This window comes from Pinus tabuliformis, chromosome 4_1 (genome assembly GCF_031772625.1).
Source record: "Pinus tabuliformis cultivar Carrire ecotype Pingquan chromosome 4_1, CPIR1, whole genome shotgun sequence".
NCBI lineage: Eukaryota > Viridiplantae > Streptophyta > Pinopsida > Pinales > Pinaceae > Pinus > Pinus tabuliformis.
The window spans coordinates 310,082,433-310,154,521 of NC_142303.1; the positions used below are offsets into that span (position 1 = coordinate 310,082,433).

General features: G+C 38.0%; 1 protein-coding gene across 1 annotated transcript; it reads left to right on the plus strand.

Moving 5' to 3' along the window:
- The first annotated feature begins 15,575 nt into the window (after positions 1-15,575).
- Positions 15,576-47,491, plus strand: LOC149175524 (protein LURP-one-related 5-like). Its single transcript, XM_089421156.1, has 4 exons — positions 15,576-15,851; positions 15,943-16,188; positions 16,300-16,427; positions 47,350-47,491. The coding sequence occupies exons 1-4, from the start codon at positions 15,576-15,578 to the stop codon at positions 47,489-47,491; spliced, it is 792 nt and encodes a 263-aa protein (XP_089277282.1).
- The last annotated feature ends 24,598 nt before the right edge of the window (positions 47,492-72,089 follow it).

Genomic DNA, 72,089 nt, shown 5'->3' on the forward strand with positions numbered 1-72,089 from the left:
TGCCTCTAAAAATTGTGTAGTTCTGTCAGTCAGTCCCCCTATCAGCCAACTTGCTACTCCTCCTAAAAATTGTGCAGTTTTATTAGACCATCAACCAGCTACCTGACACCCCAATTAGCTCGGAAACTACGCAGACATGTCCTGCATTTCTACCTCCTAGTTCTGCATAGTTTTGGCTAGGAAGCTTCAACAACCCACTCCCAGCCTCCCCTAAGAATATGCATAGTTTTTATTGCTAGTCCTCACTGTTGCCTACACGTCCTTCCTTTGAAAAATTGTTCATTTCTTCATGCCAGCTGAGCTAGATCACATAAAATGTCACTACCTTTCTAGAATTCTCATCCCAACCTATAAGTGAGCTCTACATAGTTTTTCTTGACAATTCCCTAAAGCCTTGCATCCCAGCCTAAAATGTGCTTTGTGCAATTTGACAGCCTTCTCCTCTCTCTGGGTCACCTGCACCTAAAAATGAAAGATGATGCATTATGGTAGACTAGGAGATTTCTATATTTGATGTCATCCCCTCATGAGTGATTAAAGATACAGGTACATGGATGACACATGATGTGATGGCGAACGGGATGAAAAAGGAGCACATGAAAGTAGACTTGTTCACGAAATGATGAACACACAAAACATGCCAAGTATCAATGAAGGGGATGCATGCACTTGCAACTTTATGCGAACACCAAGACCACAAAAGACTTCACAAACATTACCATGTGGAGGTGAAGCTATCATACACCAAGAGAACACTCATCACTCAAAAGCACTGTAGCTCGACATGGACACCACCATCACAATGAAAATACTAGCATAGTCATGTTGATTCATGTAATGGGTCATCTCAGCCACATCACCAATGTGGGCCATACTATTGTAATCAATGTAATGTAACGTGGAAGTCCAAGAGACCCACATATGAAGTTGAAGAGTCATGTCAGTTGAAGATTCATGTATGTCAAATAGTCATGAGGGAAGTCAAAGGGTCACAAGGGTCAAGATCTCCCTTCGCTATATACCCCTCATTTGTATGTGCAAAGGAATTTTCACGTTGACTCGTCCCACATAGCCTTGAGAGTCTATAGTATTTTCTTTGAGGAGCGAGCAATGGCTCAAACACCCCACTATCGGGGTTACTGATGTATGGTGTACATATGTGTCTTGGAACTTACACTTAATTTAGAAGCCTGTTAACAGGCCACCATGTTATCACACATGTATTGTATTCCTTTGTAAGACTATTCTTCAGATGCTTGTGATGCATGTTTCTTTAACATCTATTAATACAATTGAACTATTTTGGTTGTTTTAGTGCATATGTCGTTGGAAATGTGGCGTATCAGTTGTTAATGCTATCTCACCCATGTGGACTATTTCATCAAACACTCAATAGATTCATTCTCATCAACTTGCTATAATAACCATTGCACTCATGTGGAGTATTCCACTAGGTGTTATGTGTGCTATCTGTTCACTGTGTGTGTATGTGATTGTCGCATCCATGTGGATTACTCCACCAGAAGCTGTCCATGTCCTATTGTATTATGTGTCTCTAACAGAGTGGGGACTATTTCATTTCGATTTGAGACTCACTCCCACCCTCTCCCTCTACATTGAAAGAACTTAGACACAAGTGACAATAAGCACTCACCTAGCACACGAACCTCGTTGTTTGAATAATAAGTACACCACTCTCATGTGCTGACAAGGAAGAGCTAAGGCATATCATTAAGATAATGGAAACTGGGCCATCATACTAGATAGGAATCCTACACAAAATCATGTGAGGTCTAGTTGGGACTTCATACTGGGGAGATACCCTGAATTTTGGAGGGTCTGGCACTGTCAACAGGATTATAACTGTCAAATTCACATGCTCGGTCCCTGATGATTCGTAAGCTCTCCCCCTTTATGCAAGCTTGCAAATGCATATCACAATCCATCAAGGCAGCGTCGCTGCAATTTTCAATGCATGTCTACAGTTAGTGTACACTTTCATTGATAGTCTCCCTCACCATGGCTAGAATTGCACTTCTATTTTGATGAGCTTTCCCAACTGTGACTTTTAAGTGCCTTTGTTTTTAAAAGTGTCACTTTCATGTTTGTTTTTATTTCTTTTTCTTTCTTTCACTTTAATAAGTGGTGTTTTCATCATATCTTCACTTTGGTGTTTTCACTTTCTATTTCTTTCGCATTTTCAAGTGTCATTTTTGCGTTTTCTTACTATCGTAAGTGTCTCTCTTAGTTTTTTTCACTCATGTATGTCTCACACATTTGCACATTGCTAGGGTTAGTTCTGGTGCACTTTTCTGCATTATATGGTATTATGTATCATAAGAATATGCGCTAGATACATGCCTACAATATAGCGCACCATTTTGTCACAATCATCACTTCCATTGTAACTTGTGTTATGAGTGTTCCAATATCTCGTGTTAACTGTCTCACTTAGAAATAAGTGTCACTTTGCAATCATTTCAAGTTGTCACTATTGTTCACGAGTCCTCCACATTTTCCCAAGCTATATTAATGACATTCATGTGTGTGATCCAATTTTGAGCCTTTTCCGGATACATTTCCCTCTCTTACTCTATTGATCCCACAATTAGCCATTTTAGAGCTCTTCCCGGTCTTTCTTACCCAGTGCAATTTGTGAAGGCATTAGAACGCTTACTAGGTGATGAGCACAACCCATTCATAAGCCTCATTAATGATATCACTTCCTCCTACACTTGTGCATAATTTGATCCTTTCTTAAGACCATCTCATATGGTTGGACATTAGTGGTCTTCCAAGTACAGTTACCTAACACTTTTTGCCCATATTGACTCATTGCACAAATTTTCTACTACCTCTACCTTTCATAGCACATAGAGAACCCCTAGTTTATAGTAAGGACCTATACCATCCACTTGCAAAAGAAAAAGACACCATGAAAATGGCCTCCAACTTCAGTATAGTGAAGCACCTTCTAGGCTAGTGACCTAGCCTTTGTTGCCTCTCTAAGTGAAAAGCACATTCTAGATGAACAATCATCTACTATTGTGCCAAATTGTGCTACCATAAGAGGAAAAGCACATTTCAGATGAACAATGATCCCATGTTGAGAAAAAATATGTTTTCCTGTAAACTTCCACTTTCCTTCAGCGCATACCGTAGTCACAAGAAACATGCATTCAACATTTTTCCTTGTTCTTCCCCTGTACACTAAACAATTTCTCAAGCCTCTCTTTCTCAATGCATGACATAGTAACAATGCTCAATAACACATCCTCTTAGCCCTTGACTAGTCAAAATGCACTTTTATAGCCTTCCTTGCTTTCCTTCCTAGCGCATGTCTAAACTTAATCAACAATATTGTCACCTTGTTCCTTGTGCTTCCCCACTATGATGGACTAAGGAGAGCCCCTTCTTTACAGTGCATGGCAAAGTAACAATGAATAGTGGTGCCTTACTATGACACTGTTGAGTTGAACCATACTTTCCTCATCAAGCCTTTCCTTTTCAGTCCTCTAACGGGCCTATCATAATCAACATCTTCCATGAGTTAAGTAGAGATAGGATAAAATATTTTAAGACTAATATTTCCTTGCCATGAGTGAACTTCATTGGAAGGTGTACGATCTAAACCTAGCAAGGAAAGGCTCAAGGAATATCTCAAGGAGAAGAAGTAAAGAAGTGCTTTCAAACAAGAAACACAAAGAAGAACAATCATGAAGAGATGAAGCAAATATTGGACCATGAAAAAATGAAGACATTGCATGATGACTCAAAATATTCCAACTCTGAACTAGGTCCCTTTGGAGGGTGAAGATGAAGAGAAAAGAAGATATTTCATGAAGATGGAGTACTGATCAGATCTATCACAAAGAAGTCAAAGAGATAACAAATAGAGTAGCTTGGCATCGTCACATCATGATGAAGCCCATGTAATCATTATCAAGTTGTTACTTCTACAACCGTCAACACAATGTCATATGTGTCCATGTGTCTTGCCACATCATCATGTGGAATGTAATGATGTATTTTTAAGAAAATGACAAAGTGTAAATGTGTGGAAGTCCAAGATTCACATGTGGAAAAAAGAGTCATATAAAAGTTCAAATTTCATTTAGGAATCCAAAAGTCCTATAGATCATCCAGGGGATCAATTTAGTGCTCAAAATTAAAAGTGCTCAAAAGCGCTTGAAACTTACACCATTTGATAGATCTCGGCGGTCTGAATCCAACGCAACTCATTTCACTAAAAACCGATACTGTATGCTCTTGGTATCATGTTTTGATTGAATTGCCAAACAACTAAAATTTTAAATGTTGGGTTGTAGGTACACCTGGTTAGTAGTTCATATGCTGACTAAGAAGATCATTAGATAGTTGACTATGCACAATTTGGGCCAATTTTTGGTTTACATGTGTCCCTTTTTGATTGGCTCATAAATTATTTTTTATTATGTCATGGGTTGACTGTGTAATTGGAGGACCAATGGGGGAGGGCCATGTGTGCCAACCGGAGGTAGCCACGTGGCCTCCCAAGGGTGGTCTAATTTTTTCTTATGGAGTTTGAGTAGCAACAAGAGTCAAAATTGTGACCTAGCACCATGGAACACAAGGCCTAACCAACACGCCATCACATAAGACATAACATATATGGTAAATGGGCTACATTTAAAGCTTATGGTGGGCATGTTTGGGGGAAGGGCTAGGCTAAGTGTTAGCCATTGGCCACACCCCATAGCCATAGGACCATGGCAGGGGGGACTTCGGGCTAGGGCCTAGCCTGGTCCATAGGTCTTGACACTCGCATAAAACCCACTACTGGAGCCAAAACCCACCACTGGAGGCAGAATGATTGGGGGGAAGCCAAATGGGGTCATACCTAGGTGACAAGGCATTGGCATAATACCATGCACACGCCAACAGAAAATGGGCCAACCCCGGGTTCATATAAGAGCCATGAAACTAGGTGCATGGAGGTGTAAGTGTGACAACTCATAGGGGGCTAGCACTAGACCACATGTGCGCCCATGAGACCATGCCACAACTAGAATTAGGTGCACCTTCAGCCCATGACCCCGAGAAGAAAGGCCTATAACTCTCTCTAATGCGCAACCACATAACCGCAAATTTCAAAACTAGCTATTAATGGGCAGTTTAACTATCCTACATTTTTTTCTCGTCGAGGTTGTAGGCCATAATTGTGTGTTGGTTTAGGGTTTGGGGCTGCAAAAGCCAAATTTGGGTCGAACTGTAGGATGATGAGCTACGAAATTTGGCAAAAACTTGTAACAAGCATAAATTTCTCAATTTTTTGCCAAATGAGGTGCAGAAAGAACCCAGATGGGAGTTTTTGATAGTTGTGGATCCATTGGAGGCATTTGTTTTCTGAGCACTGCAAATTCATGTAAACACATATTTTTTAGCATAATTAAAGAGGCCCTACATTGTAAGCTAGATCAAGAGATGTAGCCTAGTTGAGGGGTGAACTCCTTTATCATGTTTTGTTGTTATGTGTTTCTGAAATATTTTATCGTCTTTCTTTGGCTATTAATTGTGTTTAAAAATCACTTGTTAATGTGTTTATTAACTTTATATATTACCTAGAACACATATAAAATTCACTTGCAATTTGTATATCGCCTTGAGTTTTCAATTACTTATGATTTTTATATCAAAGCATCACGTTATTGTGAGGGTTTTATTTTTTTGCAAGTGTTTTTTTATGATTACAAGGTTGAAACTTAAAATAGGAGAAGGAGAACTTGTAGAGCCAAGATCTCAAATTTTTTCAAGGAGAACAAACACACCTCAAGCTTCAATAGTTGTGGCACATGAAGAAGGCCCTGAAGGGATGTTTGGAGATGAAAGAATTTTTATAAAAGAATTCTTTGAGATATCTGAAATGGTTAGGGTTCTTTATGAAAAGAGGAATGTACGGTTGTGTGGAGAGATCTCAAAACCTCCAAAGGGACATGGAGGAAAAGTAGACAAACCTCGAAAATGGAATGGAGGAAATGGTGACAAACCACCACCTTCACCTTTAGCATCCTAATCCTCTTCTTCTTCCTCATATTCAACTTCTTTTACCCTTTCAAAAACACCCTGAAATTCTCCAAAACGACATGGTAAAACTCCTTTTCTTAAGCTTGACATTAGTTTTGAATTTTCTATGTATTATAGAGAGATAGATGCTAAGAAATTGGATAATTGGGTTCATAATATTGAATTCAATTGTAGCATACAAAGAATGAAGGATGATGAAACCAAGATTCATCTAGCTTCTCTTAGATTGGAAGGCGCAACACTTGTTTGGTGTGAAGCTAAAACTCAGGAGGACATGAAGAAACATGATAAGGTTTTTCCTCTTGGAATTATTTTGTTGTTGGAATAAGAAGGCAATTTTATCCTTTAGCATACATGCATAAAGCTATTATGGATTGGCAAACCTTTAGGCAAGCTAAACGTCAAAATGTACAAAGTTATACTCAAGAATTTAGAAAAGGAGCTTGATTTTAGGTATAGATTTATCCTCACAAGATAATCTAACTCAAATATATTGGAGGATTACATAGTTACTTGAGATATACATTCTCATGTTTAACCCTATAAAACTAGATGAAGTTTGTGTACAAGAAACTCACTTAGAGGTAAGAGGGAAAAATGTTTCTGAAGAAGCTAGTGAGAAGTCATTTAAGTATGGAGAAAAAGTATAAGGAGATTTTTTGTAAAGATAACAAGAATGCTTTGATCAGGAACGAAGGAGAAAAAATCACATGTAAACATTGTTCTAAAGAAGACCATGATGAAGACCACTGTTGGAAACTTCATCCTAAGATGAGACCCAAAAATTATAATAAGAAGGAGAATGAAAAGGTTACTTCAACTACACAACAAGATCTGGAAACTGATTCTGTAGATGAAACAAAAATAATAGCCATGGGGTCTTCCACATAAATTGTATATTAATAAAGGGTCTCAGAACCCACTTCTTTTCAAGGGTCATTTCAAGCTATGATGGCTTTGATTATGATTTGTAACATATCATGGAGTTATCTTACCTTTATTAATGTATTACTCTTAACACAATTTAGCATTTCATTTAGATTCATGTTCAACTCAGATCTATAGCTAAGACATTATTATTATGTGGTCTATTGCACCTCTTATGCATCAGATACACTGTGTTTTCCAACAACATTTTATCACACAAAATTTTCTTCTAGATCCAGCCACACACACACATATATCAGTGAAATTTACCTACCAAGATGCACCAAATATAGAAGCATTAATAGCACAAATACAATCCTTGAGTTGAAAAATATTAACAACAATGCAACATCATTCATTAAGGGTAAGAAAACATACATATATACTTATGCTTAGGTTTGCAAGGCAATTGAGACTGGGACAAGGATTGTCCACCCAACCTTAGACAACTACAAGCACTTTTACTTGTAGTTTTCACCCCTCAGCTAGATTCCAGTGTCTAGGGGGGGATGCCTCCTTCTAGGACTACACACTAGATGTTGAAACAGGGACTCCATAGGACCTCCTTCCTCAATCCCACCAGCTAATTGCTTCTTTCTCTTCTAGCACAAGGTTTCCAAAGGTGCCAAACCTCATCCCCAAGTGTACCAATAGTGATTCACCCCATTCTAGGGTGTCTAGAATCCACTGTACCAACCAAGAATGATACAAAAGTATTTCATCAAGTATTCCTCTACTTTTTCTTTAAGGTTGACTCTCAGAATTTGATACATGGCTTCAAAGTACGTTATCTTGACCCACAACCTCTAAGGGACCCAAAATATTATATGGCTCCAAAGATTCCATCCCAACCCACAGCCTGTAGGGACCCAAGTTGTTACAGGGCTCCAAAGACCTTTCTTTCAATCCACAGCCTCCAAGGACCTGAGATGTTACAGGGCTCCAAGGATCCTATCTCAACCCATAGCCTCTAGTGACCCCAAACTATCACATGGCTCCAGAGAATAGAAACTCAACCCACAACCTCCAGGCACAAAGAAATGATCACCTTCTCTTCTTTTCTTTTCAACGCTACTTACTAAATGCTTCTACAAGAGGATCGATTCTAGTCCCCTTCTCGATGTGCCTCCAAGAAAAAGGTCCCTATTCCCTTTCTATGAAGAGCTAAAATGGGTCTCTTGTTAGAATTAATGGAAAAATCCAAACTTAGTTTACTATTATGGTGATGATATGATTGAGAGTCTAACTTTAGATATCAGATCCTAATATTTAGGGAGTGGTTCAAACCACTTGATTATGAGAAAGCCTATATGTACTAGGCTATTCTCTTGATTGAATGTAATAGATTGTGTGAGTGTTTGTACACTCTCCAAGTATCTTACCTAGAGATTCATTTAGCTAATAAATTCGATTTTTATCATGGTATCAGAGTTGCAGGAAAGAGAGGCATGTACACTGAGTTGTGGGATGATACAACGTCGCTAGGAAGCTGAAGAGTAATTGCGATGAGTTGTTGAGAAATTGAAGAGGGATTGCAACGATACACTTGAACTCTTCATGCGGATTTTCGTTTTCACATCGTCGCAGGATTGTGATGTACCTCTATGACGATCCTCGCAGGAATCCCGTGTACATCTGCGACTAGTCATGAATTCAAGGAGAATAGTAGCGAAGATTCTTTCTGTGGGCAACATGGTGTCTTGGAAGCTGCATGTTGCATGGGCTAGGTGATGCTGCACATGATTGAAGGTAGCTTGACTGCTGAAGCTTCCAGCTGAACCTACGTTGAGTAGAAGGAGGTCCAATCACTGTTGGAGGCAGATTAAGGCTATGTGTGCCTGGAAGTTACGTGAAAAATGTTGACTGAATTTTTTTGACCAAGGAGACTATCATAGCTGCATGGTGGATGACTTCGGATTGATCACTGAAGAAGAGTGCAGTAATAGCTGTGTAAAAGAGGTGCTTGTGCAATCGTTTGGAGAGGCCACAAAAAAGAGGTCAGATCGCCAACATAGCTGCGAGGAGAAGGTGTGGAGGTTGAGATTGTTCAAGGAAGCCAAGTAGGCCAAGGAAGAGGCTGGATCGCTACTGATCAGTGTAAGGTTGTTTGCAGACAGCGTGTGTGAAAGACGTGGGCGTGGTTGGTAAGGAGGCGCAACAGTGGAGGCCAAATTGGCTTTTTGGTTGGATCTACAGACAGAAGAAGAGGCAGAGAGGAGCTCGCACCTACCTGAAGAAGGCTTGATCACCGTTGGAGGCTGATTGAGGCTGCAAAGAGGTCAATAGAGGCTATGTGGATGTGGCCAGCTAGACCTGCGTTGAGTAGGGAGGCCGACTAAGACTATTGTGATTCGAGCGCAGTGGAAGCTTTGTGGCAGTGCCTTCCCGTGGGAGGCCAAGTATTGGTGGTTGCGCAAAAATCTGAGGTAAATATCTAAGGAGGCAAGGCTCAGTTGGATCTATTGCGACTGATCTGAAGGTCGCATGTGTGGGCATTGTAGCAATAGCGTGGAGATCATTGGCGGATCTAGTGAAGAGGAGGCGTGGAGTGGCTTTGCCATCTGCCAGGACTGTGCAGAAGGCTACAAGAACGTCGCCGTAAGGAGCTTGCACCTACCTGAGGGATGCTGCGAGGTAGAGAGGAACTCGCACTAGCCTTTCCATGTGGATGAGCAATGAATGTGGGGCATAGGTCTAATCCCATAGTCTATGAAAAAAAGAAGGTTGATACGTTGTTTGTAGAAGTGTGTTGTCTGCTGTTTGGGATCGATGCAGAAGCAGATTGTGGTTGCATGAAGGAGATCGTGGCTGTGCAGAGCAAGATCTTGACTGAGTTTAAATTATTTCATTTCCTCCTAGCCCCTATCCACTATAATCGAGCTCTCTATTTCCATTGATAGTCATATTCGATCAGTTGATTGCTTGTTTTGATAGTATCTCACTCACATCATTACGAGGAGTGTACACTTGGTTGTCATATTTCCAATGTAATTGCCACACAGATTCCACATTTGAATTCAAATGGTGAGATCTCTAGGCCATACATAAATTTTTAAATTGTTATCATCAAGTATTTGTGGGACCTAAGTAGATTGCAGAGGTTGTGAGTCGTTGGACTAGTATCCGTGTTATAAACCTCAGTTAGAATGAGGAGGAGCAACTATTAGGTCTGGTGGGCAAATTGTATAAAAAAATTATTAGCCAAGATGACGCAGTTCAGGCGGTAGCTGAAGCTGTGTTGAGATTGGAAGCTGGATTAGTTTGGAGTTGCATGAGAGTAGCTAGGCATGCCTTTGGATCTATGTAGTGGTAGCAACTTTGTTTGGAGTGTGGATGCATGAATTAGTGGACGCAGTGGCACAACGAGTTTGGCTGACGTTCCAGGACTGTTTAAGTGCTTCAATTCTTTAGAGAGGTTGAATTCAGCAGAAAGGCTGAATTCTGCTGAGAAACCCTTCAATATCGGCGAATTTATATGCCAAGACTTCAACTTGAATGCCCCGAGAAAAGTGCAGTGGGCAGCGAACTATTCTTGGTTGAAGTGTTCTTGCAAGGGAGAAAATAATAGAAGAAAATGGGTCTTCAAAGTAAATTGAAGGAGTCTGGAAGGAAATTTAGGAGAAAGCATGAGTGGAGAAGTGCAAAATATTGTTTTGCAAAATTTTGTGATTTGTTTCAGGTTGACAATGATGGACCAGTTGCTGATCAAGATGTAGATTTGGAATTTGGTGAGATTATTAAATGGTTAATGCCAGATTTACCATCTTTTTCAGGTATGAATTATGAAAGCCAGGCAAATGAAATAAAAATAGTACTATGGAAAGTAAATTTATTGGATTATGTTGAATATGTGTTTAATGATAGTGGAGATGAATTAATATTAAGTCTTATAACATCTGCAGTAAATGACAACATCATACTCAACATAATATATGAATATGGAGAGATTCTTAGTAAAAAATTCTTATGGGTTGTTTTAGAGATGAAATACTATTTGAATGAGGGCAATGATGCTAAAGATATTGCTCTTGATGATGATCCCATATTTGATTGTAAAATTGAAGATGCAATGATGGGTGATGAATGTGTGTCTATAATTGAAATTTGTGATGATGAAAACACATCCATTATTGTAGAACCCGAAATTTTTCCTGATGCAGAAATCAAGTTTGATGAGACTTATATACCTCATGATGAGTGGATCAATTTGATGATTGAAAAACATCTTATTGACGAATTACTATTTGGTGAGAAGGAATGCCTATCCTCACATACATATCAAATGTAGAAGATGCATGCAGAACTTAGTGAAGAGGCTGAAGGCATAACTATGACAGTAGAAAGGGATGAAGTAGGGAGAGATGGTGAAATGAAAGCTCTCCTAAAGCAAAAGGATTATGAAAGTAAATGTGGTCCACTTTATAAATGTAACATTTTTTTTTGTGCAGGTGTTGGGAGGTGAGAAACAACAACGAATTTTGAAGAAGAATTGAAGTTTCTGGAAGCATGGCTGGAAACATCATGTATTTATGAAGTCAACACAGAAGTTGCAATAATGAATGGTGAATAATTCATCGCTGGTGTTTAGATAGTTGACACCAGAAATAGTCAGAACGAAAATTCTCCTATTAAGCCTGCCATAATTCTGAGGAGGACAAGAATGAGAATTCAGGTTTTCCTTCACAGGGGAAGAAATGAGGTGATGATACATCACTATCTCATGGCGAGGAAAGTGAAGATGAAACCTCAACTCAAATTGAACAAGTATGGACTCTGCAGCAAGAAAACTAAGATGAAAACTCTGTTACCAAGATGTTTCATGTTTTTAATTGTAAGCCTAGCTGATACTGAGACTAGCAAGTGTTGTATGTCGTTTGAGTTTTGTAGTGAACCATTTCTCCATTAAGGGGGAGTGTTAGAATTAATGGAGAAATCCAAACTTAGTTTACTGTTATGGTGATGATAGGATTGAGAGTCTAACTTTAGATCTCAAATCCTAATATTCAGGAAGTGGTTCAAACCACTTGACTGTGAAAAATCCTATATGTAATAGGCTATTCTCTTTATTGAATGTAATAGATTGTGTGAGTGTTTGTACATTCTACATGTATCTTACCTGGAGAGTCATTTAGTTAATAAATTCGATTTTATCATCTCTCCCAATGCAAAATTCTCCTATGTTTGAATGGGTGTCCCCAACTCAAATGTTGTGTGCCTCCTCTGTGTCCCCATGCCTTATGTTGTTTGAATGGCCTCTTCCTTTTTCTTTTCCTTTCTTAGTCCTAGCCTGCATTTATGTCAACATTATTTACTATTGCCTCCTTGTTATTTGTATCCTTTCATAATTTTTGTCCTCTTTTCTTGTTGTGTTTCTTCAGGAAAGCATGGGCCTAGGTATGTTTCCTCAACCCATTTAATTTCAAGAAATAGTTCATTAACTTCCTGCACCATCCAACCTTCAATGGTTATCCTAAAAATTCAAGTTTCTTCTTTGTACAAGAAACCATAACATCCCAAGCCACCATCTTCCTCCCCCAACTCTAGAATATGTGTCCCTTTGACTCAGTCCCCTTTTCTTTTGATTTCAACATTACCTAAAATGTGCATCATATTTATAATGTGGCTCCTATGAGAACCTTCAGTGGGTTTTCACGATTATGTTGCTTCTTCCATAGCCTTGCTGCTGTCTCCTCACTCACTACATTAAATTAGACACTTTTTTCTAGCCACTTCCAAAGTGTAGCAATGACATTTCTATCCAACAACATCCAAGATTAATCTTTCATTGTTGAGGGTTTCATTGCCACTACTTCAATTGGAAAATATTGATCTGTAGAACCACAATATCCTCCATTTGTGTTTTCTAGAGGGTGAAATTGACCCAATTTAACTTCTCTAGATGACTTATTATATTACCATCAATATTTCCTAGCTTACACCACCTGCAAATATAATACCAAATTATAAGAAATAATAGCAAAAAAATAAATTTAAAGATAAAATTTAACTCATACACTAGACACAAGCTTAAGTGGAAAACCTAGTTGGGTGAAAAACCTTGGGAGAAATCTTTTTTTATTACAAAAACAATAAAATTACTTTTCACCATTTTATTTTACACCCTATTGCATAACCAAAAAGCTATTGCAATAAGAAGAATGCCTTACTAATGCACACATTTACCTTCTTAACCATGTATAAAAAGGTTAATTTAAGAAAAAAAAGAATTATAAACAAATGTTATATAATAATGAGGAACTTATTAAAATTGGAATAATCTCAAATCCCTTAAAATTGATGGGCCAAGATCCACTTAGCACGCATCTAATTTTTTTAATTTAGTAAAAATAATGGACCATTTTTCTAAATAAAATTTGGTTATATATAAATGAGTCTTATAAATAAGAATGCAGAATCTATCATGAAAAGATTTATTAGAATTGGAATAAAGTAAAGTCTCTAAGAAATTGGTGGTCAGGAACAACCCTGACACAAATTTGATTTTTAAAAATTATTAAAAATCAATACAACGTAACAAACTCTTTAACACATCACATACACCCATAAACATTAAAACCTAGCATATGATAAACACATTCCCTCTAAAATAAATCTAGACCCTAGATTAAAAAAAAAAGTCAACAATACATCCTAATTTTGTCAAAGAACTCTATCTAATCTTGTCAAATAACTCTATCTACATTGTTCTGCGCTGCTATTTTGGAATCATGGCAAACTGGTACCGTTCCTCCACATTCGTCATCCCTACTCCTTTTTCCACGTACGGTTCTGCTTGCAATATCGCGTAAGAATTTATCGTTTGCCATAATATTTGTTATAAGCTATTGCAGATGGCTCTTAACCATTTATGTATTTAAATAAACCAATCATATTTAGAGTAGTCTTCTAAATGTCTGCATACATTTGCATGTGCCTCTCTGCTATTTGTTCATTAATTTCTATTTGGATAAACGAGGCTAAAAGTTGCCTCATTAATGTCTATTTATACAAACCAACCATGTTCAATGTCCTTGTCTGAATGTCTATATTGTGTTGCGTCTGATGTCCAGCGATGCAGATTAATGGTTCCACACTATATTCAACCGGCCTCTTGTACGGAGAAAAGTATCAGGAATTAAGCTTCTAGAATAGTAGTATAAGAGGACATCTTAATTTTATGGGAAAAGATTCGACGAAGATAAAGCGGAATTTTTTTATTTTTTCTTACTATGATATAATAATTTAATAATTAATAAATAAAAATAAAAGTTTAGTTATCCCAAAACTTTGGTTTTTTTTGATATAAAACATTACACCCAATCAGATTAAAACATATTCTCTATAACCTTATTATATCTTCAATTAATATTTATGCAATATACCAAATATATTTTATGCAATTCTATCGATGCTTAATCACATGTTGGAGTTACGTTATCTGTTCAATTACTGGTCATGACATATACCAGCTTTAACTATTGAAATTATGTTAATTTTATTACACATATATATGTGGCAGCGCGCTATCTGTTTCCTCAGTGGATATGTAATTGTTTCATTAATGAATAGACCATTCATGTTAAATGTAGTTGTCATGAAGTTTACTGTAATGTGTTGCACTTTTAGGCGTTTCGAACTGTAAAGGGTCCACACTAGTTTGTGCGTCATGAACCGTGTTCCAATTTTTCAGGATGTAATATCTGATTTATTAAAATTTCCATCTATCATCATTAGGTTATGATTGATTGCTTTGTTTCTCGGAAAATATGTTGAAAACAGTTTAGTTCCAAACTTACACATGAGTTTCACTTGTACTATGGGAATGATAAGTTTCTTCCTTAAAAGATAAATTAAATTTAATCAAATTTGAAAAAAGGTACTTAGAGAATAAAATTTAGAAGATAAATTATTTTTCTTTTAAGTGAATGAATCTGTGTGAGAGGTATAAATCAGTTAATTTATGTGAATTTAATTTTTCTTTTATCTTAAACATCATGAAAAAAGTTTAAGAGAGTTACTTTTCTAAAAATAAGTTATGCTAAGGGGGGTTGAGCTTAGCATAGCATACTAAATATCTTGATTAGTGTTTATTAATATTCACAGGGAATATTTTATTTTTCTAATCAACATTGAAAAGTTTAAAATTTTCAAAACATTTAAGAATCTATAATTGAAAAAAAAACCGCTAAGCTTAGCTCGATTAAGGCTCAACTTAATGATAATGATAGTTCTTCCTTTCAGTATTAAAAAAAATATAAATACACTATAAAAACCCAAAATATAAATACATTATAAAAACCACAAAAACACATCGAAAAGAACGACCTTATATGCTTGCACTATCTCCTTTTAAGTGGGTAATTATGTCACAGACAGAAGAGAAGATCGAAAATCGATCTGACCATGCTTGTCTCAGGCCATGTAAAGGAATGGATATCTCAGTATGTGCGTTAATGAGGAATAAATACTTATTCAGTGGCTTCTACAAAATACTTAGATAACCACACAAGCTCTGTATCGACAAGCTCTCTTTCTTTCGTGGAATTATAGAGGCATCAATATTCCAAGGAAATTGGTAGGAAAGAATGATGCAACAATTGTATCCAGGAGCCTCCCTTTCTCCCTCACCCCGGCAAGGCCATGTTTTGATGATCAGTGACAACAAGTTTGTTGCACACAACGATTCTCCCGTCACCTTCACTGTGTGGAAGAAATCACTGGTCTTCAATGGCAGTGGCTACACAGTCTTTGATTCCTCTGGAAACCTGGAATTCAGAGTCGATAATTACGCATATGATCCGAGACACCAGCTCTTTCTCATGGATACTGCAGGAAACGTTCTTCTTACTTTGCTCCACAAGGTAATAAATTTTTATAATTCCGATATCGTGAAATCTGAGAACATTTTATGGATTTAAATATGTGGTTTGATTTTGTTTGTGGGTTTAGCAGAGATTAACTTTCAACGATCGATGCGAAGCATACAGAAGTGATGGCTATGGTTGTGGGACTAAGCCAGTGTTTAGCGTCCTAAAGTCGGCATTGACTCTCTCTTCGAGCAAACCCTCTGCCAAAGTAGTGTTAAACCCTACAAAGAGACGGAATACGAATCTTTGCGATTATGAAATCGAGGGATCCCTCTCCAATCCAAGCTCCTCATTCACAGTATTCGGCTCCTCTCGGCAGATTATCGCTCAGGCTTGCTCTTCTCCAATAAAACCGAAATTGGTTTATTAAATAACTTTCCTTCTCATAGGGTTAGTGAAATCCCTATCACACAGTTATTCATTCACTGGTTCAATGGCGCAGGCAAAACGACAAGTAGCGAAACCAGAGATCATGTTAAGGGAGGACGTTCTAAGTCTTGTGGTGCGGCCTGGAATCGATCAAGCCTTCGTCATGGGTCTCCTCATCGTATTCAATCAGATTTTCAGCAGGTAACAGTAACTAGCTGTTCGTACGTGAGTGTTAAGGCTATATTATAGGTCTGAGCTTGCGATTCGACCTACGATGGATTCCAACAGGGAACTCATTCTTCTTTTATACTAGTCGGTCGATTCCCTGACACTGAAGTGCCATTGAATTTCGACAGACGCAGGAATAAATATCTCCCACCGTGTACAGATTGGTTTTTATGATCTGTACAGTGTAAAGTGGTAAATATACTTTATACTCTTCGCTGAGACAAATTTAATTCTTCGCATATTATGTTGCCATATTTTTTCAATACACAAGAATTTTTGCCTTATCTGAGTTTAGGCAAACATGGCTAGAAAGGCGTATATATTTGTTAGATCAATAGGGCAAATCTGGATACAAAGGCGTATTTCTATCTTAGAGAGATGATGTTTGAATTAATCCTAAAATTTTGAAATTATGTCTTATCTATGTGATGTTTGAATTAATCATAAAATTTGAAATTTATGGAAATTTATACCAAATGATTTTAAAATTTATACAAATAAAGATAATAGTCCTACGATGCAGTGGTTAATTAAATATGGTGTGGTTATGTTTAATTAAATTATGAATAAAAATACAAAATTGTATATAAAATTTGTTATATAATTTTTAATTTATATTTTCGACATTAATTATTTAATTATTTTACCCTTAAGACTTATGTCTGTCGCCCTTTTGTCTTTTTTTGATAGTCATGGAGTTTAAAAATATATCACAAGAAGATTGTCTTCCGTTCTATACAGTAAGAATGTCTCTCGTTATATCACAAATTACTCATCTATACTCCCAAAGGAAACGCGTAAAAGGCATCCTTGTGAAATTGTCTCTCAGATAAAGTAAGGATTTTGTTTTTATTATTGGAATGTTATTAATGAAATCGAATCGATGATCTTATTTATCTTATTTTTTTAGTTTGATTTAAATTTCTATTATATAAACTAAAAATAATGATGATGATGGTTAACGTCCACTGAGACCAAATTGGTCTATCGGACCTACAATTTTCTTAATTTTTACTTGTCTGGCTCCTCGTCTTTCTTGGCAAGATTGGTGTTGTAGCTTTCTTTCTTTTCTCTACGGTCTTCCAACTTCCTTTGTCTTGCATCTCCTTCATCTCTTCTGGTTCTTGGGACATTGGTGTCTTAGCTTCGCGATCTGTTGTGTTCGTTCTTTTGAAAATAGTCGGAGAAGAAGTTTGGTTTAGGAGATCTGCTTGTTAAATGAAGATTTATTTTCTGCGGTATTCAAATCCTCATAACTGTTGATTTGTTGGGGCGGGCTTTTTCCTTGCTTGTTTTGAGAGTTGTTTCTTTCTTCCTTGATTTCTTGTGACTCAGAGTTTTTTCTAGAATATTCTTCTTTGATGACAGTGTAGTGTTCTTTTTGTGCTCCTTCCCACCATGTAGATCTGTGGTGGTTTTTTCTAGCAAAATTTTTCTCAGAGGCTTTTGGGCAATTTTTGGCTAGATGCCTCGTCTCAAAGCACGATCGACATCTGAAGAGGACACTTTCATAATCAAGCTTCTGGTTCCACACATAGTCTTTACTTGTTAGGTTTATTTCAGCTGGGAATCCGACGCTGAAATCCATTTCCACACAGATGCGTGCATAGATGGTTCTGGCATATTCCTCTGTTTCTGGGCACCTGCAGTAAAATTTCCCAATTGCATTTCCGATGGCTTTTAGCGAAGAGAGATTCAAGAGATGCAAGGGTAGGCTTGGCAATCTCACCCAAACTGGTGCTGAGGTTATCACTGCTGTAGAGGGATCGAATGATGGGTTCCATGTTGGAAATAATACTGAGAGGGGGGGTGAATCAGTATTATCTAGCAATTTAATAAATCTTCCTTATTTGATCTTTGAATTATTTTTGCATGTCAGTACCATAAAATAATGAGCATGAACAAAGAAAACAGATAGTCACACCAAAGAACACAAGATGTAAGGTGGAAACCCAATGTGGGTGAAAACCACCTGCTGCAATATGTCTCTATCTTCTTTCAAATTAGAAACTCTTTTTACAATGATTTTGTACTGGTGCAGTCCTTTACCAGTACGCAGGCTGCAATCTGCAGAGAGCTACAACTCTCTCTCTCGTTTTCCAGTCTTCTCCTGGAAGGGAGCTACAACCCCCTACTTCTTTTCATAAAGCATCAAATGATCATCAAGTACATAACAGTTACAGTCCACTACAGTTATCAGATCAGTAATAACAGAACTAACCCAGAACACCCTATCAACAGAGAAATTCAATCAACAGAACATCTTAAGACAGAGACGCAGTTTTCCCTTCTGTGGCCTGCGACCAGACGTAGCTAACCTTCTTCTCCCCTGCGTCCACACGCAGAGATCCTTATGCTGCGCTGCGTGCCCGCGCACTGTTCCTTCAACTGCACTGCGTCCTGTTGCTGCAGGGACGCACCCAGAAACACTGTCGCGCCGCGTTCTTTTGCTGCAGGGACGCACCCAGAAATACTATCGCGCCGCGTCTTTTTGCTCAGAGACGCACCTGATCCTTATTATGCTTCGCGTCCCCACGCAGTGCGCCTGTTACTGTACTGCGTCCCGAACGCACCTGAATCTTGCTCTGCCCTGCGTCCCCACGCAGGTCTCTTCTTACTGCACTGCGTCCCGACGCACTTGCCTTTCACTGAACCTGCGTACCTTCGGGTATGAATGATTTCAAGACTTTAAGAGTAACCCAAACAGTCAGATCTACAGATCTGATCATGCGCCAAAGAGATCTCAGTCTTTCAGAAGATTCGCCTTTTTAGATCTAGACCAGATCTAACCTCATCAGATATTCAACCAAAGACATACCAAACCAAATGATCTCCTTTGCTTTATATAGGCAAGCTCCTCCTCAAATCATGGAACAATACCACGAGCCGACACCATAATAACACAATACCGTCGGCTAGATACCAAGAGTAAAACACAAGAAACCCCCACGTGACCTTGAAAAGTGTGCACTGGGTGGACGCACCTCCTGAACGGCTGGCCTGCGTCTCTGGACGCGGCTACTGCATGGTGTACCTGCGGGTACGCACCTTCTGAATTGATTTCCTGCGTCCTTCTTAATTTTTCAATAAATTGAGAGCCTTGTCATGGGAGTTGCCATCAAGTACAACATCTGTAACATATAGCCATACCAGAGAACATAATGCCAACAATCTCCCCCTTTGGACTTGATGGCAACCTTACAATCTTCAGCTTCATTCACCCCCTTTGACATCAAGGGCAAAGGGGTATGCTCCCCCTAAGATCATGCTCCCCCTGAAAAAGAACCAGATTTGAACAAAGAACCATAATCCACCATGAAAGAGATAGAGACATATTGCAGCTATTTCCAAGATCTCCTTCTGACCATCCTCCATAATGCCAACAATGCATTATATGCTCCCCCTGAACCAGTACCATCAATCAGAAAAGATTCAACAATAAGATGATGCATCAACAACCCCCAGCTTTTGCCTGAGGTATTCAAAAGTGTCCCTGGGCAATGGTTTGGTGAGAATATCAGCAACTTGTTCCTTAGAAGGAACATACTCCAACTTGACCTTCTGTTCAAGCACTTGTTCCCGGAGAAAATGATACTTGATTGGTATGTGCTTGGTTTTTGAATGCATAACCGGATTCTTTGAGATGCTGATTGCACTTGTGTTATCACATAAGATGGGGATAGGTGGTGTACAAGTGATTTGAAAATCCTGCAAAGTCTACATCATCCAAAGAAGTTGAGTGCAACAAGATGCAACAGCAACATATTCTGCTTCAGCTGTAGACAAGGCAATCGAACTCTGTTTCTTGCTGAACCAAGATACCAGTCTGGAACCCATAAAGAACGCACCACCACTTGTGCTTTTCCTGTCATCCACGCTTCCGGCCCAATCTGCATCTGTATAAGCATGAAGTGTAAGATCCGTATCTCTAGGATACCATAAGCCATAATTTTGAGTCCCTTGAAGATATTTGAAAATTCTCTTCACTGCCTGAAGATGAGTCTCCTTCGGATTTGCCTGAAATCTTCCAACTATTCCAACTGCATGCATGATGTCCGGTCGGGTACCTGTCAAATATAATAAACTTCCAATCATAGATCTGTAGGTTGGTTGATGTACTGCTGCAGATTCATCATTTGCACTGAGACTACATCCTGTGACCATGGGTGTACATACTGGTTTTGCATCTTCCATGCCATATTTCTTCAAAATCTGTTTGAGATACTTGGTTTGAGATAAGAAGATTCCTCCTTCTTTTTGTTGTATTTGCAAACCAAGGAAATATGTCAGTTCTCCTAGCAAGGACATTTCAAATTCTTTCTGCATGACCGAGGCAAAGCTTTGACTCATAGCTTCTTCATTGCTGCCAAAAATAATGTCATCTACATACACAACAAGTATTAGCAATTTGTCATTTTCAGCTTTTATATAAAGATTGCTATCTGCTGAACCTTTTGAAAAACCTTGTTGATGAAGATATTTGTCCAAACGGTAGTACCAAGCCCTTGGAGCTTGTTTGAGACCATAGAGAGCCTTTTTCAATCTGCATACAAGATTTGGATCATTTCCAAGAATGAACCCATCTGGCTGTTCAATGTACACTTCTTCTTCCAAGTCTCCATTCAGAAAGGCTGATTTCACGTCCATTTGAAATACTTTGAAGTTTTGAAAACTTGAGAGAGCAAGGAACATTCGATGGCCTCAAGTCTTGCAACAGGAGCAAAGGTTTCTTCAAAGTCTATTCCTTCTTGTTGCGCATACCCTTTACAAACAAGTCTGGCTTTGTTTCTAATTACTTCTCCATTTTCATTCAATTTATTTTTGAAGACCCATTTTGTTCCGATAACATTCTTATCCTTTGGTCTAGGAACCAGCTCCCAAGTGTTGTTCTTTTCGATTTGCTCAAGTTCTTCATCCATTGCTTTCACCCAACATTCATCTTTGCATGCTTCTTTCACATTTTGTGGTTCAGTAGAGGAGAGTAATGCCAAATAGCTTGAGGCTTCTGCAACTGTTCTTCTTGTTTGTACACCTGCTTCTTTCTGCCCCACAATCTGAGATTCTGGATGATTCTTCTGAACATATCTGGATGGAGTCTTTTCTTCTATTCTTGTTTGCTCCTCTGGCTCTTCTTGAGGTTCTTCTTCTTCATCATTCTGTCTTTGAGGGTAGCCTTCATCTTCTTCGATGTCTTCATGATGGACATGCCTAGGAATGTATCCCTTCTCATCAACCACTACATCAATGCTGTCAACAATTCTGCCAAGTCTTTTATTGTAGCACTTGTATGCTTTGCTATATGGAGAGTAACCAAGAAGAATGCCTTCATCTGCCCTAGGTTCAAGTTTGCCAAGCTGCTCATCAGTATTCTTGATATAGCATTTGCTCCCAAAGATTTTGAAGTGCTTTACCGAAGGAGTCCTGCCACTCCAAAGCTCATGAGGAGTTTGAGTGCTGTTCACCCGGACATTTGTTTTGTTGAGAATAACAACCGCAGCATGTGCAGCTTCACCCCAGAAAGTTGCGGGAGTTCCTGATTCATCAAGCATAGCACGAGCCATTTGTTGGATTGTTCTGTTCATTCTTTCAACAACTCCATTTTGCTGAGGAGTTCTAACTGTAGAGAATTCTCTCCTTATCCCATGTTCATCACAGAAATCGAAAAATTCATTTGAAGTAAATTCCCCACCTCTGTCGGATCTGAGGCACTTAATTTTGTGACCTGATTCATTTTCAACCAAGGCTTTGAAGGATTTGAATTTTTCGAATGCTTCATCTTTGTGCTTCATAAGTCCTAACCAGACAAACCTGGAGAAATCGTCAATAAATAATATCAAGTATTCCTCTCCTCTAGGTGTTCTTTTCCTGAATGGACCACATGTATCTGTATGTACTAGCTCAAGAGGCATGCTAGCTGATCCTTCTTTCTCTGGAAAGTTAGTTCTGGTTTGTTTTCCAAACTGACATGATTTGCATATGGTGTTGTCAGGAATTTTGATATCTGGAAGATCGCGAACTGCCTGATATTTGCATGCTTTCCTTATTTGTGAGAAGCTTAGATGTCCCAACCTTCGATGCCATAACCAGTGCTCTTCATCCTTGCTCAGATAGCATTGTTGTTGTCCTTCTTCAAATATGTACAGATTATTTGGAGTTCTTTTGCCTTTGAGCACTGTTTTACCTGTATCAAGATCACGAACAAGACATCCATTCGATCTGAATATAACCTCGGTTCTTTGATCACACATCTGGCTGACACTTAGAAGATTATGCTTCAATCCATCAACATACAAAACATTTCCAGCCTTGACCTTTTCTTTTAACTGAGCAATGCCTTTTCCTTTTATAGTTGCAGGAGTATCATTTCCAAAAGAGACTTTCTTTCCCTTTTCTAGAGCAGAATAAGATTCAAGTTTTTCTTTATCACCTGTCATATGCTTCGAACATCCACTGTCAATGTACCATAGATTTTCCTGTCCCTCTGCATAAAATGCTATCCCACATCTTTCTGTTTGAGGTTCCTTTATTCTCCATGTTTTGGTGCTTGAGGCTTGTTCCTTTTTCTGCTGGAACCTGCTCCTGCATTCAGAGTCTTCATGACCAAAGTTATTGCAAATAGAACATTCAACTTCATTTTCAAGAACCGAAAAGTTGTTATAGGTCCTTTTTGTAATCCCTATCATACTTCTTTGTTTTTGAGCTTCCCTAGTCATGATTGTTTTATATGCAACACATTGAGCTGCTTTGTGACCAAAGTTATGGCAAGAAAAGCATTGTCCATTGAAGAAACTTCTGCGGTTATCAAATCTACCGGCCAAATGATTGTAACTTCTATTGTCATCCATTCTTGAACCAAATTGAGAAGATTTTACCTGTGGCTGGTTGTAGCTTTTGTTCTCCCTTAAGATGGATTGCCCCTGATAGTTTCTGTTTGTAATTCGTCCCTGCTTTACCTGATGATCTTCATTTTGCTTTTGCTCATTTCTTCTTGCTGCATCAAGATAACTTTTTGAGGTGGATGCTTGAGAAGTTTCTCCATTATAGCCCAGACCTGTCTTGTTTAGAGGAGATCGCTGCACATTGATAATCTCATCCAAAGTTTCAGATCCTTTGACAAACTTGAGATTAATAGCTTTTGTTTTCTCAATCTCTTTTCTAAGACCAACAATTTCACCTTCTAATTTTTCAAGATGTTTTTCCTTTTCATCAATTTGAAATTGTAGAGTATCAATGATCATGTTCTTTTCTTCTATACATCTCTTGAGTCTAGTAATTTCATCATAAAGGTTATCCACATCTACAGCATCCATATAATCATCATCTTCAAATGCCATTAACAACTTATATTCATTACCTTGTTCATCTTCATCACTGTTTGATAGATCATCACTATCTTCATGGGTGTAGTAGCTTTTCTTATTTGCACTTTGTTTCTTGTTCCATCTAGCAGGTTCCTTTCCTTTATCCTTATAAGGACATTTTGCAGCATAATGACCTACTCTTCCACAAGCAAAGCATTTAAAAGGTAACTTACCTCTGAACCTTCCAGAACCTCTTTGAAGATTTCTGACAAAATTTGATTCTTCTTCCTCTTCTTCTGGGACGTGGCTTGCTCCATAATAATCTTCTTTACCTGATGCCTTGAAAGCAGCTTCTCTTCTGTCTGATGGACCTCCCTTTCTCATTTCATAAGCAGTTAGAATTCCATGTAGCTGAGACATAGTGAGAATTCGTAGATTTTCCTTTTCTTCTATAGCAGATACTTTAGATTCAAACTTGGGGGACAATGATCTTAGAACCTTTTCAACCACTATAGCCTCTCTTATTTCTTCACCCAAATTTTTCATACAATTAACAATCTCATCTACCCGAAGAAAATAGTTAGCCACACTTTCATCATTATACATCTTGAGAGTCTCATACTGAATCCTGAGAGTTTGAAGTTTAGCACGCTTTACCTGTTCATCTCCTTCATAGCTTATGACAATTTTGTCCCATATCTCTTTTGCGGATTTGTAGTGCATTACCTTCATGAATTCTGTTTGGGATATACATCCTAACAGAGTACTGACTGCTTTTGCATTTGTTTCATACTTCTTTTTCTCTGCTGGATCTGTAGGAGTAGCTGAAGGAAAAGCGTAGCCTGTTTCTACAATGTCCCAAACTTCTGTACCAAGAGATTGAAGATATGCAGTAACTCTTACCTTCCAATAATTGAAGTTTGTCCCATCAAAAACCGGTGGCCTGATTGATGCTTCTCTCTCGTAGTTGCTCATGATGAACGATCTACCTTCAAGCGATCAAGCTTCTCTGAAGGACCTGCTCTGATACCAATTGTTGGAAATAATACTGAGAGGGGGGTGAATCAGTATTATCTAGCAATTTAATAAATCTTCCTTATTTGATCTTTGAATTATTTTTGCATGTCAGTACCATAAAATAATGAGCATGAACAAAGAAAACAGATAGTCACACCAAAGAACACAAGATGTAAGGTGGAAACCCAATGTGGGTGAAAACCACCTGCTGCAATATGTCTCTATCTTCTTTCAAATTAGAAACTCCTTTTACAATGATTTTGTACTGGTGCAGTCCTTTACCAGTACGCAGGCTGCAATCTGCAGAGAGCTACAACTCTCTCTCTCGTTTTCCAGTCTTCTCCTGGAAGGGAGCTACAACCCCCTACTTCTTTTCATAAAGCATCAAATGATCATCAAGTACATAACAGTTACAGTCCACTACAGTTATCAGATCAGTAATAACAGAACTAACCCAGAACACCTTATCAACAAAGAAATTCAATCAACAGAACATCTTAAGACAGAGACGCAGTTTTCCCTTCTGTGGCCTGCGACCAGACGCAGCTAACCTTCTTCTCCCCTGCGTCCACACGCAGAGATCCTTATGCTGCGCTGCGTGCCCGCGCACTGTTCCTTCAACTGCACTGCGTCCTGTTGCTGCAGGGACGCACCCAGAAACACTGTCGCGCCGCGTTCTTTTGCTGCAAGGACGCACCCAGAAATACTATCGCGCCGCGTATTTTTGCTCAGAGACGCACCTGATCCTTATTATGCTTCGTGTCCCCACGTAGTGCACCTGTTACTATACTGCGTCCCGAACGCACCTGAATCTTGCTCTGCCCTGCGTCCCCACGCAGGTCTCTTCTTACTGCACTGCGTCCCGACGCACTTGCCTTTCACTGAACCTGCGTACCTTCGGGTATGAATGATTTCAAGACTTTAAGAGTAACCCAAACAGTCAGATCTACAGATCTGATCATGCGCCAAAGAGATCTCAGTCTTTCAGAAGATTCGCCTTTTTAGATCTAGACCAGATCTAACCTCATCAGATATTCAACCAAAGACATACCAAACCAAATGATCTCCTTTGCTTTATATAGGCAAGCTCCTCCTCAAATCATGGAACAATACCACGAGCCGACACCATAATAACACAATACCGTCGGCTAGATACCAAGAGTAAAACACAAGAAACCCCCACGTGACCTTGAAAAGTGTGCACTGGGTGGACGCACCTCCTGAACGGCTAGCCTGCGTCTCTGGACGCGGCTACTGCATGGTGTACCTGCGGGTACGCACCTTCTGAACTGATTTCCTGCGTCCTTCTTAATTTTTCAATAAATTGAGAGCCTTGTCATGGGAGTTGCCATCAAGTACAACATCTGTAACATATAGCCATACCAGAGAACATAATGCCAACATTCCATGGCTTCATGAATAGGCCTGATTTTTCCCAAAACCAAGGGCCGAAATCTAGAATACATTGTCTGCTTTCAGGATTTTCAAAATCTACTATAAAGAAACCTCTAGCACAGGGGTAGATATTAATTTCATCAGAAATGATAGGCTTCCATACCTCCGAGATCCAATTGTGGAGTGCTATCAGCCGCAGCCAAAAACCATTGAACCGGCAAATTAGGGCACTTTCGGAGAACTTCAAAGCTTCATCGAGTGAGTCCTGGACCACTTGGATAGTGGGAGCTGGGGCTTCACTCACGATATGGGCAGGAGATTGCCCTCCAGAGGCGGATGAGCCACCAGTTATTTTTGCGAAGCTCGGAGCCATATTTTACTTGCTCGTAGAACCCAGCCGCAGACAAATAAGACAGAAGATAAGATTAGATCTAGATCTGACCGCAGAAAATTAGATTTAGCCGCCTAGATCTAGCCTCATATCTAAAACCTAGCCGTGAAATAAACTGTAAATGTGAGCAGGCGCCAGATCTATACCGCAGATCTGCACCAGATCTATACCGCAGATTCAATTCAATACCGCAGATCTATACCGAAAGCTAAAGAAAGATCTCTTCCCAATCGTGGGAGAAGGTATTAATTTAATTTAGGATTCTTTTCATCATAAAAAACTATACTGAAAGCCAAGCAAGAATTTGCAGATCTATACCGAAAGCCTAGCAGGAATTTGCCCAGGAATGATATGGTTATCTGAAAAAGGGTAGAGACGGCAGAGCCTTCTTCCATTCTTAATGCTTAATGCTTCTGTTGCCTTCTTCCATTCTTTCAACAATAGATCTGATCAAGAGATATGAAGTTTCGCGCAGCTCCACAATAGATCTGATCAAGAGATATGAAGTAGATCTGATCAAGAGATATGAAGTTTCGCCCAGCTCAACAATAGATCTGATCCAGAGATATGAAGTTTCGCCCAGCTCAGCAAGAGATATGAAGTTCCGCGCAGCTCAACAAAAGATCTGATCAAAAGTTATGAAGTTCGCACAGCTCAACCGCAGATCTTAGAATATCTAACTATATTTGAAACAATAGATCTGATCAAGAGATATGAAGTAGATCTGATCAAGAGATATGAAGTAGATCTGATCAAGAGATATGAAGTTTCGCCCAGCTCAACAATAGATCTGATCCAGAGATATGAATTTTCGCCCAGCTCAGCAAGAGATATGAAGTTCCGCGCAGCTCAACAAAAGATCTGATCAAAAGATATGAAGTTCGCGCAGCTCAACCGCAGATCTAAAAATTACTTTTGAGTAATTTTAAATTACGATTCAAAATTGTTTAATTTAGAATTATATATAAATTAATTCCCATATTCTATAATATTGCATACTTCTTAACAATTGAGATTTTATATTTGTTTTAATATTGGATAGCTTTATGAACGACCATGTATGTTATATATTTGAAAGAAGAAATATGTTATCATTTCTTATATTTTTTTATATATTGTTTATAAATTGGTATAGATTTATTTTAATTATAGATTTGATGAGAGTTTAGAAGAATCAAATTTATTGAAATGGAAACTTTTTTAAAATGCAAAACTTGAAAAAAGCTTTATACATCCAAAGATTTGATCTCTATTCTCACCAAATAAAACATGTTACAAGCTTAAATCTCATGGGGAGTGGTTGAGTATGGGAGCCAACTTTGAGGGATTTAAACTATCTTACAAAGCATCCAAGCTCAAGAGATTTTGGGACAATTTTGGTGATAACATCCCACTCGTAGGCGGATCATTCTTCCATCGAACATTAGGGCTTGAGCTTGTCACAATTCTAGTGATAACATCCCATTGGTGGGCTTATTTTATTTTTTCAAATGATTTATCGATTTTGATTGCTGCAGCTATGCCTATGGGGGTGTAGGACCTACATTAGAGCTCATTTTAATTTTTTTAATAATTTATCCATTTCAATCGCTACCACTATACCTATGGGATATACATTGGGGCTCATTTTGTATATTTTTAATTGATTTATTGATTTTGGTCATGACAACTATGCCATTTAACATTTGGACTTGAACTTGGGACAATTCTGGTGATAGCATCCCACTAGTGGGAAAATCATTCTTCCATCCAACATTGGTGCTCATTTTATCTTTTTCTAAATAATTTATCGATTTTGATCCTACCACTATGCCTATGGGACCTATCACCTAGGCCTACAACCTATCCTCCTTTCTGTAGACCAGGTTACTTTTGGGGGATTGAACCTTGGACCTCTTAATTTACATGATTTCATATCACTTCGATAACCAATTGAGCTGCATGGTTGGGACATGGACATCTACATATTTTATTTATGATGGAGATCAAAAGTGAAATATTTTTACCACATCTCTGTTATCCTCAATTGTAATATAACAAAGAACCATTGAAACAATGAGAATGAGATTATTGATGGTTTATAATGTTTTTAGTTAGAACTAACTAAATTTATTTTTGTTTTATATATAGATGAATTTTATTGATTCAGATAACATTTTATTTTTATTTTAAAAAGAAAACATGTCATTTAAAATGTTTAGTACCAAAGGAATTACACATTTCCCTCAAAGTAGAATGTAAAATGTATTTGCCATATTGTTTACATTGCAATCAACACCCTCCAAAACTTTTCTCACACTTGAATTTTGGAGTCTACATAGGATCTTACGATCTGTCCTTGGTCACTTCATTGTCAATTGATGTTTTGTGATGAGTTTATGTCTTATTTTTGGATTTTTTGTAGTGGCCACAACACCCTCCAGAATTTTGGTTTGCATCCAATTTCAGAGCCTTCCTTGTTTTTTCCCTTCATGTTTGCGAACACTCGGGATCATCCCATTTGCTCGTGTTGAGTCTTGACACCCTCTTTGCTTGACCGTTCATTGTTTTTCTTTTAGCATGTTGGTTGCAATGTCATGGTTGCAGTCTTGTTCTGGCAAATGTTCAAGGTCTGTCTTCGTGTGTACAAGTTGTATTCGTTATGTGAGCATCTGTCGCACTCACATAGAAAGTTGTATGCAATGTCATGCAAGTTTCATCACGATCGTTCAATGATCTATCCCAAGTGTTGCACTTGTCGCTCACACCTTTTGGTCAGCCACACTAAGCATATGTTGTCTTGTTGATTTGAGGTGTCTCGTCATTGAGTCATGTTGAGTGTGTGTTTGCAAGGTCATATATACACAATTTCACTCACTCACACACAACCATTTTTCCAAATATTTTTTGATCGTACCACCCTCCGTCAGTCGAACCTCTACTGAGATGCACTACATAGTCTCAACCTCCAGTGACCAAGTACTGATACACAGAATTATGCAGATATTAAGTCTACCTCCCAAGCAATCTACATTGTGCAATCCTGGAATCAACTTGGTCGACTATCACCTAGAACAACACAAAAATTTTCGAAGAAGCTATCTCAATCTACGTTGCATGCAAGCCTATCCATCAACCCTCTTACTGGTCATCCATAGAGTTTGACTAGGTAGTGACCTTGGGCTCCACTCTAAAAAATTTCATAGAAGTTGTTAGCATGCTCTTCTCTACTGACTGAAGAAATTGCGTAGACATGAGGGATAGGTCCCCAATGCATGTCACTGCACTGTCTCTAAAAATTGTACAGTTTTTTCAGTGAGTCCCCCTATCAGTCGGCCTGCTACTCCTCATGAAAATTGTGCATTTATCTTGTACCATCAACTAGCTGCCCAACACTGTGCCCAACACAAAAACTACGTAGACATGTCTTGCATGACTTCCTCCTAGTTCTGTGCGGTTTTGGCTACAAAGAAACTGCACCCCGCTCCCAACCTCCCCTAATAATCTACGCAATTTTCACAGCTAGTGCTCCATGTTGGCCTCACTGCCTTCCCTAAAAAATTTACAGAGTTCTGCCTCAATGTTGAGCCTGATCCCACAAAATCTCACTATCATTCTAGACTGCTCCAACCAGCCTCTCAGTGACCACTGATCAATTTTTCTTGACAGCTCCCTGGAGCCTCGCATCTTGACTTGAAATGTGCTTTGCGCATTTTCAAAACCTTGCCCTCTCTCCCAGTGACCTGCACCCGTAAACGAAGGATGATGCATCATGGTAGACTAGGATATTTATGGATTTGACGTCCTCTCATCATGAATAATTGCAGATATAGGTACATGGATGAGACATGTCGCAACGACAAATGGGATGAATAAGGAGCTCATGCTAGGAGAGTTGTTCACGAACGGATGAACACACGAAGCATTCCAAGTTACAACGAAGGGGATGCATCCACATGCAACATCGATCAAACACCAATACCACTGAAGACTCCACACACCTTACCATGCGGAGGTGAAGCTATGATACACCAAGAGCACACTCATCACTCAGCAACACTACAACTTGACACAGACACACAATCAACATAAACATACTAGAAATGTCATGTCAATTCATGTTATGAGTCATCTCAGCCACATAACTACTGTGTGCCATACTACTATAATAAATGTAATCTAATGTGGAAGTATAAGAGACCCGCATATGAAGTTGAAGAGTCATGTAAGTCAAAAAGTCATGAGCGAAGTCGAAGAGTCACAATGGTCAAGCTTCCCCTTAGCTATATATAACCTTCATTTGTACATGGAAAGGACTTTTCACTTTGGCTCCTCCCACATAGCCTTGAGAGTCTCTAGTTTTTCCTTTAAGGAGTGAGTAGTGGCTCTAACACCCCACTATCGGGGTTAGTGATGTATGGTGTACGGATGTGTCTTGGAACTTCCTCTTAATTTAGAAGGATGTTAATAGGCCAACATGTTTTCACACATGTATTGTATTCGTTTGTAAGACTATTCTTTGGATTCTTTTGATTCAGGTTCCTTTAACCTGTATTAAAATAGTTGAATTATTTTGGGTTTTTCAGTGCATATGTTGTTGGAAATGTGTTGTATCAGTTGTTAACAATGTCTCGCCCGTGTGGACTATTCCATCCGACACTCGATAGGTTCATTCTCATAAACTTGTTATAACAACCGTCACACTCGTGTCGAGTATTCTACTCGATGTTGTACGTCCTATATGTTTAATGTGTGTTTGTGATTATCACATCCGTGTGGACTACTCTGCCGAAAGCTATGCATGTCCTATTATGTTATGTGTCTCTAGTAGAGTTGGGACTATTCCCTTTCAACTTGATACACACTCTAACCCTCTCCCTCTATAGTGAAGGAAATTAGCCACAAGCTACACTAAGCACTCACCAAGCACACAAACCTCGTTGTTTGAAGACTAAGTATACCATTCGCATGTGTTGACAACAAAGAGCTAATGGATGGGACTCCTACACCAAATGGTGTGAGGTCTAGTTGGGACTTCATATACGAGCGATCCCCTAAACGTTGGCGAGTCCAGCACCATCAACATTTCTAGGGCTAGAAGGAGGGCTGCCAGTCGTTTATCGTTAAATGTCCTCTCACCTGCACTCGTCAATCATCTGGTAGAGGAAGTATATCACACTCCCTCTCGCCTGTTATCACTCAAATTTTCCCAGAAGTTGTAAGAAGAGGGAAATGGGTCCGAGGTGACCACAAACCGTCTTTTAGGTATAGAATCTAGCCAATCTATACCTAGAGAGGGCTATCTCTTTAAGGTTTAGATTTTTTTTGGAATATATTAGGCTAGTTATCAAAGCTTGGGGGTTTTGATTATGTTTGGTGGTGAAATTCAGTAGCAAAGGGGTAGGACTGAATATTTTAGGCCATTGGGCTAATGGAGTCAAAAGAAGATGGCTCAACTAGATTTGGTTTTTCAACAAAGGATGGCTTCACAGGGCAAGATAGCTAAACAGGGAGCAAATAGAAACTTGAAAAGATGGCATGGACTTAAAATGGATGAAGGGAAATTAAGAATCCTTCAACATGTTTTAAGAGGAGGGAACTTGGATGATCACCAATAAAAAGCAATTAAGAATTTTTTACTAAATGATCAAATGATAAACTAAGAAGCAAGAGCAATTAAGAATTCTTTGCCTATGATAGTTTAGAGGAAAACATTTAGAATAAAAATGATTGAAGACAGATTGCACTTAAGCACTTTCTGAATTATTCTTTTTCGTTTTAATATTCATCTATGAAACACAATTGATATAATAAACAAGAAAACAATAACAAATGAGATATAAAATACTTATTTGTCTAGTGCTTGACACATGAATCCTATGAAAAGTCCTTTGTATTATTTCTTCATCCAACTAGCCATGCAAGATTTGTCCAACAACACTTTATTCCAAAGTAATCATTCTTACAACAATGTCTCAGAATCCACACTCAATACTCCAAATGAGGGAGTATTTATACAAAAAATTTACAATAAAATATCTCATAACAAAGAGAGATATATTCTAGGATGACTAACTATATGTTACATGAAAATAGAGACAGATGGTCTAGTAGATAGAAGATAGAGGCAAACTGATGGCTTGCTATCCCTATTCTCGTGAATGTGCTGGAGGCAGGCCTTATGATTTGGCATCTTGTTGTCTCCTTTATAATTCTATGCTGGTTTCTCTGATTTTCATCTTCTTACTGATCTTCTTTGACCTACTCTGATACTCTTTACCTATTTGATCCTTATTTATCTTATGTTACCATCATTGACTATGGTAAAAAATGGAAATCTACCTTTTTACCAAGGGTAAATAACAAGATTTCTATTATATCTTTCCACCATTTTTGCTGCGGTATTATAATTCTTTGAAGTTTTCTAAGGATCTCATCAGCCTCAATGTATTTGAAAAAATTATGATGAACTTGGAACAGGTGTTTTATTTCATGCTCTACATACAATACGTTCTCTAGACTGTCAAAGAGAACTCTACCTGTAGGTAATGCCTTTGGTGCAGCTGCACTAGAAGATGAGGTGGCTTGGTTGTCTGCATACTTAGCCAACTTGTCAACATAGTCTTTCTTTGTCATCAATTTGTCATTGATAACTAAAGGACTGGGAAGTCCTTTACTCTGAAATATGCCGAATTTCTGCATAAACTCATCAATTTTCTCTTGCATATTTTGGCATCTCCTTTCCAAATTCTGCATTAGAGACCTTTTATTTAATACCTTATTGATTTCCAGAATAGTCCCTGTTCTGTCTCCAATGCCTAGTTCTTCACGCTGGTACTTATTCTTGGTATTCAAAAAATTCATTAGCGTAGTAGCTTCCTCAGGCATCCTTGCTAATTATTCCTTAGTTCTCTGGAATTTTTCAAGAGCTATCTTTACCAAATCAATCTGCTCAAAAATTGTTTGTATGGATGGCCAAACATCATTTATTTACTGAGTGATATTGGTCCAAGGAATCTTCCTAATATCTGCCAAGGGTTTATCAAATGTGAGGTCTTTTTCTAATGATTTCACCTTTTTTTCTAACCCTTTATTTTCTCTCACCTTTTCTGCAAAATTTATTTTTGAAAGATCATATTTATGTTCTAAGGTAAAAAATTTCTCTTTTACCTTTTGTAACTCTGAAACTTGGAGCTTAGACCTGAAATACCTGCTTGTGTTGTTGATGTTGTTGTTGTTCTTGCTTTTACTTTTGTTGGGACCACTCGGAAGTTTGGTGCCAGAGTTGTTCCAAGTGTTGAGGGGACTGCAGTGGAAACTACTGGAATCACATTCGGAGGCTGAGAGGTCGACTCTCCCTGCTTGTCCTTTAATGATTTTACTAGTTCTTGTTTAGTCTCCTTCAGTTGTTCATTAAGCTTTAGGACTAATTCCGTAAACTTTTCTTTAGGCCTTTGCTGTATGATCTTAGCAGTCTGTGGATGCTTGTAGGAGGCAACCTTAGCTGCTTTCTTAAGGCAACTATGTCTTCATATTTCTTTTTAATTAAGGCTTCTGCAGCCTTCACATCCTTTGGATCATGTCCAAATCCAATGATCAATTCTTCTAAAGATTTAATCCTATTGTCTTTAGCCTGTGAGGAGGATTTGTTCTGTTGTAATTAGGCAATTGTATTATTCAAAGAATTTTCTAGTCTTTGGACCATCATGGCCTTACCAGTAAATGTAGAATAGACCATCTCCCCTGTCTATTTGTGTAAATCAACCTGGTCCAAGGGATGAATGTCCTTTGCCATGACCTCAAAATTAGTTTTGAGGTAATCTGCATCTGATTGAGGCTATTGCACTTTAGGTTTGAAAAAACTCATTATCATTTTGCCTTATTTGATTTTATAGGCTGACAACAACCTGTTCTGATTAGTGGGAGCCATTTTCAAATACTGATTGTAGACCTGGATCCTCAATGGCTCATTTCTGGCTTTTATTTCTTTAAATTTCTTTTTAATATCTGGCTTGTCTTTTCCTGGGGGCCTAAAAGATGATACTTCAGCACTTTCTTGTCTCTCCAGCTCCTGTCTTTGTGAGCTAGAAGGTGTCCCACCTATTGGGAAAGTTTGATGACTATCTACACCTTCTTTTCTTTTACTATCAGTAGTCTCTTCAAAAAATTCCTCTTTTGAAAGAGGATTTAGCCTATGCCTTTTAGTACCAGGCTGTTTAGAGGGTCCACTGGTAGGGGTAGCCACTTCCCTATCTCTCTTTTTTTTCATTTCCTCATTCAGAGGAGTCTTCAATATTGGGGGTTCTCCCACATTGACTTGAGTTGGAGGAGTGTGTATGTGGGTTTGCTCCTTAGAAGTTTAGGCTGTTTAGACATTATTGACTGTTATGTAGCCTGAGTCCTTGTCTCTATTTCTTTACCTTTAGATGTCTCTGTCAGTGGTGTAGTGGTCTTCTGTGAGTGCCTTTGAGATGTCCTAGCTGTTGAGGCACTTATCCCTGATGCTGACCTTAGACTACACCTGTCCAAAAGAATCTAGGTCAAGAGTCTTGTCAAGATCTTTCATTACATTTTCTATGTTGAACTGCTCACTATCAGTTTCTACTAAGGTCCCTTCCCTCCATTCATCCATGTTGGCAAACTGTTCAATCTCTAGGATTCCATGATGCAAGTATGTTGATAGCCTATTTTTCATCCTTCTATCACATATGAAGCTATGAGGGTTGTATGGAATCCAACCAAAACTTTTGTGTAATTTAAGATGATCTTCTAGAATTCTCTCCACTTCTTTCCATTCTTCTCTAGTGTTGCAGATAAAAGGGCCTAATTGATGTTGATTTTGAGTTGTTCTTTCTTTTTGGCTTTAGTAAAATGAACCAGATCTGAGTTTATCATCTGCCTATAGTATTCCAATGTAAACAATCTCATTGGAACATATTTCAGTAACTTGAAAGGGGAAAGTTCACGCCCATACATCCTAATTTCTATATAATTCTAGTATAAATACCAGTCACCCACTCTATACTGCTTGGAGAGCTAAAGGATCCTCTTAATATCAACATTGATCTTTTGAGGGGAAATCTCTGTCAATAAGGTGGTTGCTAGATGAAAAAACTAATCAATAAACTCATTATATGAGTAAGGGGGGTCAAAGGATTCATGGAAGATGGAAGTCCAAAAGATAACAGACCTTGGATTGCCCTTGGTATCAAGTTTCATGACAAAGAATGGGAAATTATTTGACTGATAATAGAGCATGAGGTGATATATGAAGGTGGTATACTTGGAAACCCTTTCATTCTCCAGTCTCATGAACTGGTCATGAATTTTATCAGCAATAAAAGAGGCATAATCATACTTGACAACAGGGGGCTATCTAGGAGTAAAGATTAACATCAACACTAGGGTTAACTCATCTACATACTCACTAGTGTTGAATCCCATAACTGCAGATATCATATCAACTATGAGTCTTCCCATATCTATGAAGAAAGTTTGCATATAACAAGGTGGGTGCTTAGGTTGATGTTTCTGTGGTATGAAATTCTAGCAGAGTTGATTAAGTTCGGATTGGGATAATTTAGTTGATTTCCCAAGTAAATCTCCAATGGAAATAGGAGTGAGAGTTTGACTAGGGTGAAATTGCAAAATCTCATAGATTGATTCAGCAGTTATTGGGAAGAGGACTGTTTGCCTGGGAGACATAACTGCTCTGCGGTTGGGGTCATAATTGGCATGGCATTGATGAATTATATTAGGGAAAAAATGGACTGAGGGGAGAAAGTATATGGGAATATTGGATTCCCACAGTCCTATGGTATCATAGCCATTCAAGTAGTTATCTCTACTTTGGAAAAAGACTTTGAGGTGATTTTTATCAGGGGTTATGTCTTTTATTTGGAAGTCCTTATCCGCCAAAGGCAGATAGTCTAAATCTTGGTGAGGGGCATTAATGGGTGCAATATTCAAAGCCACCGAGGTTTCCATTTGTGGTTCTTGTGGATTCAGAAGGAACTATGGTTTTCTTTATGAAATTCGCAACACAGAGGCTATGGGGGACTTAAATGATGAAAATAATAACTGAATTATAATTAATTTGGGCCTTTTTAGTAAATTTATGATGGAAAACAAGTATTTGCAAGGTTTTTTTTCTGGAATTCGATAAATACCTTTTTTGGGGGGATGAGCAATGAAATGCAGGTAATGGGTGTGGCTGGAGGGTTTTGGGTGGCATTGGCTGCAAGGTTTGGAGCAGGTTGGTGACTGACAACTCGAGGTAGTTGACCTCGACATTTGTTTGCATGGGCACAGATGTTTACCGAATAAAACAATGAAAATGGTTTGTTTTTGTTTTATTTACAAAGTCAAAGATTGGCAGGTTTTTGGTTTTAGATGGGTGATGCCACTGGCAAACGATGTGATGTTTTGTCGTTTGTGGGAAGGCGTAAGCGGTTTTATATCGCACTGCTTATGGGTAAGGGCAGTATTTAGCGTTGGGCGAGGGATTCCATAGAAAGGTTGACACGTGGCGGGGTACTGTATGTGAAACCACTTTGTGATCACATGCTAACATGTGGTCAAAAAGGGCCATGCGATATGTATTATGGCCGTCGGATATCGAAGGATTGATCAGACGGTTTTCAGGGAGTATGCATTGGCAGGGTTTTAACAATGGTGGGCCCGATATATTTACAAATTATTTAATCACATCGGGGGTGGCGGGATTGGCTAGTGAGGTTATTAATCAACCATGAGGGTTAATTAATCTCGTTTAATGTAGCGGAGGGTTTAGGTTCTTAATGGGCTACTGATTAACTTATTAATCCTATTTTAACACAGATTATGGTTATATGTAACTGGGGGCGGGATATATAATATTTCGTGATTATTACCTAATTACAATAATACAGGAGAGGGTAAACATTATAAGGGATTTATAAATTAATACAAGTTAATAGTTAATATGTCATAATGAACTAAAAGTGCTAAGTATAAAACATTTGATGTGTGTATTTAAACTTAGGCTTAAAGTGAAAAGGGTTTTTATGAGAAATATTGTAATTTTCCTAAGTAAAATAGGAATTTACTTAGGAAAAACTTATGAAGGGGAATGAATGATTTATGAATGGTTTTAAGTACTTAGGTTTTATAACTTGTTGGGCTGAGGGTTTGGTCCTTCCAGAAGTCAGAGAAATGCTCTGAGCCCCTCTAATTTAGCAAATACCTTAACAGTCGGGGGAAATTAGTGAAAATTTAAAGAAAATGAGGGGGGTTAATTATTTTGACTTTTCTTTGCTTGAGATGTTTTCAATATAATACGTGCCTTTGCCTTGTGATGAAAGTAAAAAATCAACACATTTAGAGTCATCATTCATCACATATAATTCTCCAACCATCATCTACCTACCCTACCTACTTTAACCTAACACTTTTACTTCTTTATTTGGGCGCACTTAGACTAGCAAACCCTTATAAAACTTTTCTTTTCTTTTACATGGCAATGCCTATATACGTCTACACTTATTACATCCAAGGGCTTAGATTAAACTGTTGAGCTCCTCTTTTCACTCTACCTATCTACTTGTCTTCCAAGATTACACTGTTTGGTCAGATCTTTATTCTCTATTTCTACAACATGAAATTGAAATATGAACTAGCCAAGCTTAAACTATTTGACTTTTCATAAATTGTGGCATAGGTGACAAACTGCACATAATTGTTTATTATACATATATAAAAAAGTAATGGCATTTAGATTTGCACACTTTCCTGGTGTTCATTTTCTTTAATTTTTTTGACCATCTCTTATTCTTTTTACCCTTTGATTTTTCTTTTAGGGTATACCCCCTTTACATTTTTTTTTTAATTTTTTGATTTTTTACAAATATGGAAAACCTTTGCAACAAGTAAAGTTATGAACATAATCATAGCTCATCAAGTCAATCATGATATATGACACATATTGGTATAGGGGCATAACACTGGCTCCACTTGGGGATGGCTTTTCCTAGTGGAAAGTCAAGAATAGCAAATCAGATGGCGTCTGAATGATTTTGACTGCACTATGAAATCTTCTTCTATTTGTTGCTTTATTGCATGTATGACAACGGTACTCCTGAAGCTTAGGGCCTTCTCTTCGAGCTTCAACTCCAACAAGTTACTACCCAATCAAAACTGTGATAGTACAAAGGATATAGTATCTACAAGTTAATAATCAAGATAACATTAATAAGTAGGATCAAAGTAATGTTTCAACATCCAACCATTGATTGGCCCTTCTTCTACTTTTGTGCCATCCAAGTTTATCAAAAAATGGGTATTGTTTCCTTGTAGGGCATAGATAATATAAGGTCCCTTCTGTAGGAAGTCAAACTTCCCATGTTTCCCCTTGTCCTCTCTTCTGGAATCCCATCTTAACACTTTATCTCGAAGGTAGAAATCATCTGCCTTAGTCCTTTTGTCGAATATCTTCTTGAGCTTCTCCTACAACAGTTGGGATATTTGGTACCCCTCCTCTTTGGTCAGCTGTAAATTGATGGTCTGGTTTATCCTTATTTGAATATCATTAGGTTCCACCTAAGCTTCTTGGAGTAGCTTCATAACAAGAACTCCTAATGATGAAGGAAAAACAACCTCCATGCCATATACTAACTCATAAGGACTGGTGCCAATGGATTTTTTGGTTGTAAGCCTGTCTACCCATAGTGCATTTATCAGTTTCTTGTGCCAAGTTTTCTTGTTCTCCTCAAATAGTTTTTTAATGATATTAATGTGGCTCTTGTTGGAAGATTCAGCCAGTCCATTCCCTTAAGGGTAATAGGCTGTGGAATGGCCTAAGGTAATGTGGTAATTGTTACATAAACTAATCATGTTCTTTGATTTGAAAGATGCAGCATTATTAGTTATGATTTTATCAGGGTAGCCAAATCTCGACAATATATTGGTTTCTAGGAAACCTATGATCACTATATCATTGGCCTGTCTAGAGGTGATGACCTCTATCCATTTGGTAAGATAGTCAGTGGCAGTGAGAATCTATTTGTGTTGGCCTGAGGAGGGTGGATGGATTTCTCCAATGAAGTCAAGGCCCCATTGTTGGAAGGGTTTCTTAGTGGAAATTGGTTTTAGGGGTAAAGGTAACAATTTTCTCTTGTCGTCAAAAATGTGACATTTATGGCAGGAAGTGACAAATTTCTTCACTTCAGCGAACAAGGTTGGCCAATAGAATCTAGCCCTTAGGATCTTGTCTACAGTTGATTTCGAGTAAGGGTGTCCACCACAGTCTCCTGCATGAAATTCTTGGAGAGCCTTGTCAACTTCATATTTTAGCAAACAATTCAATAAAATTCCTTCATGATTTTTCCAAAAGAGAGCACTATCTAAAATACAAAACTTTGAAGCTTTCATTTTTAAAAACCTTTTCTTTGTTATGGATATCAATGGAGGAGCCTGCAATTTTAGTAACACATAAATTACATCAACATACCAAGGTGAGTTTAAAAAGGCCTGGCTGATTTGTGGAGTCACCATCTCTTGTTCGTCATCTAGTTCATTTATGTCCAGGGCTTGACAATTGGTTTCTACCATGAGTTTGGCCAATCCCTGTCCTTTTATCAATTTTGTAGGTTTTATTTCAATATCATATTCTAAGATGGTAGCAATCCATTTACCCCTTTTGCCCTCAATTCCATCTTGAGTCAGGATGTCCTTGACAACTACATTTGGTACATAGGCTATCGCATGAGAGTATAATATATAGAATCTGAAGTCTTTAATAGCTTTTACAAGTGAAAAAGATTGTTTCTCAATGATTTTGTATTTTAATGATGCAACTTTGAGTGCTTTACTAAAAAAGGCTATGGGTTTCTCACATCCTTGATTATCTTTTTGTAATAAAACAGCTGCTATAGTGTGTTCTGATGCAAATGAAAAGATTATGAAGTCTGCATCAAATTGAGGACTGGTTAGGACTGGTGTTCTAGTTAAAGCCATTTTTATTTCTTCAAATACTTGTTTGGCTTCTACTGTCCATTTGATACTTGAATCCTTTTTTAACATATCATTAAGTAATCTAATGAGTTTAGCTAGGTTAGATATGAATCTTCTCAAAAAAATTATCTTTCCTAAGAAAGCTTGAGTTCCTTGATATTTCTCGGATGAGGTATCTGTAAAATAGCTTCTATTCTGGCAGGATCAATTCGAATACCATCCTTTGAAATAATATGACCTAAAAGTTTACCTTCCTCTAGACCAAATAAGGACTTCTTTGGATTTAAAGTGATACCATATTTTTTGCATTTTAGAAATACTTGTCTGAGATGGTCCAAATGCTATTGATTTGATTTAGAAAAAACAGTTAGATCATCCAGATATATAACAAGAAAATCATGAATCTCTTTGGCAAAGCAATGTCCATTGCTCTTTGGAAAGTTTCTCCTGCATTTTTGAGTCCAAATGGAATTTTGAAGTACATAAAAGTGCCCCTTGGTGTGGTAAAATAAGTTTTCTCTTGGTCATTAGGATGAACCAAAATCTAGTTATATCCTAAGAACCCATCTAAAAGTGAAATTCTAGAAAAACCTACGTTTTCTTTCTACTAGGTACTAAATTGGATAACCACTTTGAAAATCTAATAGGGGCAGTTATCCCTGCTTCATACATACGTTTAATTTCTTTTTCAATCAATGGTAGTAGCACAGGGTTGATTCTTCTAATTTTTTATTTGAATGGTTTTTGGTTTTCTTTCAAAGGTATTGTATGCTGAATTATAGAGGTATCTTATGATTTCAAATCCTCATAACTCCTGGAAAAAACATGCTAGAATTCTCTCATGAGTTCAACATATTTTAACTTCTGGTCAGGAGGTAAAGACTTTGATAGTTTTATCATTTTTGGATTTTCTTCTGTCCCTAAGTTATATTCTTCAATATCTGCTTTTAGTGGTTCCATCTTTGGTTTCTTTGGAATGTCATTAGAATCAAAGAGGTCTTCTAGAGGAGTTAATCCTTTAGGTAGATGATTTTATTTCAAATCAATGACTTCTATTTCTCCTTCAACAATCTGATCAAGATCCATTTGTTTAAGGTCATGCACTTCTTTTCCTGTGAATTTGGTGGGATGAATAATTTGAATTGAACTCTCTTCAGAAATTCTTGTTTCTACCTCATCTATTTGATTAAATTCAATAACTGTATCAACATCTACGTGACTATTAGAAAACTCTTCATCTAAAGTCAAAAAGTTATTTATCTGCTCATCACTATCAAGCACTTGCCAGTTCCTTAGATTATCAGGTATAGCTGGTCTGTGTCTAATCTCAGCTGTAAACTGATGATTAGGTTCGAAAGGTAATTTGCAGGTGCTGGCAAACATTTCCAGGCTGTGGGCTTGCAAGTTGTGTTTTCTAGGAATTTTAGCAAGTTGAGTTTCTAGAAAAGTATTAAGAATCTTTATGGCTGTTCCTATGTAGTATCCTAATCTAGGATCCTTAGTTAGATATTTCCCTTTGATCTGTTTAATGATTAATTCAGAATCTCCTATGATAGATACTCTAATTGCTCCTAATCTTTTAACAAGTTTGAGACCCAGCAAGAGAGCTTCATACTCTGCCATATTATCGGTGCACTTAAAATTTAACCTGTAGCCTTCAACATGGTCATTTTCTACAGTATACACCCAAACTCCAGCTCCTGCTCCTAATTTATTGATTGAGCCATCAAATTCTAAATGCTAAAGAACTTCATGCTCATAGTTGGTATCAGGGGTGACTGGAATTTGTTTAACTGTGAGATCTGATTTTTCACTTTCATCTAGTTTTCCTTGGGTATCTGATATTTCATTGTTTTCAGAGATTTCATGAATCTGAACACTAGATTTTCCTTTTTTAATTTCTTTTGGTTTTGCTGCTAAAACATCTAAGTCATTGGAACGATTGGTTTCAGCATTATAAAGAATCAATGAGTCCATATCAGAGTGTATTTAGTAGATGGGGAAATTTTGTGGTTTTTCCTGACTGCTTACTACATATTTCATCAAAGTTATGTATAGCTTCTTAGGTTGGCCGAAAACTGAGATAGTAGCATAGGACATGTCCAATTGAAGAGATCCTTAAAGCTTTGCAGCATAGGATCTGGAAAATAACATGCCATATTTTGGTGGAATATCTGCTACCACTATATCAATTAAAATTGTTTTTGTAGGGTACTAAACCAATGAAACGCATAAGTCTTTTATCAATCCTAAACATCTCACCTGACTAGAATCAAAAGAAAAAAGGTCTTTTTATGGCCTGGTGATATCTAGGTCTAGTTTTTCCATTACAGACTTGGACATTAGGTCGTGAGATGCCCCAGAATCAAACATGGCATTGTGAAGAATCTTGTCAGGTATATTTAAGCTTACATAGAAAGGAGGAATTCCTCCTTCTAAGTGTTTTCCATTTACTTCAGGGCCAAAGATCAATTCTGGTTAGTCATCAAAAACATTAACTGAGTCTTTAGTTCCAGTTATGTTAAGTGATCTGTTGATTTGAGTTTGGTAGACATCATGTTTAGCTAATTCGGATAATGGAACAACAATCTTTAGCTTGCCTACTTCAGTCTCTAGATTGAAAGGTTTTTCTGTCTGAACTTTTGTGTTTCGAACATTGGGATTCTCTTTGTTTTCTGTATTTTCTATATTTTTTTCCTTCTCAGGAGTGGGGTTATGATTTGAAGTCTCTCCTAAATCAACTTCTAGAGGTTCTTCCACATTTCCTTTGGGAGGAGGAGAAGTGGAGGGCTATTTGTTATTAGGTTGATTGTCAAAGACATCTTCAATTATTAGATTAGAGGGATTAGGGTCCGATCTAGAAAGAATATGTACAGGTGTAGTGATTGTCTTAGCTTTCATGGGATGTTTTGCAGTTTTCTATTTGTTGGCTTCAGGAACATCAATTATTTTACTCCTCGAGTTATATTTCTTATGCACTTCATAGTTGGTTGTGTCATATCCCTCCCTGAAGTCAAGTGATTCACCTAACTGAGTTTGAAATTGTTTGAGAATATGAGCCTCTTGATCCTCCTGGGTCAAGAAAAATTGTCGTTTGTTATTGAGTCCCATTAAATTTATTTATGTATCTTCTACTAGTTCATTAAAATTTGAGGCTTCTACATAATTTTCCTGGAATGGAGGCCTAATGTTTTGGTCTGGACCAGTCTTGCCAGTGTTTTGATTTTGATTTTTCTAAAATTGGGATTTCTCCCTGTATTGGTTGGCTGACCATCCCAAGGGACTTTCGTTTCAATTGTTTCCACCCTATCTCCTAGCCTATCCATCCATTTAATTATAGCATCTAATTTCTGTTCAAAGGGTGAGGATTATTCTTTCAATGGTATTCTCCTTTCACTTCTAACCTTGGCTCTTTTAGACATCAGGTTGGCTTCAACACTAACAGTTATACTTTTCATATATTTTAAAGTGCGAGGAGCTCTTTCTCTAAGCTGGAAGGCCATGTCAGAATAAAATCCATCAGGGAATTTTATTAAAGCTAAATTAGGAGGAGGTTTGAGGTTTTGAGGAATGGCATTATAGACATTGTTGAACCTAGTGCAGTAATCCTGCACAGTTTCTTGTGTTCCTCTCTTTAGGTTTTCATATTCTGATAAGATTTGAAGAGGATCTTTATTTTTCTCCCATCGGTTTAAGAATTGTCTATAAAGAGTTTCTAGGTTGTCTACACTGTTTGCAGCTAGGCCTCTAAACCAGGTTCTAACTTCCCCAGTTAGACTCTGAACAAATATTCTCATTCGTACATCATCAGCATCTATTTCATATATTTCAAAATAATCACTCATCCTTTTGGTATGTTGTTGGGCAGTGTAGGTATCAGTACCATCAAATGGAGTGATTTTACTTTGGTAGTATTGGGGAATGGCACCTAAATTGGCTGGTAATACTAAGGGAGCATATCTTCTTGCCATGGCTATAGGTAATGATGAAAAAATAGCTAGGGTTGGGATAAAGATAGGTGTCTGAGTGGTAGATGGAAGGGTAGAAGGGGTGGTTTGAGGTTGAGATGTACGAGGAAATGGTGATGAACTTGCAGAGGCAGTAGTGAGTACAAAGGGATTGGGTGTTCCTTCAAAGGTAAGATTAGATTGTATTGAGTTCTATAAATGTCTATCAATTGGTGAATTGATAACTTCAAGCTGTAATTCTTCAATGAACAATGGATCTGGGATTAGGTCAATTAATTCAGAATCAGAAGATGTCCTAAACAGAGAGGTTTCAAAATGTTCATGAAAGGGTTCGTCTTCAAGATAAATCCACCTAATATGACAGGATGTTGATTTATAGGTGGGCCTAGAACTAGCACAACTTTCTTGACTTTCCTGTCTCCTAAAAATTCTGGGGATCAGATTAGGATTCTCAAACACTTGTGGTGGATTGGGATCAGGATTTGCTCTAGTGTAATGAGTCCTTTCTGAAGCCAGATTTTTAGGTTGTATGGTTTTTTTAATTGGTATTAACAAACAAATTCTATGGCTTCTTTAAGAGGCTTTAGATATGGGATTTAAACTTTCTTAAAGATTTTTTTGACATGAGGAACTGGTTAAATGTTTGGAAACCAAAGTTTAGTTCATAAACTAAACCGGAGATTGACTGAAGCAGTATTCTTCTAGTATGCACTTGCAGAGAAAGAGCAGTTCAAAGGCTACCTAGCTAACTTCAGGCTCTGTTTGTACTTTATAAAGTAAGCAATAATAACAAACAAACAAACTATTCGATCCCCAGTGGAGTCGCCACTATGTTATCACTCAGATTTTCCCATAAGTTGTAAGAAGAGGGAAAGGGGTCTGAGGTAACCACAAACAAACTTTTAGGTACAGAATCTAGCTAATCTGTACCTAGAGAGGGCTGTCTCTTTAAGGTTTAGCTTTGTTTTGGAAGATATTAGGCTAGTTATCAAAGCTCGGGGGTTTTGATTTTTTTTGGTGGTGAAATTCAGTAGCATAGGGGTAGGACTGAATATTTTAGGCCATTGGGCTAATGGACATGAAAGAAGATGGCTCAATTGGATTTGGTTTTTCAACAAAGGATGGCTTCACAGGGCAAGGTAGCTAAACAGGGAGCAAATAGAAACTTGAAAAGATGGAATGGACTTAAAGGGGATGAAGGGCAATTAGGAATCCTTCAACATGTTTTAAGAGGAGGCAACTTGGATGATCACCGATAAAAAGCAATTAAGATTTTTTTACGAAATGATCAAATGATAAACTAAGAAGTAGGAGCAATTAAGAATTCCTTGCCTGTGACAGTTTAGAGGAAAACACTTAGAATAAAAATGATTGAAGACAAATTGCACTTAAGCACTTTCTGAATTATTCTTTTTCATTTTAATATTTAGATATGAAACACAATTGATATAATAAACAAGAAAACAATAACACATGAGATATAAAATACTTATTTGTCCGGTGTTTGACACATGAATCCTGTGAAAAGTCCTTTGTATGAATTCTTCATCTAGCCAGCCATGCAAGATTCGTCCAACAACACTTTATTCCAAAGTAATCAGTTTTACAGCAATGTCTGAGAATCCACATTTAATACTCCGAATGAGGGAGTATTTATAGAAAAAATTTACAGTAAAATATCTCATAACAAAGAGAGATATATTCTAGCATGACGAACTATATGTTACATGAAAATAGAGACAGATGGTCTCGTAGATAGAAGATAGAGGCAAACTGATGGCTTGTTGTCCCTATTCTCATGAATGTGCTGGAGGCAAGTCCTATGATTTGGAATCTTGTTGTCTTCTTTGTAATTCTGTGCTAGTTTCTCTGCTTTTCATCTTCTTACTGATCCTATTTGACCTGCTCTGATACTCTTTACCCATTTGATCCTTATTTATCTTATGTTACTATCATTGACTATGGTAAAAAATGGAAATTTACCTTTTTACCAAGGGTAAATCACAAAATTTCTATCATATCTGTCCACCATTTTTCTTGTGGTATTCTAGTTCTTTGACATTTTCTAAGGATCTCATCAGCCTTGGTGTATTTGAAAAATTATGCTGAACTTGGAATAGGTGTTTTATTGCATGCTCCACATAGAATAGGTTCTCTAGACTGTCAAAGAGAACTCTGCCTATAGGTAATGCCTTTTGGTGCAGCTGCACTAGCAGATGAGTTGGCTTGGTTGTTTGCATGCTTAGCCAAGTTGTCAACATAGTTTATCTGTGTCATCAATTTTTCATTGATAACTAAAGGACTGGGAAGTCCTTTACTCTGCAATATGCCGAATTTCTGCACAAACTCATCAATTTCCTCTTGCATATTCTGCATTAGATACCTTTTAGTTAATACCTTCTTGATTTCTAGAATAGTCCCTGTTTTGTCTCCAATGCCTAGTTCTTTAAGCTCATACTTATTCTTGGTATTCAAAAAATTTATTAGTGTGGTAGCTTCCTCAGGCACCCTTCCTAATTTTTCCTTAGTTCTCTGGACTCTTCAAGAGCTGTCTTTACCAAATCAATCTACTCAAAAATTATTTGTATGGATGGCCAGACATCATTTATTGACTGAGTGATATTGGTCCAAACAATCTTCCTAATATCTACCAAGGGTTTATCAAATGTGAGTTCTTTTTCTAATGATTTCACCTTTTGTTCTAACCCTTTATTTTCTCTCACCTTTTCTGCAAAATTTATTTTTGAAATATCATATTTCTTTTCTAAGGTAACAAATTTCTCTTTTACCTTTTGTAACTTTGAAACTTGGAGCTTCAACTCCTCGATTGACTTTATCAATTCTTCTCTGCTTAGACCTGAAATACCTGCTTGTGTTGTTCCTGCTGTTGTTCCTACAATTACTTCTGCTGGGACCACTGGGAAATTTGGTGCCAGAGTTGTTCCACGTGTTGAGGGGATTGCAATGGAAACTACTGGAACCACATTGGGAGGCTGAGGGGTCGACTCTCCCTGCTTGTCCTTTAATGATTTTTCTAGTTCTTTTTCAATTTCCTTCAGCTATTCATCAAGCTTTAGGACTAAGTCCATTAGCTCTTCTTCAGACCTTTTTTGTATGATATCAATAGTCTGTGGATGCCTTGAAGGAGGAAACTTTAGCTGCTTTTTTAAGGTAGCTATGTCTTCATCTTTCTTTTTAATTAAGGCTTTTGCAGCCTTCACATCCTTTGGATCATGTCCCAATCCAATGATCAATTCATCTAAATATTTAATCCTGTTGTCTTTAGCCTGTGAGGAGACTTTCTCTAGTTGTAATTGGGCGGTTGTATTATTCAAAGAATTTTCTAGTCTTTGGACCATCATGGCCTTACCAATCACTATAGTATAGACCATCTCCCCTATCTGTTTGTGTAACTCAATCTGGTCCAAGGGATGAATTTCATTTGACATGACCTCAAAATTCATTATGAGGTAATTTGCAGCTGATTGAGGCTGTTGCACTTTAGGTTTTAAAAAACTAATTAGCATTTTTCCTTCTTTGATGTCATAGGCTGACATCAACCTGTTCTGATTAGTGGGAGCCATTTTCAAGTACTGATCATAGACCTGGATCCTCAATGGCTCATTTTTGGCTTTTATTTCTTTAAATTTCTTTTCAATATCCAGGTTATCTTTTCCTAGGGGTCTAAGATATGATACTTCAGCACTTTGTTGTCTCTCCAACTCCTGTCTCTATGAGCTAGAAGGTATCCCACCTACTAGGAAAGATTTATGACTATCTACACCTTCTTTTCTTTGACTATCAGTATTCTCTTCAAAAAATTCCTCTTCTGAAAGAGGATTTAGCCTATGCCTTTTAGCACCAGGTTGTTCTGAGTGTCCACTGGTAGGGGTAGCTACTTCCTTGTCTCTCTTTTTGTTCTTTTCCTCATTCAGAGGAGTCTGCAAGATTAGGGGTTCTCTCACATTGACTTGAGTTGGAGGAGTGTGTACGTGGGCCTGCTCCTTAGAAGTTTCAATATGTTTAGACATTATTGATTTTTCTGTAGCCTGAGTGTTTGTCTATGTTTCTTTACCTTTGGATGTCTCTTTAAGTGTTGTAGTGGTCCGCTGTGAGTGCCTTTGAGAGGTCCCAACTGTTGAGGCACTTGTCCCTAATGTTGACCTTTGAGAAGTCTCAAACTTTACCTGTCCAAAAGAATATAGGTCAAGAGTCTTTTCAAGATCTTTCCTTACATTTTGTATGTTGACCTACTCACTATCAGTTTCTACTAAGGTCCCTTCCCTCCATTCATCCACATTGGAAAATTGTTCAATCTTTGGGATTATATGATGCAAGTATGGTGACAATCTATTTTTCATCCTTATATCACATATGAAGCTATGAGGGCCATATGGAATCCAATGAAAACTTTTATGTAATTTAAGATGATCTTCTAGAATTCTCTCTGCTTCTTTCCGTGCTTCTCTAGTGTTGCAGATAGAAGGGCCTAATTGATGTTTGATTATGAGTTGTGCTTTCTTTTTAGCTTTAGTAAAGTGAACCAGATCTGAGTTTATCATCTACCTATAGTATTCCAATGCAAATAGTCTCATTGGAACATATTTTGGTCACTTGAAAGGGTAAAGTTCACACCCATACATCCTGATTTCTATATAATTCTGGTATAAATACCAGTCACCCACTCTGTACTGCTTGGAGAGCTGAAGGGTCCTCTTAATGTCACCATTGATCCTGGGAGGAGAAATCCCTATCAATAAGGTGGTTGCTGGATGAACAAACTGCTCAATAAACCCATTATATGAGTAAGGGGAATCAAAGGATTCATGGAAGATGGAAGTTCAAAAGATAACAAACCTTGGATTTCCCTTAGTATCAAATTTCATGACAGGGAATGGGAAATTATCTGACTGATAATAGAGCATGAGGTGATATATGAAGGTGCTATACTTGAAAAGCCTTTCATTCTCTAGTCTCATGAACTGGTCATGAATTTTATTAGCAATAAAGGAGGCATAATCATACTTGACAGCAGGGGGCTGTCCTTAGTAAATATTGACATCAACACTAGGGTTAACCCATCTACATACTCACCAGTGTTGAATCCCATAACTGCAGATATCATATCAACTATGAGTCTTCCCATATCTATGAAGAAAGTTTGCATATAAGGAGGTGGGTCCTTAGGTTGATGTTTCTGTAGTATGAAAGTCTGACAGAGGCGATTAAGTTCGGATTGGAATAGTTTAGTTCATTTCTCAAGTAAATATCCAATGGAAATAGGAGTGAGAGTTTGACTGGGGTGAAATTGCAACATCTCATTAATTGATTCAACAGTTATTGGGAAGAGGACTGTTTGGCTGGGAGACATAAATGCTCTGCAGTTAGGGTCATAATTGGCATGGCATTGATGAATTATATTAGTAAAAACATGGACTGAGGGGAGAAAGTATATGGGAAGATTGGATTCCCACAGTCCTATGGTATCATAGCCATTCAAGTAGTTATCTCTACTTTGGAAGAAGACTTTTAGGTGATTTTTATCAGTGGTTAGGTCTTTTATTTGGAAGTCCTTATCTGTCAAAGGCAGATAGTCTAAATTTCTGTGAGGGGCATTAATGGGTGCAATATTCAGAGCCACCGAGGTTTCCATTTCTGGTTTTTATGGATTGAAAAGGAAACTGTGGTTTTCTTTATGAAATGGGCAACACAAAGTCTATGGACACTTAAATTATGAAAATAATAACTGAATTATAATGAATTTGGGCCTTTTAGTCAATTTACAGTGGAAAACAAGTATTTGGAGGGTTTTTGTTGGGAATTCGATAAATAGCCTTTTTTGGGGGGATGAGAAATGAAATGCAGGTACTGGGTGTGGCTGGAGTGTTCTAGGCAGTGTTGGCTGCAAGGTTTGGAGCAGGTTGGAGACTGAAAACTTGAACTAGCTGACCTCGATGTTCATTTGCATGGGCGCATAGGTTTATTGAATAAAACAATGAAAATGATTTGTTTTTGTTTTATTTACAAAGTCAAAGATTGGCGAGATTTTAGTTCTAGATGGGTGATGCCAATGGCAAACAATGTGATGTTTTTTCATTTGTGGCAAGGTGGTAAGCGGTTTTATATTACACTGCTTATGGGGAAGGGTGGTATTTAGCGTTGGGCTAGCGATTCCATAGAGCGGTTGACACGTGGCTGGGTACTGTATGTGAAACCAATTTGTGATCGCACCCTAACGTGTGATCGCAAAGGGCCTTGCGATATCTATTATGGCCATCGGATATGGAAGGAGTGATTGGACGATTGTTGGGGAGTATGAAGTGGCAGGGTTTTAACAATGGCGGGCCCGATATATTTAAAAATTATTTAATCACATTGGGGGCTGCAGGATTGGCTGGTGAGGTTATTAATTAACCATGAGGGTTAATTAATCCCATTTAATGTTTTAGAGAGTTGAGGTTCTTAATGGGTTACTGATTAACTCATTAATCCTATTTTAACACAGATTATGGTTATATTTAACCGGGGGTAGGATATATAATATTTCGGGATTATTACCTACTTACAATAATACGGGAGAGGGTAAACATTATAAGGGATTTGTAAATTAATACAAGTTAATAGTTAATATGTCATAATGAACGAAAAGCGATAAGTATAAAACATTTGATGTGTGTATTTAAACTTTGGCTTAAAGTGAAAAGGGTTTTTATGAGAAATATTGTTATTTTCCTAAGTAAAATAGGATTTTACTTAGGAAAAACTTATGAAGGGGAATGAATGATTTATGAATGGTTTTAAGTACTTAGGCTTTATAAATTATTGGGCCGAGGGTCCGGTCCTTCCAAAAGTCAGAGAAATGCTCTGAGCCCCTCCAATTTAGAAAATACCTTAGCACTTAGGGGAAATTAGTGAAAATTTAGGGAAAATGAGGGGGACTTAATTATTCTGACTTTGCATTGCTTGAGATGTTTTCAATATAATACATGCCTTTGCCTTGTGATCAAAGTAAAATATCAACACTTTCGACTCATCTTCCATCACATATAATTCTGCAACCATCATCTACCTACCCTACCTACTTTAACCTAAAATTTTTACTTCTTTATTTGGGTGCACTTAGACTGGGAAACCCTTATCAAACTTTTCTTTTCTTTTACATGGTAATGCCTATCTAAGTCTACACTTATTACATCAAAGGGCTTAGATTAAACTATTGAGCTCCTTTTTTCACTCTACCTATCTATTTGACTACCAATATTACACTATTTGGTCAGATCTTTATTCTGTATTTCTACAACATGAAATTGAAATATGAACTAGCCAAGCTTAAACTGTTTGACTATTCATAAATTGTGGCATAGGTGACAAACTGCACACAATTGTTTATTATACATAAGTAAAAATGTAGTGACATTTAGATTTGCATACATTCCTGGTCTTCTTTTTGTTGGGGTTCATTTTCTTTCATTTTTTTTTACCATCTTTTATTCTTTTTATCCTTTGATTTTCCTTTTGGGGTATACCCTCTTTACATTTTTTTAATTTTTTGATTTTTTACAAATATGGGAAACCTTTGCAAAAAGTAAAGGTATGAACATATTCACAGCTCATCAAATCAATCATGATATATGACACCTATTTCCATAGGGGCATAACATCACCTATGTACAACTATGAAATTGGTTACTCCTCACCTCCCAGACATGAAAATGAAATTTCATATCAACACCTCCGCTCTATCCATCCGATCACCCGTCAGTTTTCCAAAGGAGTCAGACTGATCCCAAGAATACAAGATCTTCCATATTCATCAAATAAGAGAAAGACCACTCCTAGAGGAATTGTTGTCTCATTAGTGGAAGAAGAAGTTCTTGCCACACTTGACACCCTTGTGATCTTGGGCTCATACTCTAGTAAAGGAGGCAAAGGGTAAGGTAGTGGAGGAGGTGGAAGTAGAGACGAACCAACAGACTTAGAGGTGGAACCATTAGATTCTGAAGAAGAGGAGGAGGATGAAGAAGAAGAAGACATGACTAACCCAAAATTAGAATGGATGACTTAGGGACCACTAGATCTCCTGAGTGCTTTGCACAGGATGCCAAAGCGTTCAAAGAGGATGTTGACAAAGTATGACCCTGATAGAACAATGATGGAAGAAGACCACTTGGACAACTTCTTCCTACAACTACAAACACATGACATAAGGTACGATAATGCTGCATGTAGATTATTTTCATTTACCTTGGTTGGTTGAGTAACAGTATGGCATCACAACCTTCCTGTCAACTCCATCCAAATTTGGGGTAGGTTCTAAATTATGTTTTTGGAAAAGTTTGCCGATGACAAGACCTCTACCATGTTTCTCAAAGAGTTGGGGAATCTCATGATGGTTTCGAAAGAGAAAGTGAAAGACTTTACTGAAAGGATTTTACGCATCTTGAATAAGTTTACAACAGACACAAAACCCCATGAGTCCATCATTGTCGACTATTATACATTTGAACTTCCAACCAGTATTGTGCAACTTGACAAGTGAGTTGTGAAACCAAAGTTACTTGATAATTGCGAAGAGTCAATCATTGTGGAAAGGGACCTAGTCATGATTGGAGTCATCAATGATGATGAACTAGAGAAAGACTCGAAATATGTGAGAAGGAATCCCCAAGCTGCTACGAGAAAGGGGAAAGACAAGGAAGCAAGTGACCTTGAAACCCTTACTCACCTTGTCAAGAACTTGACAACCAAGGTGTCTGAGCTAAAGCAATGAATGGTCAAGATATCTGCAGATAGCTAACCTCCAAGACAATAGAAGAGGAGCATGTCATCAGGCAATAGTAGCTTTCCGGCTAAAACTGCGTAGAACTCCAGCCTAGTGTTCCAGACTAAAATGTGTGTGAACTCCAAGTTTTTCTCATTCCATGAAGATCGTCACTCGGAAGGAAATTTTCCAGAATGGAAAGGAGTTGTAGACTTAGTGTGCAACAGTTTGACAAACATGGTAAATAATGCACAGTCTCAATTGGAAGACGAAGACGATGAAGAATATGTTGCATCTGATGAGGCACTAGGTATTGGGTAGGTGATCAACATGTATCAATGCTTGCATGCAACCAGGCCTGGAATTTGACGTCCCACAGGATGTATTTCATATTTTAAGATGTATGTGACAATTGTTGTAAATTTTTACCTGTCAAATATGACGTGCTTCATAAATAAAAATCTATCATTTTGACATTTAATTTAGGATTTGTCGCATCAAAATAAAAAGTACCTATCTTTAAGTTAAAAACACCATAGTTAGATTAAACCTAGGGTCATAACGCAGATGCATACAATACCTCTAGCTCACATGGAAATGGAGCCTGACACACTTTCATAGATTTGAATCGCATAAAAAATTATCTAGCTATAGTCCTTTCGTAGATTTGAAATTTATGAAGGGAAATCTCACCCTAGGCAACTAAGAACAACTACATTGTAATCTAGGTGTTACACTCAAGGAACCGACCAACTAGTCTACATCAAGAATGTGAATTCAACAATAAAACTGTAAGCTAGTACGTGATTGAAAAATACTAAAAATATACATGCATTTTTTGGTGTTTATAACACTAAAAAGGGGTGGTGGGATTGTTTTCGTTACTTAGGCTTCCGTAATCACTCCACACTCTCCCTCTTGTTTGATTCTTCCATCCTCCAACATTGATGAAGAAGTGCGAACAAGAAATAAAAGCAGCCCAGGAACAACTGGTGACATGAAGGGCAGTTGTAGTGTTTAATTCAGAAACGTCTTTGCCGAGGCTTATTAGAAGTCACATCAACTCAAAAATAATGGTAGGACTCCCTGCTGCGAAAAAATTGGGCTCAAGAAGGGCCCTGGACACCTGAAGAAAATCAAAAGCTCATTACTTACATACTGTAGCACAACCATGGAAGTTGGAGTGCTCTGTGATAGAAAGTTAGGCGTTGAGATAATAAAGATCTGGAGATTACATTGGGCTAACTATCTAAGACCAAATATCAAGAGGAAAAATTCAGTGTGCAGGAATAGAAGACTATTATTCAACTTCATGCTCTAGTGGGAAATAGGTGGTTTGCCATTGCTACTCACCTTCCCAAGCAAATAGACAAAAAAATAACAATGAAAAGGGGTAAGCAAAAGGTGGACATTAAACTCGTTCAAAACAATAGTAACTGTCATGGTATTTTATTGCTTTTCTTGAAAAGCAAGGATAGTTATTGATTTGAGGCTCTTGCGATCTATATTATGTGTGGTGTTGTCTTCATGAGTCATTGCATACAAATTTTTGGAATCGATATTTTGAATTATTCTCGGTGGTTCATGAACCACAAAATATGGTTTGAAACGTCGATTCCAAAAATTTGTATGTGATAACTTTGGAAGACAACACCACAACCAAAACTAAGTCACTAAAAATAAATATTGGAGCTTTATACTGAACTTGCTCTCATCATTTACTTCAAAATCAACAAGATTTACCAGTTTTCAAGTCCCAAGTAATTTGCCTTCATCATTTACTTCAAAATCAACAATATTTACTAGTTTTCAAGTCTCAAGTAAGTTGCCTTCTTCAACCAATCTCAATCTCATTGGGTTGTTTTTTTTTTATTTCTTTCTTAGTATTTGTTTTATGTGAAATAAATGTTGTGAAATTATACAGGCTTGTCAAACTGAGATTCTTTGAGGTCTGTTCTTTTACAGGAATAATCTATCATGTCATGTTAAAAAAATGTCTTAAATATTAGAAAAATAGCTTGTGATTTATTCCATAATGAAGTGCTCGATTACCATTTTGAAAAGCCCATGCTTATTTTTATTATTTTTGTTTTTTTGAGTGCCCTAGCTTATTTTGACTAAAAATAGCTTGTGATTTATTGCATAATGAAGTGCTTGATTACCATTTCGAAAAGCCCAAGCTTATTTTGACTATTTTTGTTTTTTTTGAGTGCTCTAGCTTATTTTGACTAATTTTATTTGAGTTTTTAACTAAATGTTTTGAAATCAACTTCATTTTTACCGTAGTGAATTTCTCTTTAAAAAAATAATTATATAGTTAATAAGCTAAACTTCTCTTACAATAAAAATAATTATTGAAGATGTTACAAACTCATATTTATTTAACATACCTATTTAGATTGTCAACCACTTATAATATAATTGTATCTGGAGGATTCAAATCGTACTAAGTACATGAATAGAATAGGTGATGGTATTGTTTAGGGAAATGTTTAATAGGAAGGATTTCTTTGTGTAATTGGTTGGGCTGTATATTTTGTCTATGATGTGGATAGTAATGTGAATCTAATTTTTTAAGATGAGGAAGTCATAGGCTCATATTTAAGATACTATGGAAATGATTAGTTAACAATGTTCAAATGCAGATGATGAGCTGAGTACCTCGTAGATAGATTATATTGCAGAGTTTACCTCGTAGATTATAGATTTTGCTTAGTCTTGACATTTTTGAGCATCATGGTTTTAGGAATAATGTGTTCCAAATATGTGTAATGGATATCAAATTAGTTGAAAGGATATACAAGTATTTAAAAAAATATTTAGCTATCCTTACCTGATTTATTATTCAAGTAGTTCACAGTTGGTTGAAAGTACAGTTATAGGGATTAAAGTTATCTTGGTATAAATAAAGAATTCAGTAAATAAAATATGTAGTGAGTAAATAAAGATGTGTGTGCCCGTCTGTAAATAAAATATTTGGTGAAATAAATTATTAAGAAATAGTTAAACATGTAATTATATGTTTAATTAATTTGACATATGTAGTAGATTATTGGATTTAAATAAATTATAAAAAGTGATAGTAGTTAAATTCTCGATATTTAAAAAAAATAACTCTATCTCATTTACTTGCAGTTGAGAATCCTCATCATCTTAACTATATGGATTTATTTAGTTTCTTTCACATGTCAAAAATTATGTAAATAATCAAAATTATTAACTCCCAAAGGCTAAAAAACTTTATAAAATCTTTAAAATATGGTTGTATACTAGGTGGAAACACATATGCTAACTTAGGAAGAAACAAGGCACTCTAAGAGGGAGATTATAGGAAGTGGAGACATGGTGAAACACATATGCTAAGAACAAACAAGGCACTCTCATGGGGAGATTAAAGGAAGTTGAGATGAAGGAATAGTTGTAAGAGGATCTCTAGATAAGTGGAAGTTGACACTCACAAATTTAAGTAGAATGTAAAAATGAAACGCATGAAAAATGCCAAAACGTCATCAAATTTTCATTTGACGGGTAGAGGGGATTTGAAATTCTAGGCCTGCATGCAGCGCATAAAAGGAACATCGATAAGCAATCGCAAAAGGAAAGTGGTCGATACAATTTGAAAAGCCAAGGGGATTCCACTATGATTGTGGAGATGCAAGAAACTCTTGAACTATTGAGGAAGGTTGATCCACGAGCCGTCCCAAAGTAGAAAGCGTGAAGCCAGCCCAGGAAGTTAACTACAAATGAAAGTACATCCATGAGTAGTGAAATTCAGAACACTCCACCGGATAGTACAAACACGAGTCTAACCCTGGACATCTCAGTGAGTTTACCCGCTCTTCACTACAATATTGTGGAAGATATGAAGAAAAATCATGCAAGCATCTCTTTGTTTGAGTGAGATAAGATCCACGGTCAATGGGATATTATGTTGCACATATTGGGGCAAAAATTCACATAAACACAACCTCTACTCACAAGGGAGCAAGAACATCTCTTGGTTCATTATCAACTGTGTTCAGCACACTCTGAATGGAAGAAGAAAACTCTGCTTTTCCTCCATTTTTTCTTTCATTTGAAAGTTTTAGCTACAATGTTCACAACTCTTTGGTTGACTCTGGTGCATAATCCAACTTCATGCCACTCCCCATTGCCAAGTAGATCAATGCTCAATGGAGAAAGACATCTGTGTAGATCATCTAACTAGATAAAAAATGCATAGCAACCATTGGTGTAATTCAGGATGTGATCATCCGATTATCTCATGAAATCCAAGTTCACTAGTGCATCAACATTGTCATTGTAGACATACTAGAAGTGTACAGCTTAGTTCTTAGCAGAGTCTAGTCTAGCAAGTTGAATCGATAATTTTCCACAGACTAGTCACACTTATGGCTTCCATACCAGGACAAAAGAAATCAGATCTAGGTGTTACCCGAGAGTTACATGAAGCATAATGTCACTGACATCAATGCTAAGAATGAACCGTTGGCTTCCATGGAACTCATGTTTGGAAATAGCCTCTTGGAAACAGAACTAGGGTGTTATCTCACACAGCCAGCTACAACCCCACCAAACATACAGTTGGGTCTCCCTCGTTGCCCAAATGATGGAAATGAAACATGTATAGTACATTGTAACACTAGTAGCAGTAGCAGTAGCAGTAGTACTAGCTCATCAAGTGGTCTACAGACAGACGAGTTGTGGACCATATATTTTTATGAATTAAAGACACAGGATGGCTATAGAACCCGGTGTGTCTTGATAGACCCAAAGCACAGGAAGCACTTGGTCTCAAGTCACTTGGAGTTCAAGTGCACAGACAACACTATTGATATGAAGCACTTGTATTGGGCTTGCACAAATCCATTAACCTCAATGTTGTCATGCTCAATGTGATAGGTGATAGAGCCTAAATCTACCTCAGGCTGAGAAAGGTAGGATCTAGGGTAACACCAAACAATGCTTAACCTGGTAGCTAGCCCTACTAGGTCAGGAGAGGGCTCTCTCCTAGTCAATCTCGTCAAAATATGATCAATGAGGGTTTGAGATGACTGATATAAATACTGATATTAGGCCATGTATGTGTGCAAAAGGGCTTGATTAAATTTGAAGATGTTTTGTTGGCTCAAATGGAAAGGCAGATTTTGGGTGCAAGGAATGAGGCTCAGTCTTGCAGAGATCTCAATGGGGCAAGGTAGGAAACTGATTTTGGCTCTTCAAATCAAATGATGTGGAGGGATTAGACAGGTGAGGAGTTTAAGAGGGAAAGAGAAACCATGGATCCTCTCCAAACAGCTAAAAACATCAAGAAACTAAAGAAAACCTCAAGTAGAGCATTGCAATTTCAATGGATTCTACTTTCACTCTTGTTTGATTTAGTTAGGAAGAAACAAGATAGATAATGCTATACATAACACATAAGTAAATTCAAAAATATAGAAGAAATCACTATACCAAAACAAAATGCCACAAGGATCCCAAAGAGTGCTGCAAACCCTAGTCTCAATTCTTTAGCCAAAATGCTGATATGAGTGTACAATGAACCTCCTTGCATTCTCAAGAGTCCAACCATGCTAATGACTGAAAAACCGCATAATACAGACAAAACATAGCTCATCCTATCCTATAGGGGTTGAGCTCACATGTTTAGGAGCTATTCCAACTAATTCTAAACTGAGGACTAGAAATCAGGCAATGGAACAACATGCCTCTAGAAACAAGGGAACTGATTCATTCAGTTTCAAACAACTTTTAATAGATGAATCTACCTCCATAAGTGAAAATTTGACATATTTACATGATCCATCAATGTACATTAAATTACATCACAAATTTGACATTAGGAAGGTGAAAAAGTTAAACTAGCAAAAGCTAGGTGACAAGCAGAGCATTTCTAGTCAAACTGGGCCAAATTTCCTCTATGCGCCGCGCCAAATTCTCTATGCGTAGCACGTGTTTGAGGCCACCTTTGGAGGCCTTCCCAATGTCCAAATTCACTCCACGTGTGCTTGTTGGAAACTTCTACCTGTCTACTTGCCAACCTAGCTATAATTTTCCAATTTGGCCTCCATTTGCCCCTTCAGAGGTCAATTCTCCCAACACTGCTTCCTGTGTGTCAAAATAGGGGCAGTGAGGTCATTTTTTGAGTGCTTTTTCCCTTTTCTAGGGCTCAAAACCTGTCCAAATTTCTTGGACATTGGTGGGTAAGCACATTTTTCCATGCCAAATCCAAAAATGCTAAGTTTTTGTTATTTGGAGGCTCCTATCAAAAGCGAGCGCTAGGTGGCACGACACATAGAGTAGAAAATCTTGTTTTTTGTGCCAAAAATTCCAAAAATGCAAAAATTGTCCCAATTTTTTTGAAATTTGGGATAAATCTTCTTCATCAAGCATTGTGTTGGGCCAGGGGAGCCTCATCCAATATCTAAATTCTATCATGCTCCTTTTTCCTCCTTGATGCCCTCTTCAATTTTGCCTTCAAGCTCCTGATTCTAGCTTGGCAAACCATATTCCTTGAAAAATAATGATATGCCATGTTTCACAACATATTATTCTCATTGATGGATTTTTCTAACCTCCTCTCCAAGTGGATATTGACTCTTTCAAGCCATGACTCACGATCGGCATTGACCTCTTGCTCAAGTGAAGTGAACTCCACCCTCCTCCTTTGGGTAGCTTGGCGATTCTCCCGAATGCTTTGCAACTCCATAATCGCTTGCTGATTTTCAAGCTACTTGTTTCTTTGCTCCAGGTACTTTATTGTCCACTTAGCCCTCTCCAAGTTGAGGGAAAAGGCATTGATGTTTGCCTGCTACTCTTGAATGACTTCTTTGATATTTGTGCTTTGCGGGCCCACATCGGTATCATCACCCTCAATGAGAATGAAATCAGTCTCCTGCTCACCTGATGGTACTTCATCCTATAATGGTCTCTTGCATTTGTCCTGAACCTGTTGTGCTAATGATGGAAGCAAGACCCCTTCCACCCCAGGGGGAGATAATACTCACTTTGCTGCTTTGAAGAACTGTCTAGTGCTCTTCTGATAAGTGATAAACACTGGCATACTAGCAGTCTGTGTCCCATGACCCTCATGCTGATAAGAAGGTCCACCTATCTCATGCAAAGCCTTTGAAGGTCCCTGAGGAGCTGTGAAAAACTCACAAGAAATGAAGTCCTCCCAAGTGATGCCCTGTAAGCCAAGCTGATGGATGACCACAATTTTAATGAGAGCAAAATGATATATGCTGTTGAACTGCTGCTGAGGAGTCTTGTGTTGTACTAGGGTGGTCATCTTCTCAATGTTTCAGCACATGAAGTAGCAGAGGTTCATCATCCTCACCATGGTAAAATACATCAGCAGCCTGATATGATAAGCATATAAATGGGAAAACCGGCCCTCACAGCTGAAATACTTCATTATCAGTTTCATCAAAGGAGCATAAGAATATTTGAGGTACCGAAAAGGAAAAACTCTGCTGAACTGTCTCAAATAACCAGGCTTTATGTATGGTTCATAATGTTGCCTGTCAATTTGATGCCTCTTGTTCTATTTCTTTCCAATGTTAGGAATACCAGCTGCTAGTAAAATAGATTCTGGTGTTAAGGTGAATGTGACACCAGCCAGAGTTGCTTGACCATCATGTAAATGAAGCACAAACAAACAAGCCAACTCATGATGAAACTGAATTCTAGCAACTAATTCACAAAATTCATAGCAGGACTGGTGTTAGAAACAAGTGATGGCAAGAGGGTAGGCCCGTAACTCAGCAAGAGTGGTAGGCTCTTCTCGAATATCTTTTCCACCTCTATGAGGCCTCCTGGGTGCACGTACCTCTGTGGGAGAGTCATTGTGTGTCTCTTCTTCATGATCATATGACGGATCAGATTCCATCTCTGCTAGTGGGTGAGCTGTCTTGATGAGAAGTAGGTGGTTTATGATGTTTTTGACTTCTACCACCAAGGGAAAAGTAATATGAGGGACTGTAGAGGGAGGGACAAATGAGGGATTTTAGGGACTATTAGGATAGGGTTTAGTTAGGGAAACAGGGGATTAGGGAGTAATTTAGGAGTTTTGGATATAGCACTAGGGTTTGGGAATTATATTTAGGATTTTGGGAAAAATAGGATTGGGGATAGGGATATATGATTTTGTTTTTGGAATATGGGAATTAGGTAATAGGGGAATAAACTAGTAAAATGAGTGAGGGAGTGGAAAGGTGAGGGAATGACTTGGCAGCCAAAACAACAGTACAAACCCTAGGCATTGTTTCCTTTGAGAGATGAAAGAGGTAGGGTTTGATTTTTTGTTCACACAACCACCATAAATTTGATGACAAATCCTTTCACTAGCCAAGAGGAGAGCTGCACTTACTTGTACACTGGAGGATTTGGGCGAGTTTGGCGTTTTTGAGGAAGTGGTTGAAGAAACTGGGCTTGGCAGCTCTATGCACAGCGCCTCAAACCCAACACATCATGCCCTGTGTGTGTGTCGCGCCCGTTTAATTTTAAACTGGAAATCAGCCCTATGTGCCGCACCTGCAATGTGCACCATGCCACTTCCCCAGTGCGCCACGCCATTGATTTCGAGCAATTTCTCCTAATTTCTCTTATTTTACTCAAACACAGCTTTGCTCTTGCTCACACCTTGTTTCTTGAATGAAAATGGGCTTTTCAAAGTGAAGAAATCATTTATATACAAAGACTTTTAAATTTTTGTTTCATAAAACCCACTTTACAATGTTTGGAATATGACTTAACTTTTTTTAACTCTGTTTTTTGAGCTTTTTCACATTATTAGAGCTTGTGATGAACTAAATGAATTGTGTTTTCTTTGTTTTACAGGGGGTTTGAGCTACTGAGGCTAGGGAAAGTGACCAAGGTTGTAGGTGAAGTGATTTACATGTGAAGGAGATGAAATTACATAAATTTTTACAATAAAATCTAGAATACTATGTTTTTCCTCAAAACAGAGTTTTGAGGAAAAATACATTTGTAAACAATTAGTTATAAAATTTATTGGTACTGGAACCTTGTCATATACCTGTTGGCTGTTATCAAACATTTTGAAACCCTCTTAATGAAACCCTAATGAACCCTAGACCTAATGACAATGAAATCTTAGAAGAATGACTCTTGAAATTTGAAAGACAAAACGATGACTGTATATGATTTTGATAAGTAAACATGAGCTAGCAGGTACATGACATGAGGGAAACTGCAAGAGAAACCACTACTTCTAGATGATCCATGTTTCATAATGGAATGCAGCTGACTAGGTGGGACACCTAAAATGCAATGCAACAAGAGGATTTGATATCTGACGGAGGGATGAAGATACCGACACTAACAGTAGGTGATTCAGAAATCGTGGTACGGAATGTACGTAACACCATACACTATTTTTCACCTCATCTCAAAAGTTATCAGCAAGAGGTATGGCAACTAATATCTAACTTCCAAGCCTTCAATATCATTACCGTGCAAAGAATGCATAATGCAACTGATGATGCCTTAGCTAACGGAGCTGCTAGGATAACACCGCTTAGGGATAGGTTTACTGTTGAAATTTTGTATAACCCTTCTATCTTAATAGCATAACTAATTTACATTTTTTTACAATGATCAATAGAAACTTCACTTCATGACCAACATTTATGTCCTCAAGGATGCAACGATTGATGATGATGAGCATGAGCAGTGTCTGTAAGTTGAAATTGATGACAAGAAAGGAAACCTCATCCCTAAGGGTGTCTCTCAAAAAGCTCTATGACTTGCAGAACCAGTTCAAGGAGCCAAGGAATAGCAAAACCCACAACTCCACCATGATACACGAACATATCAACTTAAGAACAGAAGGATATCTGAAGTTCGTCAATATCGATACCTGTTGAACACCGCAAGAGTGGAAACGCTTTGTATACTTGTTTGAACAATATCGGGATGTGTTCACATGGACACATGATGATTTGAAAACATATGACCTGTGAAGACTATCGATCAAGCCTCCCACTAGTCAATCAGAGAGTTTCACTCGGTAGTGACCTCGAGCTCAACTCCTCCAAACAATTGCAAAGAATCTTTTAGTATGCTCACCTCCATTGACTGAGGAAATTATGGGGACATGAGGGATAGCCACTGACTACCTATCACTAAACTTCCTCTAAAAATTGTGTAGTTCTGTCAGTCAGTCCCCCTATCAGCCAACTTGCTACTCCTCCTAAAAATCATGCAGTTTTATTAGAACATCCACCAGGTTCTTGATGCCCCAATCAGCCTCGAAACTATGCAGACATGTCCTGCATGACAACCCCATAGTTCTACACAGTTTTGGCCAACAAGCTTCCTTAGCCCGCTCCCAGCCTCCCCTGAGAATCTGCACAACTTTTACTTCCAGTCTTGCCTATTGCCCGCATGTCGTTCCTTGGAAAAATTGTGCAGTTCTTCCTCCCAACTGAGCTAGATCACATAGAATGTGACTGCCATTCTAGACTTCTCATCCCATCCTCTGAGTGATCTCTGTGTAGTTTTTCTTGACAGATCCCTGAAGCCTTTCATCCTAGCCTAAAATGTGCTTTGTGCAATTTTAAAGTCCTGTCCTCTCTCCAGGTCAGATGCACCTAAAAATGAAGGATGATCCATCATGCTAGACTAGAAGATCTATATATTTGATGTCATCTCCTCATGAGTGATTAAAGATATATGTACATGGATGAGACATGATGTGATGACGAACAGGATGATAAAGGAGCACATGAAAGGAGACTTGTTTGTGAAATGATGAAGACAAAAATCATGCCAAGTATCAACGAAGGGGATGCATGCACCTGCAACTTCATGTGATCGCCAAGACCACTGAAGACTCCACAGACCTTACCATGTGGAGGTGAAGGTATCATACACCAAGAGAACATGCATCACTTAGAAGCACTGCAACTCGACACAGACAACACCATCGGCATGAAAATAGTGGCATATTCATGTTGACTCATGTCATGAGTCATCTTGGTCACATCACTAATGTGGGCCATACTATTGTAATCAATGTAATGTAGCGTGGAAGTCCAAGAGACCCACATACGAAGTTGAAGAGTCATGTCAGTTGAAGATTCATGTATGTCAAATGGTCACGAGGGAAGTCAAAGAGTCACAAGGGTCAAGATCACACTTGGCTATATATAACCGCCATTTGTATATGAAAAGGACTTTTCACCTTGGCTCCTCCCACATAGCCCTGAGAGTTTGTAGTCTTTTAGTGGCTCAAACACCCCACTGTCTAGGTTATTGATGTATTGTGTACGAATGTGTCTTGGAACTTACACTTAATTCAAAAACATGTTAATAGGCCATCATGTTGTCACACATGTATTCTATTCCTCTGTAAGACTATTCTTCATATGCTTGTGATGCATGTTTCTTTAACATATATTAATGCAATTCAACTATTTCGGTTGCTTTAGTGCATATGTTGTTGGAAATGTGTTGTAACAATTGTTAACGCTATCTCGCCATGTGGACTATTTCATCGAACACTCGACAAATTCATTCTCATCAACCTTTTATAACAATCGTCGCACTCATGTGGAGTATTTCACTGGGTGTTGTGGGTGCTATTTGTTCATTGTGTGTATGTGACTACCGCATCCATGTGGATTACTCCACCAGAAGCTATGTGTGTCCTGTTGTGTTGTGTGTCTCTAACAGAGTTGGGAATATTCCCTTTCGACTTGACACTCACTCTCACCCTCTCCCTCTATAGTGTAATAACTTAGACACAAGTAACACCAAGCACGCGAACCTCATTGTTTAAATAACAAGTATATAACTCTCATGTGTTGACAAGGAAGAGATAAGGCATATCATTAAGATAATGGAAACTGGGCCATCATACTGGATAGGGCTCCAACACAAAATGGTGTGAGGTTTAGTTGGGGCTTCATACTGGGGAGATGCCCTAAATTTTAGCAGGTCTATCACCATCAACAAGATTATAACGATCAAATTCACATGCTCAGTCCCTGGTGATTCATAAGCTCTCCCCATTTATGCAAAATTGCAAATGTATATCACAATCCATCAAGGCAGTGTCACTGCAATGTTCAATGCATGTCTACAGTCAGTTTACACTTTCATTGATAGTCTCCCTCACTATGGCTTCAAATGCACTTCTATTTTGATGAGCTTTCCCAACTATCACTTTTAAGCGCCTTTGTTTTTAAAAGTGCGGCTTTCATGTTTGTGATTATTTCTTTTTATTTCTTTCACTTTAATAAGTGGTGTTTTCATCATATCTTCACTCTGGTATTTTCACTTTCAATTTCTTTAGCATTTGCAAGTGTCATTTTTTCATTTTCTTACTATCGTAAGTGTCTCTCTTAGTTTTTTTCACTCATGTATGTCTCACACATTTGCACATCGCTAGAGTTAGTTTTGGTGCACCTTTCTGCATTACATGGTATTATGCATCATAAGAATATGTGTTAGACACATCCCTATAGTTTAGGACACCATTTTGTCACAGTTGTCATTTCCATTGTAACTTGTGTTTTGAGTGTTGCAATATGTCAAACTGTCTCACTTAGAAATAAGTGTCGCTTTGCAGTAATTTCAAGTTGTCACTATTGTTCGTGAGTCCTCCACATCTTCCTAGGCTATATTAATGAAATTTGTGTGTGTGATCCAGTTTTTTTCCTTTTCCGGATGCATTTCCCTCTCATACTATATTGATCCCACACTTAGCCATTTTAGAGCTCTTCTTGGTCCTTCTTACCCAGTGCAAGTTGCGAAGGTATTATAATGCTTACTAGGTGATGAGCACAACCCATTCATAAGCCTCATTGATGATATCACTTCCTCCTACACTTGCGCATAATTTGAGCCTCTCTTAAGACCATCTCATATGGTTGCACATTAAGAGTCTTCCAAGTACAATTACCTAACACTTGTTTTGCATACCAAGTCACTGCACTAATTTTTTACTACCTCTACCTTTTATAGCACATAGAGAACTCCTAGTTTATAGTAAGGACCTATACATCCACTTACAAAAGAAGAAAACACCATGAAAAGGGCCTCCAACTTCATTATAGTGAAGCACCTTCTATGCTAAGTGACCTAGCCTTTGTTTCCTCTCTAAGTGAAAAGCATGTATTCTAGATGAAAAATCATCTATTATTGTGCCACCATAAGAGGAAAAGCACATTTCAGATGACCAGTGAGCCCATGTTGAGAAAAACTATGCTTTCCTGTAAACTTCCACTTTCCTTCAGTGCATAGCATAGCCACAAGCAACAAGCATTCAACCTTTTTCCTTGTTCTTCCCCTGTACACTAAACAATTTCTCAAGCCTCTCTTTCTCAATGCATGAAATTGTAACAAGGCTCAATAACACATCCTCTTAGCCCTTGACTAGTCAAATTGCACTATTATAGCCTTCCTTGCTTTCCTTCCTAGCGCATGGCGTAACCTTAATCAACAAGATCATCACCTTGTTCCTTGTGCTTCCCCACTGCAATGGACTAAGGAGAGCCCCTTCTTTCCAGTGCATGCATAGTAACAATGAATAATGGTGCATGCTTTCCTCATGAAGCCTTTCCTTTTCAGTGCTCTAACGGGCCTATCATAATCAACATCTTCCATGAGCTAAGTAGAGATAGGATAAAATATTTTAAGGCTAATATTTCATTGCCATGAGTGAACTTCATTGCAAATTGTACCATCTAAACCTAGCAAAGAAAGCCTCAAGGAATATGTTGGCATTATGTTTCAGGAATGGCTATATATGTTACAGATGTTGTACTTGATGGCAACTCCCATGGCAAGGCTCTCTTTTTATTGAAAATAAAGAAGGACGCAGGAAATTAGTTCAAACGATGCGTACCCACAGGTACACCATGCAGAAGCCGCATCCAGAGACGCAGGCCAGCCGTTCAGGAGGTGCGTCCACCCAGTGCACACATTTTAAGGCAGATAAAAGCACACGTGGGGGTTTCTTGTGTTTTACTCTTGGTATCTAGCTGACGGTATTGTGTTAATATGGTGTCGGCTCGTGGTATTGTTCCATGATTTGAGGAGGAGCTTGCCTATATAAAGCAAAGGAGATCATTTGGTTTGGGTATGTCTTTGGTTGAATATCTTATGAGGCTAGATCTGGTCTAGATCTAAAAAGGCGAATCTTCTGAAAGACTGAGATCTCTTTGGCGCATGATCAGATCTGTAGATCTGACTGTTTGGGTTACTCTTGAAGTCTTGAAATCATCTATGCCCGGAGGGACGCAGGTGCAGTAAGGGTTCAGGTGCGCCGGGACGCAGGCGCAGAAAGGTTCAGGTGCGACGGGACGCAGGAGCATAAGGGTTCAGGTGCGTCTGGGACGCATTGCAGTAACAGGAGATCTGCGTGGGGACGCAGAGCGACTAAGGTTCAGGTGCGTCCCTGAAACAAAAGGACGCGGCGCGATAGCATTTCTGGGTGCGTCTCTGGAGCAAAGTACGCGGCGCGATAGTGTTTCTGGGTGCGTCCCTGTAGCAACAGGACGCAGTGCAGTTCAAGGAACAGTGCGTGGGCACGCAGCGCAGCAGAAGGATCTCTGCGTGTGGACGCAGGGGAGCAGAAGGTTAACTGCGTCGGGTCGCAGGCCACTGAAGGGAAAACTTCGTCTCTGTCTTAAGATGTTCTGTTGATTGAATTTCTCTGTTGATAAGGTGTTCTGGGTTAGTTCTGTTATTACTGATCTAATAATTGTAGTGGACTGTAACTGTTATGTACTTGATGATCATTTGATGCTTTATGAAAAGAAGTAGGGGGTTGTAGCTCCCTTTCAGGAGAAGACTGAAAAGGAGAGAGAGAGTTGTAGCTCTCTGCAGGTTGCAGCCTGCGTACTGGTAAAGGACTGCACCAGTACAAAATCATTGTAAAAGGAGTTTCTAATTTGAAAGAAGATAGAGACATATTGCAGCAGGTGGTTTTCACCCACATTGGGTTTCCACCTTACATCTTGTGTTCTTTGGTGTGACTATCTGTTTTCTTTGTTCATGCTCATTATTTTATGGTACTGACATGCAAAAATAATTCAAAGATCAAATAAGGAAGATTTATTAAATTGCTAGATAATACTGATTCACCCCCCCCTCTCAGTATTATTTCCAACAATTGGTATCAGAGCAGGTCCTTCAGAGAAGCTTGATCGCTTGAAGGTAGATCGTTCATCATGAGCAACTATGAGAGAGAAGCATCAATCAGGCCACCGGTTTTTGATGGGACAAACTTCAATTATTGGAAGGTAAGAGTTACTGCATATCTTCAATCTCTTGGTACAGAAGTTTGGGACATTGTAGAAACAGGCTACGCTTTTCCTTCAGCTACTCCTACAGATCCAGCAGAGAAAAAGAAGTATGAAACAAATGCAAAAGCAGTCAGTACTCTGTTAGGATGTATATCCCAAACGGAATTCATGAAGGTAATGCACTACAAATCCGCAAAAGAGATATGGGACAAAATTGTCACAAGCTATGAAGGAGATGAACAGGTAAAGCGTGATAAACTTCAAACTCTCAGGATTCAGTATGAGACTCTCAAGATGTATAATGATGAAAGTGTGGCTAACTATTTTCTTCGGGTAGATGAGATTGTTAATTGTATGAAAAATTTGGGTGAAGAAATAAGAGAGGCTATAGTGGTTGAAAAGGTTCTAAGATCTTTGTCTCCCAAGTTTGAATCTAAAGTATCTGCTATAGAAGAAAAGGAAAATCTACGAATTCTTACTATGTCTCAGCTACATGGAATTCTAACTGCTTATGAAATGAGAAAGGGAGGTCCTTCAGACAGAAGAGAAGCTGCTTTCAAGGCATCAGGCAAAGGAGATTATTATGAAGCAAGCCACGTCCCAGAAGAAGAGGAAGAAGAATCAAATTTTGTCAGAAATCTTCAAAGGGGTTTTGGAAGGTTCAGAGGTAAGTTACCTTTTAAATGCTTTGCTTGTGGAAGAGTAGGTCATTATGCTGCAAAATGCCCTTATAAGGATAAAGGAAAGGAACCTGCTAGATGGAACAAGAAACAGAACGCAAATAAGAAAAGCTACTACACTCATGAAGATAGTGATGGTCTATCAAACAGTGATGAAGATGAACAAGGTAATGAATATAAGTTGTTAATGGCATTTGAAGATGATGATTATATGGATGCTGTAGATGTGGATAACCTTTATGATGAAATTACTAGACTCAAGAGATGTATAGAAGAAAAGAACATGATCATTGATACTCTACAATTTCAAATTGATGAAAAGGAAAAACATCTTGAAAAATTAGAAGGTGAAATTGTTGGTCTTAGAAAAGAGATTGAGAAAACAAAAGCTATTAATCTCAAGTTTGTCAAAGGATCTGAAACTTTGGATGAGATTATCAATGTGCAGCGATCTCCTCTAAACAAGACAGGTCTGGGCTATAATGGAGAAACTTCTCAAGCATCCACCTCAAAAAGTTATCTTGATGCAGCAAGAAGAAATGAGCAAAAGCAAAATGAAGATCATCAGGTAAAGCAGGGACAAATTACAAACAGAAACTATCAGGGGCAATCCATCTTAAGGGTGAACAAAAGCTACAACCAGCCACAGGTAAAATCTTCTCAATTTGGTTCAAGAATGGATGACAATAGAAATTACAATCATTTGGCCGGTAGATTTGATAACCGTAGAAGTTTCTTCAATGGACAATGCTTTTCTTGCCATAACTTTGGTCACAAAGCAGCTCAATGTGTTGCATATAAAACAATCATGACTAGGGAAGCTCAAAAACGAAGAAGTATGACAGGGATGACAAAAAGGACCTATAACAACTTTTCGGTTCTTGAAAATGAAGTTGAATGTTCTATTTGCAATAACTTTGGTCATGAAGACTCTGAATGCAGGAGCAGGTTCCAGCAGAAAAAGGAACAAGCCTCAAGCACCAAAACATGGAGAATAAAGGAACCTCAAACAGAAAGATGTGGGATAGCATTTTATGCAGAGGGACAGGAAAATATATGGTACATTGACAGTGGATGTTCGAAGCATATGACAGGTGATAAAGAAAAACTTGAATCTTATTCTGCTCTAGAAAAGGGAAAGAAAGTCTCTTTTGGAAATGATACTCCTGCGACTATAAAAGGAAAAGGCATTGCTCAGTTAAAAGAAAAGGTCAAGGCTGGAAATGTTTTGTATGTTGATGGATTGAAGCATAATCTTCTAAGTGTCAGTCAGATGTGTGATCAAAGAACCGAGGTTATATTCAGATCGAATGGATGTCTTGTTCGTGATCTTGATACAGGTAAAACAGTGCTCAAAGGCAAAAGAACTCCAAATAATCTGTACATATTTGAAGAAGGACAACAACAATGCTATCTGAGCAAGGATGAAGAGCACTGGTTATGGCATCGAAGGTTGGGACATCTAAGCTTCTCACAAATAAGGAAAGCATGCAAATATCAGGCAGTTCGCGATCTTCCAGATATTAAAATTCCTAACAACACCATATGCAAATCATGTCAGTTTGGAAAACAAACCAGAACTAACTTGCCAGAGAAAGAAGGATCAGCTAGCATGCCTCTTGAGCTAGTACATACATGCGGTCCCTTCAGAAAAAGGACACCTCGAGGAGAAGAATACTTGATATTATTCATTGACGATTTCTCCAGGTTTGTCTGGTTAGGACTTATGAAGCACAAAGATGAAGCATTCGAAAAATTCAAATTCTTCAAAGCCTTGGTTGAAAATGAATCAGGTCACAAAATTAAGTGCCTCAGATCCGACAGAGGTGGGGAATTTACTTCAAATGAATTTTTCGATTTCTGTGATGAACATGGGATAAGGAGAGAATTCTCTACAGCTAGAACTCCTCAGCAAAATGGAGTTGTGGAAAGAATGAACAGAACAATCCAACAAATGGCTCGTGCTATGCTCGATGAATCAGGAACTCCCGCAACTTTCTGGGGTGAAGCTGCACATGCTGCAGTTGTTATTCTCAACAAAACAAATGTCCAGGTGAACAGCACTCAAACTCCTCATGAGCTTTGGAGTGGTAGGACTCCTTCGGTAAAGCACTTCAAAATCTTTGGGAGCAAATGCTATATCAAGAATACTGATGAGCAGCTTGGCAAACTTGAACCTAGGGCAGATGAAGGCATTCTTCTTGGTTACTCTCCATATAGCAAAGCATACAAGTGCTACAATAAAAGACTTGGCAGAATTGTTGACAGTATTGATGTAGTGGTTGATGAGAAGGGATACATTCCTAGGCAAGTACATCATGAAGACATAGAAGAAGATGAAGGCTACCCTCAAAGACAGAATGATGAAGAAGAAGAACCTCAAGCAGAACCTCAAGAAGAACCAGAGGAGCAGACAAGAATAGAAGAGAAAACCCCATCCAGATATGTTCAGAAGAATCATCCAGAATCTCAGATTGTAGGGCAGAAAGAAGCAGGTGTACAAACAAGAAGAACAGTTGCAGAAGCCTCAAGCTATTTGGCATTACTCTCCTCTACTGAACCACAAAATGTGAAAGAAGCATGCAAAGATGAATGTTGGGTGAAAGCAATGGATGAAGAACTTGAGCAAATCGAAAAGAACAACACTTGGGAGCTGGTTCCTAGACCAAAGGATAAGAATGTAATCGGAACAAAATGGGTCTTCAAAAATAAATTGAATGAAAATGGAGAAGTTATTAGAAACAAAGCCAGACTTGTTTGTAAAGGGTATGCGCAGCAAGAAGGAATAGACTTTGAAGAAACCTTTGCTCCTGTTGCAAGACTTGAGGCCATCCGAATGTTCCTTGCTCTCTCAAGTTTTCAAAACTTCAAAG

Bases quoted from the DNA above. Each gene is read 5' to 3' on its own strand.
- LOC149175524 (XM_089421156.1), top strand. From the start codon at position 15,576: ATGATGCAACAATTGTATCCAGGAGCCTCCCTTTCTCCCTCACCCCGG. The intron at 15,852-15,942 runs GTAATAAATTTT...TGGGTTTAGCAG, and splicing joins TTCTTACTTTGCTCCACAAG to AGATTAACTTTCAACGATCG. The intron at 16,428-47,349 runs GTAACAGTAACT...TTCTCTGCTTAG, and splicing joins TTCAATCAGATTTTCAGCAG to ACCTGAAATACCTGCTTGTG.